The sequence below is a fragment of the Bufo bufo genome, chromosome 5 (assembly GCF_905171765.1).
Source record: "Bufo bufo chromosome 5, aBufBuf1.1, whole genome shotgun sequence".
Classification (NCBI taxonomy): domain Eukaryota; kingdom Metazoa; phylum Chordata; class Amphibia; order Anura; family Bufonidae; genus Bufo; species Bufo bufo.
The window spans coordinates 189,498,396-189,570,484 of NC_053393.1; positions in this window are offsets into that span (position 1 = coordinate 189,498,396).

A 72,089-nucleotide genomic window follows, 5' to 3' on the forward strand; every position below is an offset into this window, starting at 1 on the left:
ATATTGCACAAGCCCGCTTTGTTCATATATATTGCACAAACCCGATATGTCCCATAGATGGTATGGAACACAGAATCCAGATGAAAAACAATAGGTGGATAACAGCGGGTGATCCGTAACAGGATAGTATTAGTCTATTGATGTGGGATCTATTCACCTGTGATTCAGGTACACGGTATCTAATAGACAGTACTATGGTGGTACATTACCGCTCCTGAGTTCTCCGGCTGTAGGTTGTGGATGCTCCTTGATTCGGCTTGCCCAGCGCAGTATTTAGTTCAGCTTACCCAGCGCGGCGTCCCGCGTGTTTTCTGAGTCAGCGTAGAGTCCCACGTGACTCTACAGCCGCTTCCTGGAGTGAGTCTTCAGTCTCCTGGGTCCTACCTTCCCTCCGCTTCCGCTCTCATTAACTTAGAGGCGCAAATGTCTATGGGAATGTAGCAGGAATGTATCATCAGATATCCATAAATAATTTCATAAGCAACAATGTCTAATGTCCAGTATCAGTAACAAACGCGTTTCAGGGTCTGCACCCCTTCCTCATTGGCTATAAGTTCATTTGCAGCCCCTGATAGATAGATAGATAGATAGATAGATAGATAGATAGATAGATAGATAGATAGATAAAAACTCCTTATGCACATGTAATTGCACAAATGATTACATAAATAAATCTCAATTTATTAATTATTAATAAAAATTCATAAAATAAAAATAAAAGTTAATAAGAATTATTAAAAACTTTAAAACCGCATAAAAACCACATATAAGGCCAATGAGTGAATATATCTACATTATTACATATTCTCCATACTTGATTTCATAGTCAAATTCTATTCATATTCAGATGTTATGTAGATTGAGGGGGAGAGTCCTGTAGGGAGGTGTGAGGTCAAAGTGCTGTAAAAACAGCCCGACTTCGACCCCACAACACCGCAGGACACGCCCCCGTATTCATAAAAAGCCAAATAATTCCATTTCGGCATTAAGGCCCTTGGGCAATAATGAATCAAACTCAAAAATTCTCCTTGATTCTAGTCTAGACATATGCCTGATATGATTACCCCCTCTCCATGGGCGTTTAACTTTTTCCAATGCACAAAATCTAAGGAATGATGGATCACAATTGTGGACTCGCTTAAAATGGCTAGAGAGAGAGTGTAGTTCATAACCCTTTTTTATATTCGAGATGTGCTCTGACACTCTTTTCTTCAACATTCTCTTTGTCCTCCCAATACATTGTTTGTTACATGTACACTCAAGAAGGTAAATCACATCTCTAGAGTTACATGTTAAAGCATCCCTAATAGAAAGTTTAAAAGAATTTTGTGTTGAACTAACCTCCATGGTTTTCTTGGGAAAAGAAGTGGTTTTACAATTATTACACTGACCACATCTGAAAAAACCTTTGGTTGTTAACCAATTGGATCCACTTGATGATTTCAGTATCTTTTTTTATCGTGCGGGCTACTGTGGAGGCAACGTTGTTTGCCTTAGTGTATGTAATTTTTGGTTCGGAACTCAGGAGGGGACCTACTATTTTATCTTCCAATAGGATGTGCCAAATTTTTTAAATAATCCTCTCCATTTGATAGTATTGGGAATGGAAAGGTAATATTAATCTAAATGTATCATCCATTTGTGGAGAAGCCTTATCTTCAAAAAATTGTTTTCTATCTATACTCCTCACCTTATCTAGAGCTCTTCCCACTACTTTCATAGGGTATTCTCTGTCTAGAAATTGTTGGCTCAAGATCTTAGCTTCTTCTTCGAAATTTTCATTTTCTGTACAGTTGCGTTTAAGCCGTCTGAACTGGCCTGTTGGTATGTTTATGAGCCATCGTGGAAGATGACAGCTTGTGAAACGTATGTAGCTATTTCTCACCACCGGTTTGAAGTAGGTATTGCAACAGATTTTTGTTCCTTTTTTGACAATATTCAGATCTAAGAATTCCACCTGCTCCTTGCTCGTCTTTGGTGTAAATATCAGACATCTATTGTTTACATTAATTTCTGACAAGAATGTATCTAGAGATTCCTCACTATCCTGCCAAACAAATCATCTATAAACCGTCGCCAGAGCACCAGACTCATCCCCAGTTTGGGTGAAATATGTTCCTCCTCCCAATTGGCCAGAAATAAATTGGCATAACTGGGGGCGAATTTGGTGCCCATAGCGGTACCGGTCAACTGTACATAAAAATCCTCCTCAAAAACAAAATAATTCATGAGAGCGGAGGGAAGGTAGGACCCAGGAGACTGAAGACTCACTCCAGGAAGCGGCTGTAGAGTCACATGGGACGCTACGCTGACTCAGAAACCACGCGGGACGCCGCACTGGGTAAGCTGAACTAAACGCCGCGCTGGACAAACCGAATCAAGGAGCATCCACAACCTACAGCCGGAGAACTCAGGAGCGGTAATGTACCACCATAGTACTGTCTATTAGATACCGTGTACCTGAATCACAGGTGAATAGATCCCACATCAATAGACTAATACTATCCTGTTACGGATCACCCGCTGTTATCCACCTATTGTTTTTCATCTGGATTCTGTCTACCATACCATCTATGGGACATAGCGGGTTTGTGCAATATATATGAACAAAGCGGGCTTGTGCAATATACATCCAATCATCCGGCAATATATATATATAGATTGTGGACTTGTGAAATTAATTGCACTTTTGTCTGGTATTGTCTTTCATCTGGATCCTGTCTCTCATACTACCTACGGGTCATAGCGGGCTTCTGCAATATATATGAATCCAGCGGGTTCGTGCAATATTTATCCCATTATCAGGCAGCATTTTTACATGGAGACTGCGGACTTGTGAAATATTTGCACTTTATGTCTGGTATTTGATATTGCTGTTTTTTGTTATATCTGTCATTTTAGGATTATGTGCTAGTAAATATTATTTTACATTTTAGTATTGTTTTATGCGGATACACTATCTGGAGATTTTATGCAGGTGTTTTATTATTTATTTTCGTCTTATTATCCATTCCCATCTAGCGAGTGCCCCTCCATATTCTAATTTCATGAATACTTAAAATCTGCTGTCAAATTTGTTTTATTGCATAAATAGAATAAACATTAACCAATAAGACAGTTTTAAAAAATATATTTTTACTGAAATTCTAACTACAAAATTCACCATGGAGGAATCTTATCAGTATTAAAAGGTCAATTATAAAGTGGGGAGCATCACAAGCGAGTGTGCTTTCATTTTGATGGGTGGGTTTATATCATCATTATACTGTTATTAATCACTAGCTCCAAAAGTACACAAAAAATGATGTTAAAGAGGCCATTTCTCCACTCCAGACATGCCTGTTTTAATAGCTGCATGCATTACCCATGTAATAACAATTTTGGAACATCTATTCTTATGGCTCTATGTTGCGCAATTCCTTTATTATTTCTACTATAAGTTATGAATGAATTGCTAGAAGTCTGCACAAAGGGTACAGAGGGGTGTTATCCAGTTGGGGGTGGTACCTGCATAGTCTGACAATGGTTAACACTAGTGTTGGGCGAGCATGCTCGGCATGTGTGCTCGATGCTTGAGTCTCTTCCCTGCACGTTTGTTGGAAGGTTTAGATATTTAGAAGCGAAATTTCACATTTATAAGAAAATTTCCAAAATCCACTTTCTTGAGGGCCAATTGAGTTTTGTGTCACTTTGCTTTGATAGTAGAAACCACCTATAAATGAAATTTTTGAAACTACACCCCTTAAGTTATTCAAAACTGATTTTTACAAATGTTGCTAACTAATATTGATCGAGCATGCTCGGCCGAACCCCAGTTCGGCTAGAGCATCACGATGCTCGGCACATAGCGGTGTGTCTTCTGAATACGATGCTCGAGTCTCCTACGCGCACGTTGGTTGGCTGCTACGCAGCCAATAAACATGCAGGTAAGTACTACCATTCACTCATTCACTGTAATGCCGTAGCCATGTTGGCTACTGGCATTACAGTGATTGGCTGGCCGGAAAGCATTATCTGGTGCTATAAAGCACCCGATGACACGTGTTGGGCTCAATCTTAGTCAGGGAGAGCTGTGCTGAAGAAGGAACAGATAGTGTAGGGAGTGAAATACTAATATTTTTATTGAAAAAACTTGTTATCGACCCAAAAGACCCTTTTAAGGACTATTGTTGTATCTGGTAGCAATATAGTTTTTAGAGAAACCTGTGCTACATAGCTTGCAATTGTTTGGCCACTGCACACAGCGACATTTTCTGCGCTACATCTCCTGTCTAACGTGTACGCAGCCTAAAAATATCTGACATCCAGTGTACTTTTTCCATAGATGGTGTCCGCTGCAGAGTTACATTACCTGCGCTACATCTCCTGTATAATGTTGCGTAACCAAAATATCTGTGACATTCAGTGTAATTTTTTTTGCAGCTGGGGACAGCGACATTATCTGCACTACATCTGCTGTGTACTTTTTCAGTAGATGGAGTCCGCTGTGGACAGATACATTATCTGCGCTACATCTCCTGTATAATGTTTGCGTATCCGAAATATCAGTGACATTCAGCCAAATTTTTTTGCTGCTGGTGGCAGCGACATTACCTGCGCTACATATCCACTGTAACGTTAGCGCATCCGAAATATCAGTGACATTCAGTGTAATTTTTTTCACAGCTGGGGACAGCGACATTATCTGTACTACATCTGCTGTGTAACGTGTTTGCAGCCTAAAAATATCTGTGACATCCAGTCTACTTTTTCTGTAGACGGTGTCCGCTGTGGGCAGAAACATTATCTGCGCTACATCTCCTGTATAACGTTTGCGTATCTGACATATCAGTGACATTCAATCAAATTTTTTTGCTGCTGCTGGCAGCAACATTACTTGCACTACATCTCCTCTATAACATTTGCCCATCCTAAATATCAGTGACATTAATTCAGTGTATTTTTTTATTAGCCGCTGGTGACAGCGACATTACTTGCGCTATACCTCCTGTATAACGTTTGCGCATCCTAAATATCAGTGACATTAATTCAGTGTAATTTTTTTATTAGGCGGTGATGACAGCGAAATTACTTGCGCTATACCTCCTGTATAACGGTTGTGCATCCTAAATATCAATGACATTAATTCAGTGTAATTTTTTATTAGGCGGTGGTGACATCGACATTACTTGCGCCATACCTCCTGTATAACATTCGAGCAGTAAGGGACTGGGAAGTGGCCGTGCTGCTGATGCTGATGGTGCACGCAGAGGCCGTGGCCCTGGGCGTGGTGAAACTGTGCCTTCTGCCAGAGCAGAAGAAACACACTCAACCACAATACCTAGCTTCATGTCCCAGTTTGCAGGGCGGCGAAGGACATCACTCTCAAAGTCAGACCAGTGCGACCAGGTGGTCGGATGAATTGCAGCAGATAATGCTTCCAGTCAGTTAAGCACCACCCTGTCTTCCACCAAGTCTAGTCTCAGTAGTCAAGAGTCAATCCTGATACTCCTTCCTCCCACCCTGGAGAGTCTGGGCAAACAAGTGATCCCACACTCGGATATTACGAGGAGCTCTTTTCATCGCCATTCCTTGATTTGGGTCTCTCGACAAGCCCGCTTGAAGAGGGACATGAGGAGATATTATGCCCTGATTCCCAAACTCTTGCGCATCCATAGTCACAAGAAGATGACAGTGGGGAACGGCAATCAGTGTTTCACAAGGTGGATGATGATGATGAGACACAGTTGTCAATAAGTCAGCCACAATTAGTGTCTCAAGAGGTTGATGATGAAGATGAGACACAGTTGTCAATAACTGAGGTTGTTGTTAGGTCAACAAGTCAGGAGGATAATCAGAGTGAGGAAGTGGAAGAGGAGGTGGTGGACGATGAAGTCACTGACCCAACCTGGGAAGGTGGCAAGCCGAGTGAGCACAGCAGTACAGAGGGGGAGGGATCTGCAGCACCGCAACATGCTGGAAGAGGCAGTGGGGTGGCAAAAGGGAGAAGGCGGGGCCACACTTAACAGGCCCGCAACTGTTCCCCGGAGAACCCCCTTGTAGCAATCTTTCTTGCCAAGGGATAAGTGTTCCGCAGTCTGGCGCTTTTTTGAGGAAAGTGCGGACAGAATTGTCATTTGAAACCTGTGCTGTACCAAAATTAACAGGTGCATGAACACTAGCAACCCCACCACCACCAGCATGATTCGCCACATGGCATCAAAACACAATATTAGGTGGGCCTAACACCTGAGTCCACAATCAGTGTCTGCGGGTCACACCACTGTGTTACGTGCTGGCCATTCCCCTGTCCAAGACGCAGGCCCAAATGCCTCTCACCCTGGACCTTCGCAAGCACCATCAGCTAGCACATCTACTTCTGTGTCCCAGCGCAGCGTACAGATGTCTATACCCCAGGCCGTCACAGTGCCGGAGGCTAAATGGCCCCGTGCACACGCCATCAGTGGCACGTGATTCATGTTACGTGAATTCCCAGGCTTTGTGAGCAGCAAAAGGCAGTAGTGGAATACCAGCTGCAACAGGGTCGTCGCCTTTCCAGTCAGCTTCCGCTCTTCACAAGCGACAAGTGGGCATTGATGTCTGACCTCTTTGGGGTTTTACACAACTTTGAGGAATCAACACAGATGATGAGCGGCGATAACGCTATTATCAGCATAACCATCCCACTTCTGTGTCTATTCAAATGCTCGCTGCTCACAATTAAGGCGGACACTTTGCATGTGGAAGAGGTGGAAATGGGGGAAGACAGTACACAGGGTGATAGCCAGACCGCCCTCAGTTCATCTTCTCAGCGCAAATTATATGATGAGGAGGAGCAGGAGACAGTTGCCTCCGCTTCAGAGGGTAGTACCCATGGAAGTTTTATATATATATACACTGCTCAAAAAAATAAAGGGAACACAAAAATAACACATCCTAGATCTGAATTAATTAAATATTCTTCTGAAATACTTTGTTCTTTACATAGTTGAATGTGCTGACAACAAAATCACACAAAAATAAAAAAATGGAAATCAAATTTTTTAACCCATGGAGGTCTGGATTTAGAGTCACACTCAAAATTAAAGTGGAAAACACACTACAGGCTGATCCAACTTTGATGTAATGTCCTTAAAACAAGTCAAAATGAGGCTCAGTAGTGTGTGTGGCCTCCACGTGCCTGTATGACCTCCCTACAATGCCTGTGCATGCTCCTGATGAGGTGGCGGACGGTCTCCTGAGGGATCTCCTCCCAGACCTGGAATAAAGCATCTGCAAACTCCTGGACAGTCTGTGGTGCAACGTGACGTTGGTGGATAGAGCGAGACATGATGTCCCAGATGTGCTCAATTGGATTCAGGTCTGGGGAACGGGCGGGCCAGTCCATAGCATCAATGCCTTCGTCTTGCAGGAACTGCTGACACACTCCAGCCACATGAGGTCTAGCATTGTCTTGCATTAGGAGGAACCCAGGGCCAACTGCACCAGCATATGGTCTCACAAAGGGTCTGAGGATCTCATCTCGGTACCTAATGGCAGTCACGCTACCTCTGGCGAGCACATGGAGGGCTGTGCAGCCCTCCAAAGAAATGCCACCCCACACCATTACTGACCCAATGCCAAACCGGTCATGCTGGAGGATGTTGCAGGCAGCAGAACGTTCTCCACGGCGTCTCCAGACTCTGTCACGTCTGTCACATGTGCTCAGTGTGAACCAGCTTTCATCTGTGAAGAGCACAGGGCGCCAGTGGCTAATTTGCCAATCTTGGTGTTCTCTGGCAAATGCCAAACGTCCTGCACAGTGTTGGGCTGTAAGCACAACCCCCACCTGTGGACGTCGGACCCTCATATCACCCTCATGGAGTCTGTTTCTGACCGTTTGAGCAGACACATGCACATTTGTGGCCTGCTGGAGATCATTTTGCAGGGCTCTGGCAGTGCTCCTCCTGTTCCTCCTTGCACAAAGGCGGAGGTAGCGGTCCTGCTGCTGGGTTGTTGCCCTCCTATGGCCTCCTTCACGTCTCCTGATGTACTGGCCTGTCTCCTGGTAGCGCCTCCATGCTCTGGACACTACGCTGACAGGCACAGCAAACCTTCTTGCCACAGCTCGCATTGATGTGCCATCCTGGATAAGCTGCACTACCTGAGCCACTTGTGTGGGTTGTAGACTCCGTCTCATGCTACCACTAGAGTGAAAGCACCGCCAGCATTCAAAAGTGACTAAAACATCAGCCAGGAAGCATAGGAACTGAGAAGTGGTCTGTGGTCACCACCTGCAGAACCACTCCTTTATTTGGGGTGTCTTGCTAATTGCCTAAAATTTCCACCTGTTGTCTATCCCATTTGCACCACAGCATGTGAAATTGATTCTCACTCAGTGTTGCTTCCTAAGTGGACAGTTTGATTTCACAGAAGTGTGATTGACTTGGAGTTACATTGTGTTGTTTAGGTGTTCCCTTTATTTTTTTGAGCAGTGTATATATATATATATATATATATATATATATATATAAAATAAAGGAAAGACTGCAGCACTTCCAATCGGTGAAAAAAATGTGAGGTCCTTTATTATGGTCAGGTCACTGTATAGGGTAATAGCCCGTGGGGAACATCGACCGCTCATCTAAAAAAACATAATCAGCCGGCATAATTGCATAGCGTCCTGAAAATCCCAGTGTGCATGTCTGCGCGTCATCATCACGTGATACATCACATGATCGGACACTGCATTGTATGACAAGTATGTGGTTCCTCTGCGCATGTTTGCGCGTCACTAACACGTCATGCCTCACGTGACCCCCGCAGGTATAGCAACGTATCGTAGCAACAAGGCAGTGTATAAAATCGCAAGCTGTCACAGGGGGAATGGGTGGTGCTGCAATAAAGCGCACCTAACCCAATCCTGTATCAAGAGACACATATGCTGGATAGCTGGTCACTACCCAACACATACAGGCCTATCGATCCTCCCTGTCTCCCACATACAGTGACCCGTTGCGTAATATAATAAATTAGTCATATATCTTTTGTGTATCCACTGGGATATACTGAGGGCCTCATGTAATAAAATACCACAAGGCAATATCACCCAGGTCACCCAGCGGGAGCATAACGGTTATCAGAATCCATCATACATGTCATACTTAATCATGAGAAACTTGATAAATAAAATAAAGAAATAAAAATACAAGAAAATCGATACGGCCGACTGTGTTTCTTTCTGTTGGGCAAGCCAGTCATATGTTCGCCATCCGGAACAACCCTATAAAATAAATAAGAAAAAATATAATAAATCTAAAAACACCAAATACAGTCGCTGACAGAGACAGAACAGAGACTAAAGATAATAATGTATCTATCAAACAAATAGCCATGGTCTAAAATCAACAGTGAGACCATCTGGTCTTAGTGTATTAAGTTTACATATCCACTCTGCTTTCCGTTTTTTCAGTAATTTGATCCGGTTACCTCTCATTCTTGAAGGGGGGACCTGATCAATTACCATAAATTTAAGATCACCTTCAATATGTTTATCAATGAAATGTTTAGACACTGGTAAGTCTTTAAGTTGCTTTCTAATCTAATAATGATGCTGGTTAAATTGCGTTTTAAAATCACAGGTTGTCTCCCGACATATAACACATTGCACGGGCACCAGAGGACATAAATGACATGAGAAGAATTGCATGTCAAATAATGTCCAATGGCGTATGTCATTAGTGTCTTTGGATGTGTGAATTGCGTACCCTTAACCATGTACTTGCAGTTCACACAATGTAAACACGGATAACACCCTTGTTTCTTTTTTTAAGTCAAAAATGCTTGTTGCGGAATCTTACTTGGTCCTATGTAATTTTTCACTAACCTGTCTTTAAGATTGTGAGACCTCCTATAGGACAATAGAGGTTTAAACTGAAATTCTGTAATATCAGCATGACCACTGGTTAAAATAGACCAGTGTTTGTAAATGATCTTGCTGATATGTGTACGAATACCACTGTAAGTCAATACAAAGGGTATACGCTGTTGTTATGGTCCCCAATAGTATTTTGTAAAGTTTCAGATCTATCCTTCAATTGGAGACATTTACGTTGTTTATTCAATATTCTCTGTAGGTAACCCCTCTCCTCCTTAAATGCGTGCACCATAATATCTAATGTTCTATCTAGTTCACTGTTATCACTAATAATTCTCCTAGCTCTAGTGAATTGGCTAAAAGGTAAGGATTGAATCCTGTTACGAGGATGTGCACTATCATATCTCAAGGCTGTGTTCTTATCAGTCGACTTAACATATAAACTGGCATGCAGAATAGTACCTTGGAGGGATACATCTACATCCAGAAAATGTATTTTTTCAGATGAAAATTCCAACGTGTACTGTATGTCTGGAAATAAACCATTAAGAAAAAAATGGAAAGACTCCAGTTCTGCAGCAGTCCCTGTCCATATAACAAAAACATCGTCTATGTATCGCCACCATCTCAGTACATGACTTAAGTGATGGAACACATAGACGTAACGTTCTTCCACGTGGACGACGACCATGTTGGCGTAAGTAGGCGCCACATACGTCCCCATGGCGGTCCCCCATATATGCATATACAGGGAGTGCAGAATTATTAGGCAAGTTGTATATTTGAGGATTAATTTTATTATTGAACAACAACCATGTTCTCAATGAACCCAAAAAACTCATTAATATCAAAGCTGAATATTTTTGGAAGTAGTTTTTAGTTTGTTTTTAGTTTTAGCTATTTTAGGGGGATATCTGTGTGTGCAGGTGACTATTACTGTGCATAATTATTAGGCAACTTAACAAAAAACAAATATATACCCATTTCAATTATTTATTTTTACCAGTGAAACCAATATAACATCTCAACATTCACAAATATACATTTCTGACATTCAAAAACAAAACAAAAACAAATCAGTGACCAATATAGCCACCTTTCTTTGCAAGGACACTCAAAAGCCTGCCATCCATGGATTCTGTCAGTGTTTTGATCTGTTCACCATCAACATTGCGTGCAGCAGCAACCACAGCCTCCCAGACACTGTTCAGAGAGGTGTACTGTTTTCCCTCCTTGTAAATCTCACATTTGATGATGGACCACAGGTTCTCAATGGGGTTCAGATCAGGTGAACAAGGAGGCCATGTCATTAGATTTTCTTCTTTTATACCCTTTCTTGCCAGCCACGCTGTGGAGTACTTGGACGCGTGTGATGGAGCATTGTCCTGCATGAAAATCATGTTTTTCTTGAAGGATGCAGACTTCTTCCTGTACCACTGCTTGAAGAAGGTGTCTTCCAGAAACTGGCAGTAGGACTGGGAGTTGAGCTTGACTCCATCCTCAACCCGAAAAGGCCCCACAAGCTCATCTTTGATGATACCAGCCCAAACCAGTACTCCACCTCCACCTTGCTGGCGTCTGAGTCGGACTGGAGCTCTCTGCCCTTTACCAATCCAGCCACGGGCCCATCCATCTGGCCCATCAAGACTCACTCTCATTTCATCAGTCCATAAAACCTTAGAAAAATCAGTCTTGAGATATTTCTTGGCCCAGTCTTGACGTTTCAGCTTGTGTGTCTTGTTCAGTGGTGGTCATCTTTCAGCCTTTCTTACCTTGGCCATGTCTCTGAGTATTGCACACCTTGTGCTTTTGGGCACTCCAGTGATGTTGCAGCTCTGAAATATGGCCAAACTGGTGGCAAGTGGCATCATGGCAGCTGCACGCTTGACTTTTCTCAGTTCATGGGCAGTTATTTTGCGCCTTGGTTTTTCCACACGCTTCTTGCGACCCTGTTGACTATTTTGAATGAAACGCTTGATTGTTCGAGGATCACGCTTCAGAAGCTTTGCAATTTTAAGAGTGCTGCATCCCTCTGCAAGATATCTCACTATTTTTGACTTTTCTGAGCCTGTCAAGTCCTTCTTTTGACCCATTTTGCCAAAGGAAAGGAAGTTGCCTAATAATTATGCACACCTAATATAGGGTGTTGATGTCATTAGACCACACCCCTTCTCATTACAGAGATGCACATCACCTAATATGCTTAATTGGTAGTAGGCTTTCGAGCCTATACAGCTTGGAGTAAGACAACATGCATAAAGAGGATGATGTGGTCAAAATACTCATTTGCCTAATAATTCTGCACGCAGTGTAGTAATCATCTCCGAATAAAAAATAATTGTTGTTAAGTATCAGATGCAGTAAAGATAGAATAAAATTGCTACTTCTGAAGTGAAATCGGAGGTATTCAAAGCTTCCCTAACTGCTGTCATATCCAAATAAGGCTGAATAGATGTATACAGGCTCACTATATCGAAGGTTGCCAAAATGGCATCTTCCGATATGTCAACCCTGGCTAGTTTCTTGAGGAAATCCATGGTGTCTTGTATATAAGATTTCGCTTTTATAGCATATTCGCATAATATTTTATCCAGAAAGATCGAAGCATTGTTCAATAAAGACCACCTGCTGGAAACTATGGGCCTGCCCGGTGGGCATTGTACATTTTTATGTATTTTGGGCAATAAATAAAATAATGGAGTAATAGAATGTTGAACTAACAGAAATTTATATAGCTTATCATCAATCAAATCTGATTGGTGATTATGCTCCACTATATCACGTATTTTCCTCAAGATCTCAAACTTGGGATCTCCCTGTAATTTCATATATACATTCTTGTCCGATAGTTGCCTATTAGCCTCCTTCAGATACATAGACGTATCCATGACCACCACCCTTGTCAGCAGGCTTGATGGTGAGGGAGTGGTCATGGATCAATTGGTTTAAAGCCCTCATTTGCTGTGTAGTCATATTTGCATGTGTTAAATGATCATTAACCCTAGTATCTCTCAGACATTGTACGTCTCTCATCACAGCAGTAGAAAATAAATAAAAGGCTTGAATTGATCTGTGGTGCAAAATCACTTCTCAATTGCAAGCCCCAATCCGATAAGCATAATTCATGTTTCCTAGTGGTAGACGCCACATCACATTTGTTATGAAAAAATATTTTCAGTTTTAAAGAGCTAAAGAAATACAAGTCAGATTCTAATTGAAACCAGTCGCTATGGCTGGAAGGACAAAAACTTAATCCTTTTTCCAAAACTTGTATCTGTTTTGGGGTAACGACCTGAGACAAGATATTTACCACAGTTTGTGAGGTTACATCCTGGCTGTTTTCTGAGACTTCTGGCTACTGGTTTTTATGGAATTACTTCCTCTTGCGGCCTTCACGTCTTGTTGCTTTTTTCTGTTGTGTCCTGTAGATTAATAATTCTGATATTCAGTACAGACCAAAAGTTTGGAAACACCTTCTCATTCAAAGAGTTTTCTTTATTTTCATGACTATGAAAATTGTAGATTCACACTGAAGGCATCAAAACTATGAATTAACACATGTGGAATTATATACATAACAAACAAGTGTGAAACAACTGAAAATATGTCATATTCTAGGTTCTCCAAAGTAGCCACCTTTTGCTTTGATTACTGCTTTGCACACTCTTGGCATTCTCTTGATGAGCTTCAAGAGGTAGTCACCTGAAATGGTTTTCACTTCACAGGTGTGCCCTGTCAGGTTTAATAAGTGGGATTTTTTGCCTTATAAATGGGGTTGGGACCATCAGTTGCGTTGAGGAGAAGTCAGGTGGATACACAGCTGATAGTCCTACTGAATAGACTGTTAGAATTTGTATTATGGCAAGAAAAAAGCAGCTAAGTAAAGAAAAACGAGTGGCCATCATTTCTTTAAGAAATGAAGGTTAGTCAGTTAGCCGAAAAATTGGGAAAACTTTGAAAATAAGGGCTATTTGACCATGAAGGAGAGTGATGGGGTGCTGCGCCAGATGACCAATCTTAGAAGATTGTTTATCAATTTACAGGTCTCACATGATAATGCGGGGTCCCGAGCGATTGCTTCCCTCAATAATGAAAAGACATTCGACTCTGTTGAGTGGAATTTTATGTGGGAGATATTGCGCTGTCTAGGCTTCCCCAAGTCCTTCATAAGGTGGGTACAATTACTATACCAGGCCCCTATGGCAAGGGTATCTGTCACGCTCCTTTGGCATTCATAGAGGTACTAGACAGGGGTGTCCCTTATCACCTATGTTATTCGCCCTGGTTATGGAACCACTTACCCAATTAGTTAATGGATCGGGTCTGATTGAGGGATGGTCTATAGCAGGAATACAGGAAAATATCTCGCTTTACGCTGACGACCTGCTGGTATATCTAGCTGATACTGATCCTTCCTTGGAAGCACTATTGGATACCATAGATGGCTTTGGGATATACTCTGGCCTTAGGGTTAACTGGAGTAAATCTAGTCTCTGCTTAATAGACAAAATGGACCCCCAAGATATAACGCCCTTGTCACGTTTGAGAGTAGTTGAATGCTTTGTCTATTTGGGGATCAGGATACACAGAGATCACAGGCAGTTTTATCGGCTTAATATAGTGCCCACCATGGACTATATTACGTGTAAACTGGAAGCTTGGGAAAATCTGCCACTGACATTAATAGATAGAGCAAATATGATAAAAATGGCACTGTTACCGAAACTTCTATATCTTTACAGAGCAGCTCCCACAAATATCCCACATGTCCACTTTGCTTCCCTAGATAAGATTTTTTCCCCATTTCTGTGGAAACACCAGTCCCCTCGCATTGCTAGGAAATCTTTGAAAGCCTTATATAATCAAGGGGGTCTGAGATTACCAGATACAGTATGTACTTGTACTACATTGCTTCCCAATTAGTGTATGAGTCTTGGTGGATTAGGGCGGATGCCAATAATCCTGCAGTGGTATTAGAGGCGGCTCTAGTGGGTTCCTATGAGGCATTGGCCAATCTGGTGTATCGGGAGGGAGTGGCCTCAGCCTTGCACTACACTGAAGGAATGGCTTGGAAGCAGTTTGTGGTGATGCACATTGAGGGTGAGAGGGGTGCTACTTGGTCCCCGTATATACCATTGTGGCGCAACAGGCAGTTACAAGAACTGTTTCACTTATCTGACTATGAATTCTGGCCCTAAAAGGGTGTGAAGTACCTTACTCAATTGTATGTGGATGGGGTCTTCTGTTCATTTGCGAGCCTTTACAGGGAATTAAATCTGCCCCATACATGTTTCTATCGGTACCTCCAGCTAAGGCACGCCTGTGAGGCCCAATTAAAACTTATCCTTGTGTTTGAATTGTGGCCCCATTGAATCTGTGGCTCGGTTGAAACAACATTATAAACCTATCTCATCATTTTATGTTGAAATTATGAAAATGCAAGACTCACAGCTCCGTCGCTCCTTTGAGCGTTGGAAGGTTGATATCCCAGAGCTGGAGGTGTTTCACCTGGAGGAACTGAGCTCTGTCTGGAAGAACACGGTAATAAGTGCTTGTGACCAGCTCATTCAGATGCAGATGTAAAAACTCACTTATGCAGCGAGGGGAACTCATGATAGATTCGATCAGATTTGGGGCTTATGGTTAAGGGCACTATCTGAATTTATGTGCAGGGATCTGGGACTCCAGGATTTATGAATGTGTGGGTGAATGATTGTCTGGTCCGGAACTAGTAAATATGTTACGATGTATCACGGGACTGCCTTCTTGTTTGTAACATATTGCCACTGTGTTATTCTGATGTATTTCCCATACAGGGATCCTTGTATAAGTACTGGAGTACAGACTTTTCGTCCGGTTGTCTTTGTTTTCTGTATCCCTTGGGATTTGGAGAAGTTTGCAATTTAAAATGCTTTCTATAAATAAACACTAATAAAAAAAAAAAAAAGAATTACAGTGTGCGTGTCACCAATATCTTCATTCTTCTCTTCCCAATTCCTAAAACTCAACATGGAGAAAACTGAATTCATTGTCTTTCCCCCATGTTACTCAGCCCCCCCCCTACCTGACCTGTCAATTACAGTTAATAGCACAACACTTTCTCTGGTCTCGCAGGCCCACTGCCTGGGAGTAACATTGGATTCTGCCCTGTTCTTTAAGCCACACATCCAAACCCTCACCTCCACCTGCCATTTCCAAATTAAGAACATATCTAGTATTCACGCCTTTCTCACCCCTGTGTCAACTAAAATACTAGTGCATGCTCTCATCATCTCCCGCCTGGACTACTGCATCATCCTCCTGGGTTGCCTCCCATCAAGCACTCTCAATCCCCTCCAATCTATTCTCAACTTCTCTGCCAATCTCTTCCCTGGCTCCCCATTGCCCAGTGAATTCAGTTTAAAATACTTACAACTACATATAAGGCCATCCACAACCTGTCCCCTCCTTATATCTTTGACCTGCTTTCTTGATACATCCCCACACATAATCTCAGATCCTCACAGGACCTCCTCCTCAGTTCTCCTCTCATCTGTTTCTCACACAATCGCTCACAAGATTTTTCATGTGCCTCTCCCCTACTCTGGAACTCAATACCCGAACATATACGGCTCTCCCCCAATATCCAAATCTTCAAGAGTAACCTGAAAACCTACCTTTTCAGGAAAGACTACCATCTGCAATGAGCATGCTGCCACCAAACAGCCACAAGAGCAACCTATACCCTCACCTACTGTGTTCTTCCCTTCCCTTATAGATTGTAAGCTCTTGCGGGCAGGGTCCTCTACCTCTATGTACCAGTCTGTTAATAGTTTCTTGTTTACTGTGGGGTTTTTTGTTATTTCTGTGTAACCCCAGCTGGATGTACAGTGCCATGGAATTAATGGCACTTTAAAATAAATAATAATAACAAGATGCTATCTAAATGATTACATGTTATTTTCACCTAGAGTGAGTGTTTAAGAAATAAATGAAAAAAAATAAAAAAATAAAAAAATTCAAATCATCCCCCTTTCCCTAGAATAAAAAAAAACAATAAAAAAATAAACATCATGGGCATCACTGCTTCAAAAACGCCCCTGCTATTAAAATATAAAAATATTTATCCCATTCGGCGAATGGTGTAATGAAAAAAAAATCTAAATGGCCGATTTGTAATTTTTTTGTCACTTCACCATCTAAAAAAAATGAAATCAATAAAATCTACGTATTGTTCTGTAAAAAAAAAAGAACTGTAAACATGACTATTAAAAAGTTATGGTGGTCAGAATATGCAGATGAAAAGAATGAATACATTTGTTCCAAAGTTTTAATTTTTTTTCATAACAACTATATAAACGTTTTATCGCCGTTATCATATTGACCTGAAAGATAAAGATAACAGAACATCTTTAGGGAGCTCTGTAAAAACAAAACCCATAAAATTGCGACGGAATTATGTCTTTTTTCAACCTATGTAACTATGTTATGGTTGCTGAAAAATTTATCTGTATTTCACTCTTTCAAGCTACAGAATGTTATATGGGTGGCCCATTCTTGCCGCTGCCCCACTCTCCCAGACGGGCATGGGAACTGCTCTACTCACTCTCCCTCTTCTGCTCCAACAGCCGGCATTGCCTGTAAGTAGTTCCTCTGCAGAGAAGTCCAAATCTCTGCACAGGAGTTAGAGTGGGAAAATTAGTGGACTGCCAAGATAACACCATTAGGAGGACCCCCAAGTCATATCTGCTTAGTTGACAAAATGATTCCACACCCACTGCCTTTACACAGTACATTGGCCATTAAATTCTCTTCTTTTTGAAAAATCACGGAATTAAATTTTAACCTATTCGCTTTTTTTTCTATAAAATGAAATAGTAACATATTATAGAACATGTAGCAAAACATTTAAAGATCCTGTTAGTGATGAAAGTATGTATTTTGCAACAAGGATCCCATATAAAAGTCTACTGTTTAGTGACACTTAAATTAGTATTCACTTAACAGCCATATTTATTTGTATCCTATTTTTGCTGAAGAAAGAAATACTTTGGAAGTTATAGTAGTTCTATACTTGTTTGTAGTTAATGCTCAACATGAAATAAGTAAAGTTTAGTATTCAGCTCTCCGTTTTCCCAAGGCTGTGCCCTGGAAACTTCAAGTAAGCATATCTTAAATTATGAGATTTAAAGGAATATTTACACATATTGTTATTGTAACTATTTGGGAGATTGTGGGTGTTAGAATTAATAAACCCTTGGTATTTTATTTAATAAGATATTTTGTTCTCATTTCAAATTTCTACATAACCATGAAGACAAACAGCAGGAAATGTAAAGCAAAAAGCTTTTCCTGCTCTCTATGAAGTCTTGGTTAGACACTTAAAGATAGTATACCTCCAAGCTGGGAAAGGAAAGAGAAACTAGAGAAAAGCACTTTGCAACCTTTGAAACATAACCAGCAGTTTTAAAAAGTACATCTTTTATCTTTAGACAGTGTGTCTCAAGAGAAATAGACTTTTTTTCACATATAGAGAACTATTTAGGAAATCAGGTATCTACATTCCTTTTTTTTACCTGAGGGGATTTTTTTGTCATGTAGGGTTTAAATTTCCATGAGTTTATTTAAAAGTAAATTTAGTCTGTAAGCACCATATCTATGTATTAGTGAGAAGAATTCTTATATTTAAAAAAAATATTAACCAAGTAAATTGCTCAGCACTTCAAAAATACTGCATTATTTGTACATGCTTTATACAAAGGACAACATTTCATAATTTATTAATTTTATTAAACATTCCATGCCTAAATTAACTAATTTCCATATGCACACTCTGTAACTAATAAATATTTTGATGGTCATCATAGATAATTTTATTGGTAATTATTAAAGGTGTTGTACAGCTTCAGGCTATGCCATCACTAGCTGAACTGTGGGGGTCCAGAAGCCAGCACCCTCACCAATCAGTTGTTCTGTGTATCTCCTTTGCCTTAAGTAGAGTTACACTTATCCGCCAATGTTGTAGTATACAGATCTCATCAAGGCAGTGTTGCTTCCATTGAAGTCTATGGGACTGGCATTGCTGGGGCAAGCACTGTCCACTACAATGTTGGTGGTGCTTTGTAGCTCATGTGCCAACTTCTAACAACAGGCCTGAGGATAGGCCAACGCTTAAAAAAGGCTGGATAACCTTTTTGATACCTGACTTCAGCTTTATGCTTTTTTTTTTATTTCTATTGTTTTACAAAGGCTAATAATAGGGAGCAAACCATGCCTAGTCCCGATAATTGCTCTATATAAACATGTCGCTGATCACTTTGCAAATTAACCACTGCTAGTTTTTCATGTGACTGTAGGTTTTAAGTGGTATTAAACATCATTGGTTGTCAGCAGCACATCATTCTGTCTAAACAGGGATATACTGCCAACAATAATGAGTACCTATGTGCCATTTAATAATTCTGGAAAAAAAACAAGCAAATGATTGCTAAATGGAGCTAAACAAATTCTATATATCAGGGGTGCACACTTTTTCTGGTCTGGGGGCTGCATTGTTGCATTTCTCTAACTTAAGGGGCTACAAAGAATTGTTGACCAGTGCTAATTTTTATCTGCACAGGCCAATGCAAAGTGTAAGGCCCCTTGCAGACGAACATCGCAGATTAGGTCCGGATGCGTTGCGCGTGCGTTCCGGGAAAATCGCGTGATTCTGCAAGCACGTTCAGTGAGTTTTGTCTGAGATTGCGTTCCATTGTTCAGTTTTTTCCACGTGAGTGCAATGCGCTTTAACGCGTTTTGCACACGAGTTATAAAAAATGTAATGTTTACTAACAACATCTCTTAGTAAGCATCCGTGAAAATTTAATCGCATCTGCACATGCTTGTGGATGCAATGCGTTTTTCACGCAGCCCCATTCACTTCTATGGGGCCAGTGTTGCGTGAAAAACTGAATATAGAACTGAATATAGAACATGCAGCGATTTTCACGCAACGCAAAAGTGATGCGTGAAAAACAATGCTCATGTACACAGCCCCATTGAAATGAATTGGTCAAGATTCAGTGCGGGTGATATGCGTTCAAGTCACGCATTGCATCCGTGCGGAAAACTCGCTCGTGTGAAAGGCTCCTAAGGGAGAGGAATGATCACTAGCGCAGTCGTTCCTCCCTCATTCAGTTCTATTGCTTACCGGCAGTGCATTACACAGGAAAATGTGCTGACAATAATCTTATATCTCTAATTATGATGATAGATGCAAATCAGCCGGAAAAAACTACTGATTGCTCATTTATCGGCTGATTATACAGGCCAGCTATCAGGAATTAGCGCTACTATGAACACTTGTTCCCAATAATTAGCCTGAAAATAATACAGTGTAATAGGGGCTTAAGTGGCAACATTTCCTTTCATCCTGCATCCAATCTATATGGCCCCTTCCAGACGAGCATGTGCGGATTAGGTCCGGATGCATCGCGAATGCGTTTAATGAAAAATATGCAATTTCGAAAAGAAAGTCATTCAGTTGTGTCTACGATCATGCGGGTTCAATGTGATTTAATACTTTTTGCATGCCTGTGATAAAAAACTGAAGGTATACAAACAACATCTCTGGGGGTCGTCTACATGCTGGAGTGCCCTTTTGGACTCCAGTATGTGGGACGAACTCTGAGAAAACGAAAAACTCGTATAGAGGAACATATCAGAAATATAAAGAAATGGCTGGAAACACATAGTGTTTTGGCCCACTTTAAAAGAGTACATAATAAAAATCCATCCGGGCTAAAACTTGTTGGAGTTGAACACGTGACCAACAAATGGCGGCAAGCGGATCCAGTGTTTGGCATATTGATTAAAGTCGATGCAAGCTGAAATGGTCTAAGTGGATTCTCTGGTAAGCAGCGCAGTTTTAAAATTATGAAGTTAGGAATTTGTTGTAAATAGAACTACGCCTGAAACCTGCAGCGCTCAAAGTAGGATTGACTATTCGCAACTGACTGCCTTATTTAACATCTTTTAGAAACCATCTGTGAAAAACGCATCGCATCCGCACTTGCTTGCAGGTGCGATGCAATTTTCGCGCAGCTCCATTTAATTCTATGGGGCCAGCGTTGCTTGAAAATAGCAAAATATAGAACATGCTGCGATTTTCACGCAACGCTCAAGTGATACGTTAAAACCAACGCATATGTTCACAGCCCCATTGAAATGAATGGGTCTGGATTCCGTGCAGGTGTAATGCGTTCACATCATGCATTGCACCCGCACGGAATACTCGCTCGTGTGAAAGGGGCCTAAATGAGCACTTTCCTTCTCTACAAAGGTGGGCACTCATTGGTTCTTACCGCCTCCTGTCCCCTAGTTTTAGTTCATATCTGTGTGACCGACACCATGAAATAACCAATAAGCAATTTCCCTTACTAGCATGAAAAGGGCTTATTAGTTAACCCTTTATGGACCAGGTCGGAAAAGGATTTAATGACCAGACATTTTTCCATGATCTAGCACACGTGCTGCTTTAGCAATTGTAACTGTTTATTTGTAAGACTACCAAGATAGTTTGTATTTGGGGAAAACTGCAAAACATTTTCTAAACATATTTTTTTAGCTCCTTATTCTTTAAATATGCAAATACCAACATTAATTATTAAAATGAGTTTCCCTTTTTGCGTCTGTCGATATATATATAATGTGTATAGCTTCATACGAATGGGATAATAATGGCAATGGTTTTTGTTGGCATAGGCATTTTTATTTTTATTTTTTTGTATTTTATTTTAAATTTTATATGTTTTTACTTAATTTTAATATATTTTCCAACATACAGTATATCCCCAAATAGATTTTATTTTTTGAATTTTTAAAATTTTTTAAATATATTTTTTTCACATAATATATTCTCTACTGTACTGTTTTCTTTAAATTTATTTCTTTTTTTAGTATTTTATCATATATTTAATTTTTTTATTTTTATAATTTTGACTTATTTTTGCCATATACAGTACAGACCAAAAGTTTGGACACACCATCTCATTCAAAGAGTTTTCTTTATTTTCATGACTATGAAAATTGTAGATTCACACTGAAGGCATCAAAACTATGAATTAACACATGTGGAATTATATACATAACAAACAAGTGTGAAACAACTGAAAATATGTCATATTCTAGGTTCTTCAAAGTAGCCACCTTTTGCTTTGATTACTGCTTTGCACACTCTTGGCATTCTCTTGATGAGCTTCAAGAGGTAGTCCCCTGAAATGTTTTTCACTTCACAGGTGTGCCCTGTCAGGTTTAATAAGTGGGATTTCTTGCCTTATAAATGGGGTTGGGACCATCAGTTGCGTTGAGAAGAAGTCAGGTGGATACACAGCTGATAGTCCTACTGAATACACTGTTAGAATTTGTATTAAGGCAAGAAAAAAGCAGCTAAGTAAAGAAAAACGAGTGGCCATCATTACTTTAGAAATTAAGGTCAGTCAGTCAGCCGAAAAATTGGGAAAACTTTGAAAATAAGGGCTATTTGACCATGAAGGAGAGTGATGGGGTGCTGCGCCAGATGACCTGGCCTCCACAGTCACCGGACCTGAACCCAATCGAGATGGTTTGGGGTGAGCTGGACCGCAGAGTGAAGGCAAAAGGGCCAACAAGTGCTAAGCATCTCTGGGAACTCCTTCAAGACTGTTGGAAGACCATTTCAGGGGACTACCTCTTGAAGCTCATCAAGAGAATGCCAAGAGTGTGCAAAGCAGTAATCAAAGCAAAAGGTGGCTACTTTGAAGAACCTAGAATATGACATATTTTCAGTTGTTTCACACTTGTTTGTTATGTATATAATTCCACATGTGTTAATTCATAGTTTTGATGCCTTCATAGTCATGAAAATAAACAAAACTCTTTGAATGAGAAGGTGTGTCCAAACTTTTGGTCTGTACTAGGGTTGTCCCGATACCGATACTAGTATCGGTATCGGGACCGATTCCGAGTTTTCTCGGCGGTACTCAGCCGCCGATACCCCGCCCCGATACATAAATAGAATACTATGGGCGTAACTATGGGCGGGGCCCCGCCGCTCACCGAAGTATTTATAAACGTGAATCCTTATCCTGTTGTTAAGTTGAACTAACGCTGCCCTCTCCCATGTTCCCATGTCCCCCCTGTATCCCCAAAGCACTTACTTAAGCTTCCATAGCAGGCAGAGCAGACGGCAGCAGTAACGTCACTCACTGACGTAGAGCGCCTGCTCCGCCCCCTTTATGAGTGAAGCAGGCGGAGCAGGCGCGCGACGTCAGTGAGTGACGTTACTGGTGCCGTCCGCTCTGCCTGCTATGGAAGCTTAAGTAAGTGCTGTGGAGATACAGGGGGATACAGGGGAACATGAGAGAGGGCAGCGTTAGTTCAACTTAACAACAGGATAAGGATTCACGTTTATAAATACTTCGGTGAGCGGCGGGGCCCGGTGTATTGGGGGACACTGTTATGAGGGGGATCTGTGGATGACATATAGCAGTGTCAGCCACAGATCCTCCCCATAACAGTTCCATCCACAGATCCCCTATAACAGCACCATCCACAGATCCCCCACCAAATAACAATGCCATCCTCAGATCCCCCCACCCCATAACAATGCCATCCACAGATATCCCACCCCATAGCAGTACCATCCACAGATCCCCCATAACAGTGCCATCCACAGATCCCCCATAACAGTGCCATCCACAGATCCCCCATAACAGTGCCATCCACAGATCCCCCATAACAGTGCCATCCACAGATCCCCCATAACAGTGCCATCCACAGATCCCCCATAACAGTGCCATCCACAGATCCCCCATAACAGTGCCATCCACAGATCCCCCATAACAGTGCCATCCACAGATCCCCCATAACAGTGCCATCCACAGATCCCCCATAACAGTGCCATCCACAGATCCCCCATAACAGTGCCATCCACAGATCCCCCATAACAGTGCCATCCACAGATCCCCCATAACAGTGCCATCCACAGATCCCCCATAACAGTGCCATCCACAGATCCCCATAACAGTGCCATCCACAGATCCCCCATAACAGCACCATCCACAGATCCCCATAACAGCGCCATCCACAGATCCCCCATAACAGTGCCATCCACAGATCCCCCATAACAGTGCCATCCACAGATCCCCCATAACAGTGCCATCCACAGATCCCCCATAACAGTGCCATCCACAGATCCCCCATAACAGTGCCATCCACAGATCCCCCATAACAGTGCCATCCACAGATCCCCCATAACAGTGCCATCCACAGATCCCCATAACAGTGCCATCCACAGATCCCCCACATGACAGTGCGTCATCCACAGATCCACAGATCCCCCAAAACGGTCACATGACATTTAAAAAAAGTATCGGTATTCGGTATCGGTGACTACTTGAAAAAAAGTATCGGTACTTGTACTCGGTCCTAAAAAAGTGGTATCGGGACAACCCTAGTCTGTACTGTATGTCCCTCAAGAGGTCATTAATTTTTTTTGTACTTTTTTGTTTTTATTTTTTTATTTGCAATTTGTATTTTTTTTATTTTATTAGTTTTGTTTTCTTATTTTTTTACATACATATTTATGCCTCAAAATCTGTCACCCAAGAGGTCATTAAAAAACTTCTAGCTGCAGCTGTCAATGGCATCTGTGGGGATAGACAGAAAGAGGGGACTCTCTTTTTCATCCAAATGAGGCCCCCGCAAATAAATGTAAGGCTGTGATATTTTGACATGACAGCTCTGGGTCTTGTGAAGGTTCCCAAGCCTATAGTGGCTAACTGCTTGAAAAGCCTGAGGCACAGCTTCTCAGGCAGACTGCTATAGGGTACTATTGTCATCTATGAGACAAGCAAACAGAGGATAGCATATTCAAAACCCCTAAGGGACTTCACAATTTCACATATAAAAATAAATAACCAACAAAGAATAAGCATAACAGGCATGACCACATCCTAAAATGTCCAAATATTTTTGCTGCACAGTGAACGGCATAATGGAAAATAAATAAAAGTCTATAATTCACAATTTTTTTATTGCCTCCAAGAAATATAATAAAAAAGGATCAAAAAGTTGTACATACTGTATCCCAAAATGGAACCAATTAAAACTATAATTCGCCCCCAAAAAAACAGACCTTCATACAGCTCTGTTAATGAAAAAAATGAAAAAAAATTACAGGTGTCAGAATATGTTGATTATTCTTGAGCGAATCGAGCTTCGAATCATCGATTCAAAGTCGATTCCTTCAAAAAAATTTTTTATTAAAATTAAAATGTATTTTAATCCTGTCTCTGTACAGCATTAAAATGTATTGGCTCTGTGGAGTCAAACTTCGTTTCACCCAAAGTCGCAGAAAGCTTCAGTGAATTAATTCATTTCTGCATCCTTAAAAATATTTAAAATTAGGAATCCGAATCGGATTGCTACCGTATTTTGAAATGTTTTTAAAGATGCCGAAGTGATTGCGAAATTCATTCACTGAAGTCTCATGAAACTTTGGCTGAAGCGAATTTTGCCTACACAGAGGCTATACATTTTAATGCTGTATGGAGAAATCATTAAAAACAAAATGTTTGAATGAATCGACGAGATGCAAAGAAAACTTTTATTTTTTCAAAGCCTTTTATTTATTTTTTTAAGTAAAACATAATACAACTATACAAATTTGATGTCACTGTAATCATTGTAGGGATTAGCTCTTATCTGTGAGTCATTCACACAATGATCTTCATCCATCGCAGGATTAGGGGCCAAACATTGCATTTATTTTGAATTCTTCACATACAGGACAGCCCAGTTACACACCACCACTGGGTAGGGTGAGGTTCCAACGTACACCAAAACAAAAATAATTACCTGCCCGGCTCGGCCCTGACTAGAGACAGAGGTATTCCCTGATTCACCTCTAAGCCCCGTTCACACAGGTGAAGTACACCTTTCCCACCTTGTAGTCCTCCAGCCCCTAGGCTGTACAAATAAAAAGTCCCTTGGGGAAACTGGGCTCTCTAGTTCACCCGACTAGGACCCGGCGACCCATTCCCAGGCGCCGTTCTGTGCTCCCCAAGTCCTCCAGCCCCCAGGCTGTGCAACATCACCTTTCCAGGATCTCACTCTTTTTCTGACTGACAGTCTGGGGCTGTGTTGTTATCCCCAGACTGATTATACACCTGGTGGAATAGGCACACAGTGAATGATGTTATATCAAAACTCAAAAAATCTTGACAGAATTATAATTTGTTTCAATATCACCCCACAAAGAATTTTTTACAATTTTCTATTACAAGATATTGTAAATTAAATAGTACCATCACGAAAAATAAACCCCCCATATGCAGTTTTTCGAAGGTAGAAAGGAAAAAAATAAAATAAAATTACCTGGTCTTTAGGGGTTAAACAAGGATTCTATTTATTTATAAAAGCATTTGAGATTTCTGAAAGCCATTAACTGTTTCTTTTGTGACCCTTTCCTGAAGTGACTATACTACACTGCTCAAAAAAATAAAGGGAACACTTAAACAACACAATGTAACTCCAAGTCAATCACACTTCTGTGAAATCAAACTGTCCACTTAGGAAGCAACACTAAGTGACAATCAATTTCACATACTGTTGTGCAAATGGGATAGACAACAGGTGGAAATTATAGGCAATTAGCAAGACACCCCCCAATAAACGAGTGGTTCTGGAGTAGTAACCACAGACCACTTCTCAGTTCCTAGGCTTCCTGGCTGATGTTTTGGTCACTTTTGAATGCTGGCGGTGCTTTCACTCTAGTGGTAGCATGAGACGGAGTCTACAACCCACACAAGTGGCTCAGGTAATGCAGCTTATCCAGGATGGCACATCAATGCGAACTGTGGCAAGAAGGTTTGCTGTGTCTGTCAGCGTAGTGTCCAGAGCATGGAGACGCTACCAGGAGACAGGCCAGTACATCAGGAGACGTGGAGGAGGCCGTAGGAGGGCAACAACCCAGCAGCAGGACCGCTACCTCCGCCTTTGTGCAAGGAGGAACAGGAGGAGCACTGCCAGAGCCCTGCAAAATGACCTCCAGCAGGCCACAAATGTGCATGTGTCTGCTCAAACGGTCAGAAACAGACTCCATGAGGGTGATATGAGGGCCCGACGTCCACAGGTGGGGGTTGTTCTTACAGCCCAACACCGTGCAGGACGTTTGGCATTTGCCAGAGAACACCAAGATTGGCAAATTCGCCACTGGCGCCCTGTGCTCTTCACAGATGAAAGCAGGTTCACACTGAGCACATGTGACAAATGTGACAGAGTCTGGAGACGCCGTGGAGAACGTTCTGCTGCCTGCAACATCCTCCAGCATGACCGGTTTGGCATTGGGTCAGTAATGGTGTGGGGTGGCATTTCTTTGGAGGGACGCACAGCCCTCCATGTGCTCGCCAGAGGTAGCCTGACTGCCATTAGGTACCGAGATGAGATCCTCAGACCCCTTGTGAGACCATATGCTGGTGCAGTTGGCCCTGGGTTCCTCCTAATGCAAGACAATGCTAGACCTCATGTGGCTGGAGTGTGTCAGCAGTTCCTGCAAGACGAAGGCATTGATGCTATGGACTGGCCCGCCGTTCCCCAGACCTGAATCCAATTGAGCACATCTGGGACATCATGTCTTGCTCTATCCACCAACGTCACGTTGCACCACAGACTGTCCAGGAGTTGGCAGATGCTTTAGTCCAGGTCTGGGAGGAGATCCCTCAGGAGACCGTCCGCCACCTCATCAGGAGCATGCACAGGCGTTGTATGGAGGTCATACAGGCACGTGGAGGCCACACACACTGCTGAGCCTCATTTTGACTTGTTTTAAGGACATTACATCAAAGTTGGATCAGCCTGTAGTGTGTTTTTTCACTTTAATTTTGAGTGTGGCTCCAAATCCAGACCTCCATGGGTTAAAAATTTGATTTCCATTTTTTTATTTTTGTGTGATTTTGTTGTCAGCACATTCAACTATGTAAAGAACAAAGTATTTCAGAAGAATTTTTAATTAATTCAGATCTAGGATGTGTTATTTTTGTGTTCCCTTTATTTTTTTGAGCAGTGTACTTCACGGGTTCAGAGCTCTTATGTCAGCACAGTAGGCAGGGAAGCACATATGCACAGTGCAATCCCTAAGCGGTAAGTCTGCAACTACTCCACGTTCCCTGTATTGCTTAAGCGTAAGACAGACAGACATGGAATGCAACACTACAGAGCAGGGACAATACAGTACAAAATCGGAGTATAGTCAAAATAGCCAAGCCAAAGTCAGATGTGTATCACTGTACAGAATCAAAAGACAGAGGGAGGTCAAACGGCAAGTCAAGCTCAATATTAGTGTTGAGCGCAAATATTCTTATTGCAAATTTGTATCGCGAATATCGGCACTTCGAGAATTCGCGAAGATCTAGAATATATTGCTATATCTTCGTAATGGTGAATATTCTACTGTAGATTACTAGATAAACCTATAATCTTTTCTCACTTATTTTATATAGCTACTCTTAAGGGTACTTTCACACTTGCGTTAAACTTTTCTGGTATTGAGTTCCGTCCTAGGGGCTCAATACTGATAAAAAACTGATCAGTTTTATCCTAATGCATTCTGAATGGAAAGCAATCCATTCAGTATGCATCCGAATGTCTGCAGTTCAGTCACTGTACGGTTTTTGGATGGGGAAAATACTGCATGCTGCGGTATTTTCAGAGTCCACAATTCCGGAACACTTGACGGCTTTGTTTTCCATTAAAAAAGGAACCGGTTTTGCAGAGACCTCCAAAAATGCAAAAAGGTTAAATACCGGATCTATTTTTCCAGATGACAACCGGAGAAACGGATCCGGTATTGCAATGCATTTGTGAGACAGATCCGCATCCAACAATGCAAGTGTGAAAGTACCGTAATCTTTACTATGCTATCTATCATCCATAGCTATTGTTTTTTTTATAGTTATTATTTTACCTATCATTAATTAACTTATTGTAAGTAATTTCCTACCTTTTTTTAATAATTTCTTTTTATAGATGCTATATTATTTTATTTTTAAAATAAATTATTACCTTTAACAAAACAACATATAGCAAACAATCATACAAAGGCTGTATCCGAAAAGCCGGGTATGTGCAAGCCTACAACCTATCTATGAAACAGGTACAGTCAGCATACGTTACAATGGCAGCATTGTGTACAATGAGACATTCAAGACCAGCTCTCATCTGACTGAGAGACAGTAAGCCTCAAAGTTGCTTGATTTTTGTTGGATGGCATGGGGACCTGCACACCTAGATCATTATCATTAGTGACAAAAATTGCTATTTTTTTTGGATGCCAGCTAAGTCTTCTCTCACTGCTTAGGAGGGCTGCATAACATTTTTCAGTTGTCTAATTGTCCTAACATTTATATTCAATAAGCTTTCTATACTGTTTTGTCATGTAAACTCATTTGCATAAACATGCGCATATCGGAAAGACAAGCAAATAGTGTTTCAGCTGAAATACAAACAAGGCACATTCTGCTAATTTGCATGTCTTTCCCATATGCTTATGTTTATGTAAATGAGTATACATGACAAAACAGTATAGAAAGGTTATTGAATCTAAATGTTAGGATAATTAGAAAACTTAAAATTTGTTTTAAGGCAGTCTGAACAGTCAGTCTGACTAATCACACAAACCACCTAACACTAATATTCCCAAATTATCCCCTGGCGTGTATGTGCTGCGAGTAGGAACACAGCGAGCACTCTGTTACTAAGGACTAAAGACCAGTGGGCATGGCCTAAAGAATGCCTCACAGGGGTGCAGCCCAGCAGCACATCTACCATGGCGTTGCTGTGTCAGAGCCTTGTTTTTTTTAGACATATTACATAAATTAACTTTTACCTTTATTTATTTATTTATTTATTTTGGTAGAAGCATTTCTTAAGATTCAAGTTAACTATGTCCACCCCACTTTGGATGGCTCCTCTCAAGACTAAAATGGATTTTCTAAACATTAGAATTGTGTATTCCTCATTAGCATGACTGAAGTATGATTGAACATTTCTGAAGACATCTCTTTTTCTCTTCAATTGTCAAAGCTTGTTTCAGAGCAGGTGCCGTATCCCTTTGTAAAAACAACTTTCTTTTTATTATGTTTTTTCTCCAGCTGTGGCCGCATGCACACAATTCCCAAGATTATATTGACATGGAGCTGTTCCTATCTTGTGAATCAGTTATCAGAGCTTGCCAAAGCAATGGCTTTGTTGGTGCTTCCTGTGAACATATCACCTATATAACAAACAATAAACCCCCATATGCTCGTGGCTTGTGGGGACACAACATCTGCTCTTGCATTTGTTCTGGCAGAAGGCTAAAGTTATTACTTTTTATACACAGTCATTAAGAATAAACACATTTAAAATTAATTAATTTGTGAAGAAAGCAGAGACAATAGAACAATCTTTGTTCCAGAGCAGCTACATTTTACTGAGGTTCATTTTGTAGTCATTAAATGAAAAACATGGTGAGACAATTCAGCTTCAGAAGTAATTCGTCCACTTAATTGACAGTTGCAATAGCACTTTGATTTAAAAAGATACATAATATACAATGGGTGAAATTTAAAAAGAACAATACATTGGCATAGACATTTGAATGAATTAAACTCATTGTGTAGACAATTTCATAATGTCACACTATTGTCTACTGTTTTATAGAGTTATATTAATGAAAACTGGATACAGCAACTTGCTCGTGAAAAAGAAAAACATTTTGTGCATAAATATTAAGTTTAAAAGGCAAGCATGTCAAGATTTGTGAATAAATATTGTTTATAATGCAAACATGTCAACATTTGAAGGCTAATAAAAGCAGACTACATGAAAGAGCCTTATGCAGATGTGGTCTATGCATGGCCTAAAAGTTAAATCAAGGAAACAAAAACATACAGTACATGAACAGATATTGACAATGATCCATTTTTTTTTTTTACAATTAACTCACATATTGTATAAGGTAGCACAACATATTGATCATTTGTATCACATTTGAATATTTAATAAAAATTGCAGAACATTTTATTATAAACATTTTCATTTATAAATATAAAAAAAATTGACTCATGCTCCTGCTGGATTTCAAGCTTACAGCCAACACATGCTCTATTTATAAATATTCTTGGATTAAGTAATTCATTAAACTTAAACTTCAGATAAAATCATATAAAGCACTAGTTGGATTTCAACTTTTTCATAAAATAGCCTATGTTCGCCAGCTATTCTATTCAGTATCCAAATTAATGTTTATTTTTCTCTTATACTAAGATATGCCAACCTAGAGTTGGACAGAATGAGAAGTCCAGAGGATTAACTGAGCACCCATCCCATAACAAAGAGAGTAAAACATGATATAAATCATTTGATGAAGACCCGATTATGGTCTTTTAAACTGTAAATAAGACATTTGTTAAGCAAAATTGACCTCTCCATCACCATCAGGTACTGCTGGGCCTCCTGCTCCCTCACCTGTGTATGGGGAACTGCAGCAGACAGATCTGAAGTCATCTCAATCCCCATTGACTACTCAGTCCCTGATTTTCCAGAGAGCCTATAAAACCTCAGCATTGCTTATATTGCTAGTTGCTTTTCTGGAGGTATCTAGCCTGGGCCAAAAAAGTGAGATTGCTGGGGAATAAAGAAAGGATGTTCCTCAGCTATTTATGTTATTCTGCTCTTGACTTCCTAACTACAGTACAGTTCTTTGCCCATTTCTTAACCTGACCTCTTCAACTATTGTGTATAATACTGTAAATCCAACAACTGTTTCTGAAGGCAAACTTATCTTATTAAACATCCACCTTACTTCATTCGTGAGCTGAAAGTTTGTTTTCTTTTTTTATTGCTTTGTTTCTCAGTTTTGTTAGTGTTGGTCTATGTTTTTGTGTCACCGATTTTTATATATTTTTTATCTTATAAAATGAGAATCTTTCACATGTGCTGTGAATATCGAGCCTCACAAACTGATTCAACCATCGCTAAAGATGTGTGAATGAAAATGTAAAAAAAATCTAGTTATTTCTTTATATAGGCTTGCTTCTAAATATTCATCTTACAACCAAACCAAATGGATTGAATATTTCATATACATACCTTAGATACAGTAGATTTCTGTTTGGCTCATCAAGTGGCCCCAAAAGGAAAGGGTTTTCCATGGGATTGCTCCCTGACGAATATGAATAAAAAGATCTTATCTTGCAACTGACAACACTGGCTAATCCCTCTAGCTGATGTTTAGAATTGAGACTTTAGCCAACATCAGCTTGAGGGATTAGCCAGTGTTGTTAGTTGCATATCATTGTGGTGCACCTTTCGCAGTAATTTATGTATTTTTATATTTGCACCCACACATTATGCCATCTTGTGTAGGATGCCATTGTGGTGCATGTGGTCCGCTGCCGACATCCCCCATTGTATGTATTTTTGCTGGGGATTGCCGTTAGCAACGGATCACATGTGGAGGAATTGCTCCTCCGGTTATAAACACGCCACAGTGTTTGGGGTTTTTGAGCATTTCTTCCCATTTAGGCCACTTTATTTCAGTTATTTTTCTTGATATGTTTCTAATGTGCCATTGCGTACTGCTGGTAGCATTCTGTTGCACCTGGTAGCCTGTGTCACATAACCTGTTATAGGTGGGGCTTACAGCCTTATCATCTCTCCCACTTCATGAGTGATTTCACTATGGAGGTATGTGGGAGCTTGGCTGTAAATTGTATCATAGCACCTTTCAGACCGTGTTCACACACCGTAGGCAGTCTAGTGGTAAGAATCCATGCCACACGGTGGTTTAAAAGGGCTCCGATGTGTTCCTGACAGAAATACATTGGCTAAAGTCTAAGTTCTTAACATGAGCTGTAGGGATTAGCCAGAGTTGTCAGTTGCATATCATTGTGGTGCACCTTTTGCAGTGATTATGTATTTTTATATTTGCATCCACACATTATCCCATCTTGTGTAGGATGTTTTTGTTGTGCATGTGGTCCGCTGCTGACATCCTCCATTGTATGCATTTTTGCTGGGGATTGCCGTTAGCAATGGATCAAATGCGGAGGAGTTGCTCCCCCGGTTATAAACATGCCACAGTATTTGGGGTTTTTGAGCAGTTCCTCCTATTTAGGACACTTTATTTCAGTTATTTTACACTAGAATTGCAAAGAATTCCCAGCATTATTTAAGGCAAGACTTTTATTTTCAGTGTAACACCTAGAATAACCTTCTACTGTTATAAGGAGGTGGAAATTTAGAGGAGTAGGCTGAAGACAAATACAGTACAATTCTAAATTAGATGAAAAAATGTTTGCTATGCTACATGTAGGCAGTAAATGAATACAAAAAGAAGTACTAATCATTATTTCTGGAAACCACAGAAAGAGATTTTTTATTGAAATGTAAATTGTAGCCTGATTAGCTTGTTTTAGCAGTTACTTTGTTGATAAATTGATTTGGATTTTGTATCACATACGTTTGGAAGATATTTCAGAGACTACTTTAACTTCCTTAGCTTCTCTTCATTCAATAGCCTAATGTTAAAAATATACTAAGAGACAGGAAAAAATTTGAGATACAATTTTATACTTAAAGAGAACTGTGAACAAGATTGACCCCATTCCCATTAAACCAGATACACTACCTAGTGGGGTTCATCCTACTGAGCAAAATTATACCTTGATAGTAGTGATGATCAAAGTGCTCTGGTGCTCTGGCTCTCTGGCTGAACACATCTGGATGCTCGGGTGCTCTACCAAGCACCGGAGTATAATGGAAGTCAATGGGAGAACCTGAGCATTAAACCAGGCACCCCCTGCTCTGAAGAGGGGAGGGTGTCTGGTTCATAGAAAAAGGTCAGAAATTGATGGAAACACCACCAAAATGGTTCGGGAACAGCATGGGGAGGATGTCTGGATGCATCTTGGACTCCCAGGTCGCTGCTGGGAACCATGTTGTCCGAGTAGTACGCCACTTTTACAGACTGACAATAGTACACACAAAAAGGAAAAATTGTTAAGAAACATTCTTTCCTGTATATTTAATTGTATATAAAGTGCAAGTGCTGCCAAAAATTACAAGGAAGAGGTACTCTAATACAACCTGTATATCACATAATGGAGGGTCGTATTCACATTGTGGTACAATAGTTCAAGTAGTGGGACTCCTACACTCATAAAGCCAATGCACTAAGTGAAAGGGCTGCCAAAAATTACAAGGAACCGGCACTCCAAAACACCCTTTGTTACACATAAAGGAGGGTATCATATACACCCATGAAAAATTATGATTTATGGCCTGCTGGTGACCCTCAAAAACATTTGGGGCAAGGGCCTGCTGATCTGACCATCTAAAACATTAGGGGCGAGGGCCTGCTGCTGCATTGGTGACTCTAGATAACCTCTGGTAGATTGCACGCCCCCGTGATGGCGATGATCTATTCTGATGTCTCCCCTATCAACTTTCAATGTTCTTTTCTGCTCCTACTATGGTGATCATGGTTCAATGTTGGAGAGGAAGCCTGAGAAAGGGCTACCACATCCAAGGGAAGTCAATGGCTGAAATCTGATTGGATGTTGTTGCCTTGCCCCTTTTTTTTCCAAATTGTGAACCACTCAGAGAGGGTGGGTCAAGTTATTAAAGCACAAGCATACAAGAAAGGCAGCAGGCACACAGGAATCACCCACTCCTGAATCGGGGAGGTAGTGACGATAAATAACAATACAGCACTCCTAAGCAGCCCTGTTATTGGAATGAGTACACTTTCCACTAACAAGGATCTATTGGAGGGCAAGTCTGGTGCCAGCAGCCAACTTGCTCCCGGCCTCCATAACACTCACCCAGTGTGCCATCATGGTGAGGATTGTGTTGACCAGACTCTTTGCTACTGAGAATAGACTGAGGGCCTGCTGATGCTTTGTTGACTTTAGATAACTTCTACGCGATTGCATGTCCCCGTGATGATCCATTCGGATGTCTGCCCTATCAACTTTGGAGCAATTTTTCAACAAGGACCTTCTGGTATAGCACCGTTTTGCTTGTCCTCTCCAACAGAGGAATGAAAGATGAGAAGTTCTCTATGTAGCGGGGGTCGAGAAGGGTGAACAACCAGTAATCCTTGTTGTCTAAGATGCGTATAACGTGCTGGTCGTGGGAAAGGCAGTCAGTCATGTGTGCCAGGGTACCAACAGGCAAGACTTTGCTGTCGTCATCAGAAGGTGAGCTTACCCTGTAAAAGATTGTAGGTGAAGGCCTGCAGGTGACCTGACCATGTAAAACATTATATGCGAGGGCCTTCAGTTGAGCTGACCCTGTAAAACATTATATGTGAGGGCCTGCAGGTGAGCTGAACCTGTAAAACATATGCGAGGGCCTGCAGGTGAGCTGACCCTGTAAAACATTATATGTGAGAGCCTGCAGTTGAGCTGACCCTGTAAAACATTATATGCGAGGGCCTGCAGTTGAGCTGACCCTGTAAAACATTATATGTGTGGGCCTGCAGTTAAGCTGACCCTGTAAAAAATTATATGTGACGAATAAGCATATTGATATGATGGAAGAGGAGGAGGAGGATGAGAAAAGGAAGATTTAACCATATACCCTTTTTTGTGGTGGAAGGGGTGCATGGGAATACATTGTATTCAGTACATTAAACAAGACATTTAAAGTGCCTTTATTTATCCGCTTTCCTCTGGTGGAGTCGAAGTCTGGGGTAATCCAGGCCTTGTTCATTTTTATAAGAGTCAACCTGTCAGCATATTCAGTTGACAGGCGGATATGCTTATCTGTTATAATGCCACCAGCAGCACTAAATACCCGCTCAGACAAACGCTGAGGGCAGGGCAGGCCAGCACCTCCAATGTGTAGAGTGCCAGTACGTGCCACGTGTCCAACTTGGACACCCAGTTGCTGTAAGGCACTGAGGACGCTGACACGGTCTGCTACGTGTTCCTTCACGATCTTCTAAAACTTTTCCCTCCTTGTGACACTAGGCGCTCATCAGGGTGAGGCTGCTGGCGGGGTGTTATGAAACTGACCCAGGCCTTGGAGAGTGTTGCCCTGCCTCTGTTCGAACTGCTGTGGGTTTCCCTTGTCCACCTTCCTCGGTTGGCAAAGGAACTACGGACTCTGCCGCCAGCATTGTCAGATGGAAATTTTCAACAAGGACCTTCTGGTATTGCGCCGTTTTGCTCATCCTCTCCACTTGAGGAATGAGAGATGAGAAGTTCTCTTTTGTAGCTGGAGTCGAAATGGGTGAACACCCAGTAATCTGTGTTGTCTAAAATGCGTATAACGCGAGGGTCGCTTACAAGGCAGCCTACCATGAAGTCAGCCATGTGTACCAGAGTATCAACAGGCAAGACTTCGCTGTCATCATCAGGAGGATCACTCTCAATCTCCTCATCCTCTACCTCCTCTTCTGCCCACCCACGCTGAACAGATGGAATTAAACTTCCATGAGGAATACCCTCCTTAATTGTGAAGTGGGATGGTGATGCTGATAATAGAGTTATCGCCGCTCACCATCTGTGTTGATTCCTCAAAGTTTTTTAAAACCTCACATAGGTCAGAAATGCATGCCCACTCCTCGCTTCTGATTAGCGGAAGCTGAGTGGAATGGCGATGACCATGTTGCAGTTGGTATTTCACTACTGCCCTCTGCTGATCACAAATTCTGGCCAACATGTGGAATGTGGAGTACCAATGCGTGCTCACGTCACACAACAGCCTGTGAGCTGGCAATTTCAAGGGCTGCTGCAGCGTTGACAGACCGGCTGAAGCTGTCGATGACTTGCGGAAATGTGCACACATGCAGCGCACCTTCACTAGTAGTTTAGGCAAATTGGGGTAGGTTTTGATAAACTGCTGAACCACTAAGTTTAAGAGGTGGGCTAGGCATAGTATATGAGTGAGCTTGCCGAACTCCAAAGCCGCCACCAAGTTACGGCCATTATCACACACAACCATGCCTGGTTGTAGGTTGAGTGGTGAGAGCCACAGCTCAGCCTGGTCGCTTATCCCCTGCAACAGCTCTGCGGCGGTGTGCTGTTTGTCCCCTAAGCATATCAGGTTCAGCTCGACCTGTTGACGCTTCCCCACTGCAGTGCTACACTGCTTCCAGCTACCAGCTAATGGCTAACTAGTGCTGCACGCTGATAATTCGGAGGTGGAAGTGGAGGAGGAGAAGTGGGGGTTGGAGCCACTAATGTAGGTGCTGGTGGAAAACCTGATGGAATTAGGGCCCGCAATCCTTGGTGTCGGTAGCACCTGTGCCATCCCAGGGTACGACTTGCTCCTGACCTCCACAATGTTCACCCAGTGTGCCGTCAGGGAAATATAGCGTCCCTGGCCAAATGCACTTGTCCATGTGTCTGTGGTGAAGTGGACCTTGCCAGTAACTGCGTTGGTCAGGGCGCGTGTGACATTTCGGGACACATGTTGGTGTAAGGCGGGCACGGCACAACTCAAAGAATAGTGGCGGCTGGGGACAAAGTACCGTGGGACGGCCGCTGACATCAGGCTGCGGAAGGCCTCACTGTCCACAAGCCTAAATGGCAATATTTCCAGGGCCAGTAATTTTGAAAGGTGTGCATTTAGTTCTATGGCCTGTGGGTGGGTGGCTGGGTATTTGCACTTGTGTTCAAATGCCTGGGGTAATGACATTTGGATGCTGCTCTGGGACAGGGAAGTGGATGTGGTTGCTGATGGTGCTTGCGAAGGTCCAGGTGCAGGGCGGGAGGCATCCTCACCTGCCCCTTCGACAGGCGATTGGCCAGCACGTAACATAGGGGAAAAGTATGTAGTGGTGTGACTCGCAGACACAGATTGTGGAACCAGGGGTTCATCCCACTTATTAAGGTGCTTGGGTGCCATGCGGCAGATCATGCTGCTGGTGGTGAGGTTGCTAGTGTTCACGCCCATTTTGGTGTGACACAGGTTGCAAAATGTTTCCTCAAAAAAGCGCCATACTGTGGAACACCTACCCCTTGGCAAGGGAGATTTACTGTTTTTAGTGTGGCCCACCTTCTCCCTTTTGCCACCCCAATGCCTCTTCCAGCCTGTTGTGGTGCTGCAGATCCTTCCTCCTCTCTACTGCTCTCCTCGCTCATCTTTTCACCTTCCCAGGTTGGGTCAGTGATCTCATCGTCCACCACCTCCTCTTCCACTTCCTCACTCTGATCATCCTCGTGATTTGTTGACCTAACCACAACCTCAGTGATTGACAACTGTGTCTTATCCTCTTCATCAACCTCTTGAGACAGTAATTGCGGTTGACTCATTGGCAACTGTGTCTCATCATAATCCACCTCATTAAACACTAATTGCCGTTCCCCACCATCATGTTCTTGTGAATGTGGATGCTCAAGAGGTTGGGAATCAGGGCACAAGATCTCATGTCCCTATTTAAGTGTGCTTGGCGAGAGGGCCAAATCAAGTAATGGCGATGAAAAGAACTCCTCGGAATTTCCGAGTGTGGGATCTCTTGTTTGGCCAGACTCTCCATGGTCGAAGGAAGGAGGATCAGAGAGAGGATTCTGTTGACCAGACTCTTGGCTACTGAGACTGGAGTTGGTGGAAGACAGAGTGGTGCTAAACCGACTGGAAGCATTATCTGCTACAATCCAACCGACCACCTGGTCGCACTGTTCTGACTTCAAGAGTTTAGTCCTGCGACACCCTGCAAACTGGGATATGAAGCTAGGTATTGTAGATGATTATTTTTCTTGTGCACTGGCAGCAGGCACAGTTTCAACGTGCCCAGGGCAACAGCCTCGGGGTGAATTATCAGCATCACAGCCACTTCCCCGACCCTTACTACTCTCCTTGATAAGCGCAGTGACAGCACCAAAGGTCCTTTTCCTCCCAGGTCATCAAAGAAGAAGACAGAAGAGAAGCCGCGTTGTGCAAATAAGTGGATGAGGGGCGTTTAATTATTATAATTTTTTTTTTAACCCCTCCATCCCTATTTTACTAAGCATTCTGTATTAAGAATGCTATTATTTTCCCTTATAACCATGTTATAAGGGAAAATAATAATGATCGGGTCCCCATCCCGATCATTTCCTAGCAACCATGCGTGAAAATTGCACTGCATCTGCACTTGCTAGCGGATGCTTGCGATTTTCACGCAGCCCCATTCACTTCTATGGGGCCTGCGTTGCGTGAAAAACGCACAATATAGAGCATGCTGTGATTTTCATGCAACGCACAAGTGATGCGTGAAAATCACAGCTCATGTGCACAGCCCCATAGAAATAAATGGGTCCGGATTCAGTGCGGGTGCAATGAGTTCACCTCACACATTGCACCCGCATGGAAAAGTCGCCCGTGTGAAAGAGGCCTTAGTGTCATTTAATCCCAATAAGCTATCATGGCCATGTAGTGTCAAGGGGGCATGGTTCTCAACATGGAGTTGTCACGGCAAGTGGGGATAAGAGGAACACCAAATAAACACACAGCAACAGGTAAACAGACTAGGCCCCAAAGCTAGGGAGAAGGGAATGGTAACCTCCTAACTATCCCTAAGCTTCTCCCTGACTGCTGACAGTAGGAGCAAGTCCTGATGGTGAACAAACTCATACACTGGAACCTAAGCCCTGCTGACACCTAAGCCCTAGTGACAGTGAAGCAAACCCTAACTTAGGAAGCGGTGAATGAGACAGCCAGCACCTTCCTCCATGAAGGGACAAGCGTCTCCCTGAGACCTAGAATCTACACACACACAAAGGGGAGAACAGGAGGACTTAGCTTGAGATGAGCGGGAAGTAGAGGATCCAAACACAACCTGTATAGAACTCCAGAAGTAAAATATCAACCGCAAAGTCAGCAGTAAGAGGCAGACTTAAATAGAGCCTCTTAAACAGCTAACGAGCACGACCTGTGGAGAAGTGGGATCCTGCCCACAACAACAAACAGAAGGGAAACACAGCAAGACCTGTAAGATAGACTCACGTGCTGCAAGTCTATCCGATCTCAGATTTCTCACAGGGCAGGTAGTGACAGGAGTATTATAGAGCTCTAATACTGTCCAATCAGCATGGAGAGCCTTAGCTCACTGGTTCACTCACCATTCCTCTTTGGCAGTTCAGGGCAGAACCTAATAGTACCCATTGCTAGGGGAGCCAAGGAGAAAAATACTGTATCAGAATCTGCAGATCAGCAGCTACAAATAAGTAATGGTGGCTGCCTTTATTAGAGAAAAATTTAAATACAATGAAAAACTTGAAATCACACAATTTGGTGTTCAGATACATGTACAAATACATGTACATTCAACATAATGTGAACTATATTATTATAATATAGACATTTAGTGCACAATATGTTTAATATATTTTTGATATTTAAAACTGCACATTATGGAATAAAATATTGACATGATATTAATGTCTAATCAGTAAGGGCAGCATCTCATGCATTCTATTCTTGTATATTTGCTTCAAATTACTGAGTCCAAGTGTTCATGTCTCTTCTGTATTATCCTTAATTAGCACTTTATTGGCTTGGCTTCTGAGATGTAGTTACTGAGAAAACTTTCTGAAGCTGCCAAATGGTCACAAGTAGGAGGCTATTAAATATAGTCTCATGAAGTAGTTATCTCAGTTCATCATTTGTATTGCTTTGTGAGTTTAAGAAACTGTTCCCAATCATACAAGACTTAAGGGAGACAGGGCTGAAAAATGATGTATGTGAAATGTTTCCTCACATCATTAACTACAGAACATAAAGTACTTAGTTATATTTTCATAATTGGATCCTTGACCCTTTTAATCAGCTATAAGTTGTTATGTTTTGCATAGTAAAGAGGTTGCCTATTGAACAGTCAATTGAGTTTTCACAATCCTTTCTGTCAAAAAAAAAAAAAGCAAAAAAAAAAACCTTGACCAGTTGGTTATTTCTTATAGGATTATGTGATTTATTTATTTTTCAACAGGAAACCAGACATCTCAGGGAGTTGACCTATAATAAAGAATGGATGATTATTTGACAAATCCCAAATTGCCACACCAAGACTCCCCCCCAGGATTCTGTTTTCCCTGTTGCAGAGGTGATGCCAAGTGAATAGGTGACCGCTTTAGCCATTCACTTGCCTTTTTTAGTGGACCGTTGAGGTCAGTGATAGACTGCAGAGGTCATATGTTGTTGAAGTGATGTCACTGCTTGAGCTGGGAAAACAGAGCCCTGGCAGGAGAGGTATAGCAGTGGTGTAGAAACTTTCAGGCAAGAAGTCATCTATTCTTTATTTCAGGTTGATCCACTGAGTTGTCTAGTTTCCTCTCAAAATTAGACAGCCCCTTTTAGCAGATCATTTCATAAGAAGAATATCAGGAAATAAATCAATAATAACTAGAAAAAATAAAAGAATTAATTCCCATTGGGATACTGCACAAAGGGGTGCAGTAAAGACTCATATGATATTTCGCGATTATTCGCTAGAATATTTGTTTCATATTCGCGAATATTCGTATTAGAGATTATTTTAGAGATTGCGATTAATCTAAAATGTAAAAAAATCACGTAATGCAAAAATTTGATTAAAAAAGAATATATAGCAGTAAATATAGTGCTATATATTCATTTTAAGAATATTCGTCATAGTCTAAAACAAGAATATATAGCAATATAGCGAATATTCGAGAAAATACAAACAGAGCAATTTAGCTAAGCTAATATAGTGCTATAATATTTTTTTTAAAGTGTAAATTTTTTCTCAATATCTAAAGTTCAGAAGAGAAAAATAAATTAGACTATTAAAAAAAGGTTATAGCATTGTATTAGCTAAATTGCTCTATATTTGTATTTAGCAAATATTCGCTAAATTGCTATAAATTCTTGTTTTAGAATATGACGAATATTCTAAAAAACGAATATATAGCAATATAGCGAATATTTTTAAAATACACATATAGACTGCAATTTAGCTAATATAATGATATAACCTTTTTTTTTCAAGTTTAAATTTTTCTTCAAATCTGAAGTTCATAAGAGAAAATATCTACGACTATAAAAAAAGGTTTATAGCACTATATTAGCTAAATTGCAGTCTATATGTGTATTTTACAAATATTCGCTCTATAGCTAAATATTCTTGTTTTAGAATATGACAAATATTCTAAAAAACGAATATATAGCAATATAGCGAATATATTCATTATTTAGAATATTCACCTTTTTTTTTTTACCTGTACAGTTGTTTGGCATACTCTTCCCTGACAAGCGTCCACGTCACCATGGGAACGCTTGTGGGTTAGAATATACCATCGGATCTGAGTTTTCACGATCTCAGGGAAAACTGAGATCCGATAGTATATTCTAACCCACAGGCGTTCCCATGGTGACAGGGACGCTTATCGAGGAGGAGGATGCGAACAACTGTACAGATTGGGAAAAAAACAACGAAATAACGAATATATTCGCTATATTGCTATATATTAGTTTTTTAGAATATTCGTCAATTTTTTTTCCATATGAAAACATCATTCTCTCCTGCTTAAGTTGCTTGTGGGCCATGACTTATTGGCCCACAATCAAGAAGCAGTGAGGAATCATGTTTTCAGATGTTAAAAAATTATGAATATTCGATATAGCAAATATATAGCACTATATTCGAAATATTCGCGAATTCTTGAAATTGCGATATTAGCTAAAAAAAATAGTTATTCAAATATTCGCGCTCAACGCTAGTCATGTTATGGATATATAACACAGATCTGTAGCTACGTCCATAAGACCAAAGTGGCTTTTTTATACAGCTTACTAAGCTATATGTAGGCAAAACTGAACCAGTGCTTTCCTATTGTCCAAGGAGTTCCTATTGTCTAAGACAAAGTGATGTAGTAAAAACAATAGGAGGCACTTGACCCAATAAAGAGGCAATATAAGGAGAGACATGCTTAAATTACTCACAGTACTTCAGGAGAGGGGACAGAAGAAATTTTAAATACTTGTTCGCCTTTCTCCTAAAGCTCAAAAAGCCTGAAAAGATGGAAATTACCTTGCTATTTCATAGATGGATAATCCAAACTTCATAACAGTAGGCAAACCTTTATTTTCTAAATGCATTTTGGGGACATGCAGGAGTTTGCTTCATCAGGAGTATTAAAATAGCTAAATATAAACCATAGCTTACTTTGATAGATAAAGTTATCGCCTGAAGCTACCAAACAAGAAGGGATGCCAATGTTTTTGTGGTCGGAAGTAAAGGAGGAAGGAAGTGACAGGACTTCCGAATACACTGGATATGAAGATAAAATATAAAAAAGTGCTGTGGGGCTTGCCCAAGGATAGTGGGCAGTGGAACAGGGGCGCCAAGGTGAAGAAAAATCAGATGAGGGCGGTGTAGTAAGTCTATGGAGGGTTACTACTTTGCTATTTGGATTTGTGCTTCTGCTTCACAGTATCGATATATTGCAAAGGCATATATATCACTGTGTCTATTTAGTTAGCGGTTCTATTTCGCAGTCTCATTAAATGGTAAGCCTATATATCACTATGTCTCTTTATATTTTGTTATATTGGTTCTATTTCACAGTATCGATATATGGCGACACATGTATCACTGTACGGGTATTTAAAAGATAATAAATAATATAGATAGTAATAAATAATGTTAAAAGAATTATATGAGAAAGAAACGGAAGGCGACTTACTTCACCAGGGAGGGAGATATAGGATAAGCAAAATACACCTATACCTGCTCCTCCCCCGCCGAGATCGCTTGTCAGGTAGTATAAACTTTCCTCCACGTCCCAAATGATGGTAGTCAGGGTTCCAAATGGAGAATTTTTTATTGCATAAAAGGATAGAAGCTCAACGCGTTTCGGGGTATCTTTCCCTTTCTCAAGAGCAGTGTTGGTTAGAAACACATAACATAAAGTGCATGTATAAGCAAAACTTCGTGGCACTCTGCCGTCTGTTTGCCGCTGGAAGTCGGGTTCCCACCCCGTTTCACCCTGAGACAAACATTCATGCAAAAACAAAAGACAGGAACCTTCCCCTGCATACATTGCACCCAGTGCTCGAATGTACTAAAAGGACCCCAATTTCATCACCCACAGTCAGGCAAAAGCTTCCCGATTTGCGGTTTCTTTACATGTGAAACTAATTTTGTCGTATACCTATTAAAATGTCCCTGTGGGAAGATATACGTAGGGGAAACTACCCAGAAAATACGTGATCGTGTTTGCCAGCACAAATCCAACATTAGACGCAAAAATTTACTACTCCCGGTACCAGCACATTTTGAATCAGCAGGCCACAATCTCTCGCAACTTAAATATCAAGTATATGAACAGTGACACCTAGTAGGAGGGGAGGTGACAGAATTAAACTGTTAAAAAACAGGGAAGCATACTGGATTCACACACTTGACAGCCTGGAACCCAAGGGGTTAAATAGGGACTATGAAATTCACAGCCTTATCTGAATTACCTATTATTATGCATTACTTGATATCACATCATGATACCTAACGGCCAGCATCCAATACACCCTCCCCTCACCCAACACATTTTACTCCGTTTCTTACTATACCCATAGACCCTCCCACGATTAGTCCACCGAGGTCATATATTTCTAGATTTTATATATATATATATATATATATATATATAATATATCTATCCTATATTCTATATATCATATATTCTATATTTGTGTATCTGTGTATCTATATATGTGGTAGTATGTGGAAATACTTTTTCCACCACAATCTCATGTTCTCTGTTGTTCCTCTTTAGATGCATTAGTCACACCACCCTTCACAATATTGGGTCATCCTTAGTATCCTTTTCACGTTATGGTATAGTATCCTTTTTCATGTTTTGGTATGTTACCTATATATGGTTTATGTCTGTATGTCCGTATTTCACATAGCATTATCATCTATCTATACTGATGTTCCTATATCCTTTTATTTTATTTTCCCACTTTACCCTTCCCCTATGTAAGCATGTCGTCTTTCCATTATATCCTCCTATTTTGTACTTTCCTCTGTACCAGCTATTAAGATTCCGCACGTTCCAACTATCCCTTATATTCCTGCTGGGGTTCAGAGCGAGGCTTGGTACGCATTAACATCGTCTGCGCATGCGCAAACACAAACATCTCAAGCGAGGCTTGAGGTGCATCGGCACGCATACACCGGATTTCATCCAGAAACAGGAGCGAGGCGCGACACGCACTGGAATTGAGTGCGCATGCGCCATGTCCTTTACCACCGGACCTGCTCTCTTAAATAAGGGCGCGCGTCCTATAACACCAGAGGCGCATCCCAGACAGTGCGATTGCACATCCACACAGACGCCTGTATCCTGGATATCTACCCCAAAGCGGCAGAAGGTAGGACATTATCCAATTGCATAATGCTAACTGTGTATATCAATGTAGCATCAAATGACAATGTAATCCTTCCTGGATACTTAGCCACATATCCATGCATTTTCATTACCCCTTTTCCTGCCCTGCACGCTCTCTCTCCCTTCTCCCCCCCCCCCCCCCCTCCCAAATCCCCCTTATCTATCCATGGATCTGCTGCCAACTGGTCTCACCCCCAGTAGTTTTATACACCAGTGTTCTATCTTCAATATAGGGACACTTTACTTTGATTTAAGCTCCACCTAAACCACTTTACTTTCCACTCCTGTTACGTTGCTGATGCCCATGGACTCTTCAGTACACTATGGACTTCTGTTTAGTTGAACATTATATGCCTTAACATGCTCCCAATGGTGATGGATCCGAATTACAATACCTGCACCAAGGATATGTCCGACCACGGACTGACAGGAGGACATGATTACAGAACCCTCTGGACCTTGATTATTGCTTTATACCTGTGTGTCCTATTCCATTTCACTTGCCTTGGTACACTTTATAAATATGTATATACAAGATGTGATCACATTATTTATTTTATTTTTCTTTCTTTCCCTTTTTTGCTGTAGTCTGATGAAGGCCAATATAGGGCCGAAACTTCATGAATTGTAAACAGCCGCACATGTCTATTAAAAGATTCCTATTTTGCAACGCTATTGCTGGAGTTTTTATAAAGTGCATGTAGCCAGGAATATATATAGGTATCTTAATTAAACAATCAAAAAACTATTTACCAAGAATTTTGGCGGGGACCAGAAGTGGGCGGACCGTCACCTCCGGTCCTCTCATCCCCCCAGTCATCCAAAATACATGGTCCGATTATGTATAGTGCTTTAATGCATTTCAGTGCTTTAATGCTTTAATGCATTTAATGCTTTAATGCATTAAGAAGGGAATTATAAAGTGCCTAACAGGGTTCTTGTAGCCTGAGAACTTCTATCAGGCTTAGATCGCTCCTGGTGCGTTCCACTGTGGAACGCAAGCACCCTGGTGAGGAGGCGGGGTCTCGGGCGGATGTGCGCCATGCGTTCCACCAGTGGAACGCATGAGCAGGAGGAGTCAAAGGAAAGGTGCCGGGCGGAGGTGGGGGCCGTTTAGAGATACTGTATGGAGCGCACAAAGGGGCGAAGCGCTCGGCAGGGCAGGGAGGAGCAGACGTCTGTGCGTTCCAGGCTGGAACTCAGAGGCATCAGTTAAAGTCAGGATGGCAAACCCGAACGTGAATGAAGAATGGGGAGTCCATAGGGACTATAGGTATTTAGGGATGGGCTCACATGGAGTCCTTATATTAAATAGAAAGCCAAATATGTGTAAATAAAAGTCTGGATATGTATAAAAGGACAAATGACATGGGTGTTATACCAAAGAATATTATAAAGTATTATAATGGAAAGGGTGTAATAAGTAGTCTGAAGTATTCACATATGGAATGTTCCTGGGAAATTACATTGTGGATGGTGGTTGTATGAGTATAGTTACAATATAATAAATAATAATTATTAAGGAAAATTAAAGAATAAAAGAATAAATATATAAATATATAAAAAAAAAAAATATATATATATATATATATATAGAAATATATTAAAAATATATAAAAAAAATATATATATGTATAAATATATAAAAAAATATAAAAAAATATATAAAATAAAATAAAATTTGACGTATATATATATATGGATGAAAATACACATTATAGGCACAGTGGCGCTGGTTAAAAAGGGATAAAAACCAATCAAATTTAACAGGTGTCACTGAGCACAGTATCATGGAAGCTAAAATAAATAAATAAAAAAAATTAAAAAATATATATATAATATATATATATATATATAAATAAATAAAAATTCCCAATGTTAACTAATAATTATTATGTTCTAGACATTCGTTAATGCCGAGGGGGGTAAGAGAATTAAAACGGAAAATCCAATACATTTCTTTGCGGCACAGTAGTGAAAGGAGTTGGGGACCCATTCGATAGGGTTCAATTTCAGAAGGGATGCATCGCCGGAGTGGATTTCTGCAAAGTGTCTAGATACACTATGTTTTGTATATTTTTTGGTGATGTTGGAGCGGTGGGAATTTATCCGGTCCCTCAAGTTCTGGGTTGTCCGGCCCCACATATTGAAGTCCGCAAGGGCACTCAAGCATATATACTACATTAGATGTGCCGCAATCCATGTAGCTCCGAAGTGTTATTTTTTTCTTTTCGGCAGTGATTTCAACTTCCTGCAGCCCGTCACTAATTATTAAACAGCATTTGCACCTTTTGTGCCCGCATTTAAAGAAACCCTGCTCTTGGCCCTTATGGTGGTGATAGTATCGGTGGATACATTAAGTTTGGGACATGATGGGGCCACCATCTCTTTTAATGACTTTGCTCTACGAAAAGTTAAGTTTGGTTGGCTGGCCACTGCTCTGCCCAAGATGGGGTCCTTCTGTAGGATGGACCAGTGACGGTTTAATATTTCCCTGATTTTGTGGTGTGCTGAGTTGTAGCGAGTTATGAAGTTATATTTATATTTATTCTCATCCTCTGTTTGTGGCGTTGTAGACAAGTTATTACTTTTGGATTGTTTATTCGTAGGTATCAGACAGTCGGCTTGATTTTTGGATAGCCCTTTTCAAAAAATCTGGTCTTGAGGGTTTCCAGCTGTTTCTGCATCACCTGGTTGTTAGAGCGTACGGGATGTTTCGTTTCCATTGTGATATGGCAACTTTATAATCGAGTTAGCTATTAGCATCAACTGTTTTAAAATGTGTACGTGTTTCGATTTGGTTGTCCTGTATCATTAGCTCCAGATCTAAGAATGTGGCATGATTAGCGTCTACATGGGCAGTAAAGGCCATTGGATGGCAGGCTGTAGCAGGTGTTCTGCTATGGTTTTATGAAAGAGACTTCTTTGTGACCCCGAAACTCATTGAGTAAATAAAGGTTTACCTATGGTTATGACTAGAGATGAGCGAATTTTTCAAAAATTCAATTCGACGGTTCTTTAAAAAATTTGATTAGAATCCGAATATATTTGTGGCGAATTGCATTAAAAAACGTCTATTTTCTGGCTGCTGTGAGCCTTTATAGTGGTGTAGAACACTGTGCCTTGCAGTAACATGCATAGTGAGTCTGCTTTGGTAGTGAAACAATACTGTGAGTCCGTATGACATGCAGATGACAGATGTCGCTCTTAGAATCACTGCACACTTCACTTATTTGGGCAGTCACGAGGCCAAAACTGACCAAATAACTCAAGTATGAACTCAGCCTTACAGGTCGATGTTAGCACCAAGAAGAAGCACACTCCTTTTACACCGTCGCCAGCTGATTCCACATCGATGTCAACAGAACCTGTTCTATTCAACACGTATACAATGTAGAGCCCCTCTGACAGAGTGGAGACCGTTTCAGTAGTAATTTTTTTTTACGTCACTGATTATTTAGCCCTTCCTCTGATCTGTCAGACCAATAACCCACAAAAAATGGATCCTGTCTGTAGAGCATACGCCTTCATTCGGTCAGCATTTGCTCAATAATCCATCAGTATTGATAATGCAAAAAAAAAAAAACAGGAGAGGATGTAAAACAAGAGATGACACATGAATGAAATATTTACATGTCTTCTGTGTTTTATACCCACTCCTGCTTTTGGCTACCAATCATAAGCCAATTCTGATGGGACCCTACAGGCCTTACAGTTGCTACACAGACAGGATCCGTTGTGTGTCTCATTTTTCCTTCCTTCTGAAAGATCAGAAGAAAGGTCAAATAAATGCTGATGTCAGTCAGGCCGAAAGCCAAAATAGTGAACCAGTCATGAAGTGGGGAGGGTGGAAACAGCATGAGAAGTCCACAGAGTTGACCTATGACATAGTGGGGAGGTGGAAGCAGCATGAGGAGACCAGAGAGTGGCCCAATGACAGGGTCTGAAGTTGGCAGCAGTATGAGGAGGCCACCAAGAGGCACAATGACAGAGTGGGGAGTTGGCAGCAGTATGAGGAGGCCAATGAGTGGCTCAATGACAGAGTCTAGAGGTGGCGGAAGTATGAGGAGGCCACTGAGTGGCACAATGACAGAGTCTAGAGGTGGCGGAAGTATGAGGAGGCCACTGAGTGGCACAATGACAGAGTCTGGAGGTAGAGGCAGTATGAGGAGGCCACCGAGTGGCACAATGACCGAGTCTGGAGGTGGCCGCAGCATCAGGAGGTTGTCATTGTTTTCATGTACTTTTTGTATATTTGTTGTTTCATAATATATATTTTCCTCACACTTTCAGACGTCACACGACCTCACACAACGTAATTCGGTCCATACAGCAAAATGAGTTTTTCAGTCACACATCAATATTATCGAAAAAAAAAAATACTTTGAAAGAGTGGCACAATGACAGAGTCTGGAAGTGGCAGATGCAGCAGCAGCATCATGAGAAGGCCACCGAGTGGTAGCAATGACAGAGTCTGTAGATCGCAGCAGTATGATGAGGCCACTGAGTGGCAAGGTGACATAGTTGGAGGTGGCGGCAGCATCCGGAGACCACCGAGTGGCAAGGTGGACATAGTGTTGAGATGGCAGCAGCATGAAGAGACCACAGAGTGGCAAGGTGTCATAGTTTGGAGGTGGCGGCAGCATCAGAGGCCGCAGAGTGGCAAGGTGACATTGTGTGTATATGGCAGCAGCAGGAGACCACAGAGTGGCAAGGTGACATAGTTTGGATGTGGTGGCAGCATCCGGAGACCACAGAGTGGCAAGGAGACATAGCATGGAGATGGCAGCAGCATGAGGAGACCACAGAGTGGTAAGGTGACATTGTTTGGATGTGGTAGCAGCATCAGGAAGCCACAGAGTGGCAAGGTGACATAGTGCGGATATGCAGCAGCAGCAGGAGACCGCAGAGTGGCAAGGTGACATAGTGTGGAGATGGCAGCAGCATGAGGAGACACAGAGTGGAAAGGTGACATAGTGTGGAGATGGCAGCAGCATGAGGAGACCACAGAGCGGCACAATGACAGAGTCTGGAGGTGGTGGCAGCATCAGGAGGCCACAGAGTGACATACTGTGGAGTTAGGTGGCAAAACCAGTACCCACTGAAGATGGTGGGTGAAAGAAGGAGCACTTGGCATCAGATGTATGGCATCAGGCGGGTAACAGCATCAGAATAGTAGCTGAGGCAGGTAGCCAGAAGAAACCGGTCTCTTTTGGCAAAGTGTTGGTGTGGCACCATGGATGATCTAGTCTGATGCATCAGGTCTGATTGATCTTGATGCAGTGTCCCACTATGTGTTATGTGTGCACACTTTAAACTGTTGCTAAATGTAATTTCAAATGTATTGTGGTATTATGCTGTAATTCCCTTTAACAGTCTGGCAGTGTCATTTACCTTTATTTTCCCCCTAGTTGGTACTGACTTGGGGTGGGTGTCAAGTCGGTTGTGTGTTGAGGATGAGAATGAAGAGAGGAGGAAGTTAATGGAGGAGGTGGAAATTTGTTTTTCAACCAAAATAAGTCACAAAAGATTTTACCACATATAACTACAGCGCTGAACGCTGAATGAAATTTGTTTTTCAACCGAAATAATTCACTAAAGATTTTACTGCATAAGTGCAGTGCTTACGCTGAATACAATTTTTTACCACCAAAATAAGTCACAAAAGATTTTATCGCATATAACTGCAGCGCTTAACACTGAATACAATTTATTTTCCCACCGAAATACTTCAATAAAAATTTTACCACATATAACGGAGCACGAAGATGGAAAGAGTCTTCGGATTCCCCCGCCCTCTACGGACGTCTCATAAATGATCCGCTGCTCCCGACAGCAGCTCCTGGGAAGGTCATGGAGCGTCCTGGTCATCCGGCATTTATTCGCTTCGCTGAAGGATTATTTTGAAAGTGTGTAGAAGGCCACACGGGAACCCACGCTGCAGATTTATCATGGAGATTTAACCACATATAACCGCAGAACTGACCGCTGAATAAATTTCGTTTTTCAATAAAGATTTTACCATATATAACCACCACACGACTGACTGCTACCACCGCTACTTCCGCAAACCCCTGAACAACTACTTCCCGGGTAGGTAGGCTGCTGAGAAGCAGGTGCTCTACCGCGGGCACGTTTGGCTCCTGACCTCCCACTGCTGCCACCCTGCTGAATCCCAGCCGTGCTTTCAACACATATAATCACCAATGTGAACTGAGAATGTATTTTTCTGTTTGTACTAAAATAGGCCACTAAACTCTTTCAACACATATAACCGTCGCGGAAGTGAACTGAGAATGTACTTTTCTGTTTGTACTGAAATAGGCCACTAAACGCTTTCACACATATAACCGCCGCCAACATGAACTGAGAATGTATTTTTCTTTTTGTACTGAAATAGGCCACTAAACGCTTTCATCACATATAACCGCCACCAATGTGAACTAAGAATGCATTTTTATGTTTGTAATGAAATAGGCAACTAAACAGTTTCAACACATATAACCGCCGCAGACGTGAACTGATAATGTATTTTTCTGTTTGTACTGAAATAGGCCAACTAAATGCTTTCAACCATATAACCACCACCGACGTGAACAGAGAATGTATTTTTCTGTTTGTGCTGAAATAGGCCACAAACGCTTTCAACACATGTAACCGCCGCCGAAGTGAACTGAGAATGTATTTTTTTGTTTGTACGGAATAGGCAACTAAACGCTTTCAAACACATATAACCGCCGCCGCCATGAACTGAGAATGTAGTCTTCTGTTTGTAATGCAATAGGCTACTAAACGCTTTCAACACATATAACTGCCGCAGACGTGAACTGAGAATGCATTTTTATGCTTGTACTGAAATAGGCCACTAAATGCTTTCTACACATATAATCGCCGCCGACATGAACTGAGAATATATTTTTCTGTTTGTATTGAAATACAAAATAACACTTATAACCGCCGCACTAGACTGACTGCTACCGCCGCTATTTCTACGATCCCCTGCACCACTACTTACCGGGTAGGTAGGCTGCTGCGAAGTAGGTTCTCTACCCCGGGCACGTTTGGCTCCCGTTCTCCCACTGCTGCCACCCTACTGACTCCCAGCCATGCTTTCAACACATATAACCGACAACGTGAATTGAGAATACATTTTTATTTTTGTACTGAAATAGGCAAATAAATGCTTTCAGCAGAAATAAATGCACCATTGAAAATGCATATATATTTTTCTTTCTGTACTGAAATAGGCCACTGAATGCTTTTGCCACAAATAAGTGCACCAGTTTAATGCGTATATATATATATATATAAAATATATATATATATATATAAAAAAAAAAAAAAAAGAAACACAGCAGCACAAGACCAAGGATGGCGGGTGCAGGTCCTCTCAGCCGCAGGCTTAGACGGCTATAGACACGTATAGTTTCCAAAGATGAGGCAGCACTCCAATGGATATAAAAGTGGATTCTTTATTCCCCTCTGTGCAACGTTTCAACCGTCTCAATGCGGTCTTTCTCAAGCATATCAAAATGGTGTCATACAAGGGTATATATGACCCATAATACATTGCAAACAATAAAAGTGACAATTATTCAATATTAGATAAAATAACATAAAGTACATTTGTATAGTGCATAATAACACCCATCTTTTGTATAGCCAAGTGATCTACATAGGCATAATATTCATCATGCTTCAATATAGTGTATCACAACATTTAATCATTGTGAAAACATAAGAGTCAGTTAATTGATCAATATCGCATTCATCATTAGAGTGTCATATCACCTGTGTACATTAAACTTAAAAACAAACTCACACCGGGATGTATGGATCAGCGCGCCAGAAATCCGCGTCCACAACCGCCAGACTGCGCATGCCCAGGGAGCCCACCACGTCACCGGAAGGACGGCCACCAACCGAGGAGCCAAGCGTCATCCCCATGGAGACGTGCAAGCACATGACCAGAGCGATGAACCGTGCTCATCAGGAGGACGCGCCGGGTAGAACCACGCCCACAAGGCCGGACATGCGTCGCCAGGCAACAATGAAAACATCGCCTAACCCGGCAACAAACAGTCCCCACAATGTGCGCCGAGGTCAGCCCCAAATCACATGACAAGAATGGGCACCGGGCACAGAAATCGGCAGGGAAAGGGGAAATTTACAGACGAGGGGAGAGAAACATAAATGGCACAGCACCATGGGAATATGTGGGTAGAGGGACCATTAAAAGGTCTCCATAAGGTCACTATATGTATAAACAGAACAGGGAGTGAACGTGGCTTAATTAGTGTATATCGGCACTGGAAAAGATAACCTGTGCCATACTTATATATTGGGACAACAGGAACGGGGGCCGAGGTTCCAGCCGTTTTCACGGCAGAGACCCCGGTCCATTGAGGGCATAGGACCAGAGACACGTCCATGCCATACGTCCAAGCCCAACCACCGACCCTTCAGTCCATAGATAAATAAAAGAGAACGAAACACACCACTCCAGATAAACAATATAATATATGATAAACCCACACATCAGCATAGTATAACCAATATAGATGCGTCCAAGGATCTCTCCCATCATCATAATCCCAACATAAAGAATGCAGAAGAAGGGCGCAAACCGTCCACAAAAACCAGCGGAGCACCAATAGTCGGGAGAAAGAAAAAGAAATAGTAAATAAGCAATAAGACAGAAAACAATGCATCTGTATGTAACAAATTGGTTATATGATAATAAATGACACCAATAAGAATTCACATACACCAGGGCATAACGTACGGAGGGACAAAGGGAATAGCAAATCAGCCCCATCCTATACCACACACCACTTAAAATCAACATTGAGACCATGAGGTCTCAGTGTGTTGAGGACTATGGATCCATCTCAGCTCACGTTGTTTGAGAGCCAATGTTCCTGTCTCCTCCCCTTCTAGACAGAGTAATGTGGTCACCAACATAAATTTTAAATCCTTCTCTTATGGTTGGCCTCAACAAAATGTTTAGGCACGGGCAAATCTTTTCTTTTCTGTCTGATGGAAAACCGATGATTATTCAGACGTGCCTTCATGTCCACAAGTGGTCTCCCCAACATAGAGGAGACCACAAGGACGGAAAGCACGTAGATCACATAAGAACTATTACATGTCAAGAAATGGCCAATCCATACTGGGATCCCCGTGATAGGATGGGTAACTTCTCCCCCCTGGTCATGTAAGCGCAATTAACGCAACCAAGGCAGGGATAGGAACCCACCCTACGAGAGCCAATATGAGACTGTACTAAAGTCTTGACTGGAATGTCCGCTCGGACTAACTTGTCTCGAAAAATTAGCAGAACGCCTATAAGAAAGTAAAGGTGGCACTGTCAAACGCCATGACATTAGAAAAATTGCTCTTAAGTATTGCCCAATGCTTACGACAATCTGGGCAATCTGGACACTTTGTTCCGAATATGTTGATATGAAGGGTATCCTATCAACTTTGTTATGTGTAGTGTCTAGGGATCTCTGTTGTGGATCTTTCACTTTATTAAGGTGTTTATTGATCACCCGGGCAGGGTAACCACGTTCCCTAAATTTGTGCATCATCTGAGAGAAACGTGTCGGGAGTAGAATCTGGATCCTGCACCACCCTCTTGACCCTAAGTAATTGACTGTAAGGCACAGAATTGATGATAGACCTAGGATGACAGCTGCCATAATGCAGCAATGTATTACAGTCAGTGGGCTTAGTGAAGATGTCAGTCGTTAGATGATCGCCCACAATGGTAACAGTCATGTCAAGAAATTGACATGTGAACTCGAGTGTACAAGGGTAAAACTGATATCTGGGTCCATATGGTTCAAAAAATCATGGAAGTTCTCAAGAGAAAGAGAGTCACATACCAGATGAGGAAGACGTCATCTATGTATCGCCACCACCCCCAGCACATGGCTGAAGTGGTGGGACACATAGACAAGGTCCTCCTCGAGGGCCGCCATGAAGACATTGGCATAGGTGGGTGCCACATTCGAACCCCATGGCGGTCCCTCGTAGCTGGAGATAGAAACAATCCATGATAAAAAATAATTGTTCCTCAAAACCAAATCCAGAAGCTGGATAATGAAATCCTGACAAGATGGCGGAATAAACGGCTGCCAGAAAGCTGCCTCCGGACCGCACTCACCCCCCTGTCATGGTCAATGGAGGTGTAAAGCTAGTGACATCGAAGGATGCCAAGAGGCAACCATCTGCAGCACAATGCTAGAGATTCTTATCCAAAAAGTCGCCAGTGTCCCCTGATGTAGGACCTGGCGCTTATGGCATAGTGTCGGAGTACACGATCTAAGAATATAGAGATGTTAGAAAAGAAGGATCCGGTGCCCGCAAACAATGGGGCGACCTGGCGGTCCATCAAGAATTTATGGATTTTGGGAAGAACATATTAACTGGTGTGCGTGGCTGTGGTATAGTTAAAAAGAACTGAGCTCCCCATCAATGATGTCCTGACACAATGCCGTGTCAAGGACAGTCTTGATGCGTCTAACTATATCAAACCTCGGATCCCCAGTTAGTACCCTATATACACTCGAATGACCCAACTGTCTCCTAATCTCCTGAATGTATTTAGGGGTGTCCATGACAACAACCGCACCACCCTTATCAGCTGGTTTGATGGTGAGGGCTGCCGTCATGGCTCAAACCCTCCAACGGGACCATATCAGCAGTAGTCATGTTGGATGTCTGAGGGGCGTATTGGTGACTTTATCACGTAGGGAGGCTATATCAATCGAAACAGCCTTCCTAAATGTATCCACGCAGACGAATTGTTATGAGGTGCTTGCATGGAGGGAGATCTGGGATTGGTGTTCACTGATGAACAGTGGTCGGCAGCCTTCTCCTTGCATAAAAAGAAAACATTAGATGTGCTTTGCACTATGAGTCCTTTGATGAAGACCACAACTAAGGTGGGTACTATACACCAGATCGCCTGAGTCCCATATCTCCGGATCTCTCATGCTTATGCTGGCGGAGATGTGGAGATAGGGGTACACTGTATCACATCCTATGGTCCTGTCCAAAGCTGCAAGATATTGGAGGGCCACATTCTCTCTCGCCTCGGATCTGCTGGGATACCAGCTCCCGCCATCCCCCTCACTAGCTCTCTTATGGATTGATCTGGTTGAGATACCATGTGAGGGGAGGGTGGTTATGGACACCTTTTCCTCTCAACCAAACTGGCCATAGTTCAAAATTGGAAATCACGGTATGCTCCTTCTTTAATGAGGTCATCAGAAGGTTAAACTCTACCTATATATAATGAACGTGTGCTGGCGGGAACTGAGGAAGCTGCTGCGAGGTTTGAGAGGAATGGGGTTATGGAGAGCTTCTCCACTCGCAGCACCCAAACCTTGTTTGACATATTTAAGTATATTATATTGGTGTAGTCGAGCCCCTATATATGGCCGTATATCTGATAAAAAATAACCCTGCGCAAATGTACCCAACAACCGCACTGCATGTTTAGTCCTATGTTAGTATGTTTTTATGTCCTTTTTATGATGTATTGTTAGTCATTTCTGTTTGTTTTGTACTTCATTGTGGCATGTATATGAGCTACTAGTGTCGGCAACATGATTGTATATGGTATTAACTAGGTAGCCACTGGCGGCACTTTAACGATAACAATGTATGTCTTTTCTAAAACTAATAAAAAGGATAAATACGCAAAAAAGCCCAAAGGATTAAGTCTCAATTCGGTACCAACAGATCCTACAGTCGACTGTTCCATTGGAGGGCGACCTGCAAACCATAACCTTTAATTCGATGTTCCTGTATAGACGCTGCAGGTCGACCTCCAAGTGGAACCAGTCAACCTTGGTAGAGGGACAAAACGAAAGGCCCTTGGACAGTACATTAATTTGCACATCAGATAAAGGTAGAGAAGAAATATTTACCACAGAGGAAACATTGCAATTCATCATAGGGCCTGATTCCCCTTTCTGCGCAATGCCATAGGTTTGGTTACTTTTGGAGATTTGGGATTTCCGCCATCTGTGGTGTCTTCTGCCACCCCGCCTGGTTCTCTGACTATCCCGGGGCCTATCTCTAAAAAAGAAGGTTTAGTAGATACAGAGTTGTTGGTGGCCACAGGCCCAGACTGTCCCGACTGAGGGTATTTCTTATGAATCGGACGATGTGGAGGGAACTGTCTCTGAGATGTGTCATTTTGCCATGTATAAATTTTGCCTTTAGCATAGTCGTCGGCGTCCCGCTGCCATTTCTTCCTTTTAGTTGACTCCTGATCCTTGATGAATTTGGACAAATGTTCCATACAGTTATCATAATATTTTTAAAATTCATCCGGTCCTAACATTATTTCCAAAGCAGACTTGGTCTGATTTTGCCGTGTTCTGCTATCAGCCAATTCCTGTTGTAAATACTCCAGATTCAAAAGGATAATATCATATGCATATTTATTTGATATTTGGGTGAATTTCTGTGCATAAGTGGAGTCAGCAGGAAAAAGATTCGGTTTAAGCTGTGAACGAATCCCCCTGGGAATTCTGTGCTCCTTGAAATATTGACCAAGGGTCATCATATGTAGGTCAGTGGACACTATCTTTTTCGCATCTGCCTCGAAGTTTCTTTTCAAGTCAATCAAAGTGGGTGTAGACAAAAATGCAGGCTCACTCACCAAACCCTGTAAAATCCTCTCCTCGTCAGCCCTGGTGTATGTGAAGACGTCGGGGTTATCCATAGCGTAGAAATTAATGAACAAATGATTCACGGTGCACGCTGAATAAGTCCAATGTAGACAAAAACCAAAAAAGAAACACAGCAGCACAAGACCAAGGATGGCGGGTGATATGCTTGAGAAAGACCGCATTGAGACGGTTGAAACGTTGCACAGAGGGGAATAAAGAATCCACTTTTATATCCATTGGAGTGCTGCCTCATCTTTGGAAACTATATATATATATATATATATATATATATATATATATATATATATATATTATTTTTTACTGTAATACTCCCCTATACACTTTCAACAGAAATTACTGCAGAAGTGAACTGAGCATATATTTTTCTTGTTGGGCTAAAATAGATCACTATACGCTTTCAACAGAATTAACTGCAGAAATGCACTGAGAATATATTTTTCTTTTTTTACTTTAATACGCCCCTATAAGCTTTCACCAGAAATAACTGCAACAGTGCAATGCGTATATATTTGTCTTTTTTTTACTAAAAATACGCCCCTATACGCTTTTAATAGAAATAACTGCAACAGTGCAGTGCGTATATAATTTTATTTTTTAATGAAATACGCCCCTATACGCTTTCACCAGAAATAACTGCAGAAGTGACCTGAGAATATATATTTCTTGTTGGAATGAAATAAGCCACTATACGCTTTGACCAGAAAACAATTAAATAGTGAAGTGCGTATATATATTTTTGGTAGTACAGAAATAACTGCAACAGTGGAGTGCGTATTGTGGCAATGTGAACAGGGATGTCTACGGTGAAGCCCTGGAAGGAGTGTATATATCATCTAGGTGAGATAAGTAAAGTCCAGGAAGATGGCGCTGGCTTCAGCAAACCTAGTTGCTGAAGATACAGTTGCAAGAAAAAGTATGCAAACCCTTTGGAATGATATGGATTTCTGCACTAATTGGTCATACAATGTGATCTGATCTTCATCAAAGACACAACAATAGACAATCACAGTCTGCTTAAACTAATAACACACAAAGAATTAAATGTTACCATGTTTTTATTGAACACACCATGTAAACATTCACAGTGCAGATCGAATAAGTATGTGAACCCTTGGATTTAATAACTGGTTGAACCTCCTTTGGCAGCAATAACTTCAACCAAACGTTTCCTGTAGTTGCAGATCAGACGCGCACAACGGTCAGGAGTAATTCTTGACCATTCCTCTTTACAGAACTGTTTCAGTTCAACAATATTCTTGGGATGTCTGGTGTGAATCACTTTCTTGAGGTCATGCTACAGCATCTCAATCGGGTTGAGGTCAGGACTCTGACTGGGCCACTCCAGAATGCAAATTTTCTTCTGTTTAAGCCATTCTGTTGTTGATTTACTTCTATTATTTAGGTCATTGTCCCATCTTCTGTTGAGCTTCAGCTGGTGGACAGATGGCCTTAAGTTCTTCTGCAAAATGTCTTAATAAACTTGGGAATTAATTTTTCATTTGATGATAGCAATCCGTACAGGCCCTGAAGCAGCAAAGCAGCCCCAAACCATGATGCCCCCCCCACCATACTTCACAGTTAGGATGAGGTTTTGATGTTGGTGTGCTGTGCCTCTTTTTCTCCACACATAGTGTTGTGTGTGTTTCTTTCAAACAACTCAACTTTGGTTTCATCTGTCCACAGAATATTTTGCCAGTACTGCTGTGGAACATCCAGGTGCTCTTGTGCAAACTGTAAACGTGCAGCAATGTTTTTTTTGGACAGCAGTGGCTTCCTCTGTGGTATCCTCCCATCAAATCCATTCTTGTTTAGTGTTTCACGTATCGTAGATTCGCTAACAGGGATGTTAGCATATGCCAGAGACTTTTGTAAGTCAACAATTCTTAATCAAAGGTCTTCTGAGAGCTCTTTTGTGCGAGCCATCATTCACATCAGGCAATGCTTCTTGTGAAAAGCAAACCCAGAAATGGTGTGTGTTTTTTATACTGTAGAGCAGGGCAGCTGTAACCAACACCTCTAATCTCATCTCATTTATTGGACTCCAGTTGACTGACACCTCACTCCAATTAGCTCTTGGATATGTCATTAGTCTAGGGGTTCACATACTTTTTCCACCTGCACTGTGAATGTTTACATGGTGTGTTCAATAAAAACATGGTAACATTTGATTATTTGTGTGTTATTAGTTTAAGCAGACTATGATTGTCTATTGTTGTGATTTAGATGAAGATCAGATCACATTTTATGACCAATTTATGCAGAAATCCATATCATTCCAAAGGGTTCACATACTTTTTCTTGCAACTGTATTTTGTTTATTTATTCAGGGCAGGATTTTATTGGATTGGGATGGTAGGTTTGGCAGTGGGACCTTCCAATCCACCCCCCCTTATTTCAGGGCATGTTTTCCTTTCACTTGAGGTGATCGCAGGTGAGGCCTGCTGCAATCAGGCAAACATAAAGCACCTCCCAGAGGGAGAGAAAGAGTGTTTGTGAAGCAGAGTCCTTCTGAGGTTCCGGGCGTGTGGTCTCCCCATGCGATTTTGCAAGTTTTCTCACTTAGAAATCATGGAGGGGTCTGAAATTCACATTGTAGGAGAGACAGAATAAAAATAAAATAAGCCTCTTCCATTTTAAAACAATTGCTCCAACAGTTGATCTATTTTCACCAAGCTGCTTGGCAATTGCCCCGTAGCCCTTTACAGCCTTGTGGAGGTCCACAATTTTGTCTCTGGTGTCTTTTGACAGCTCTTTAGTCTTGCCCATGGTAGTAGTTGGCATCTTAGTGACTGTGGGGTGGACAGGTGTATTTAAAGAGCTAAGACAGGTGCTACTAAGTTAGATTAATGAGTGGAGTAGAGGTGGACTTTTTAAATGCACAGTAAAAGGTCTTTGAGAGCCAGAATTCTTGCTGTTTCTCAGGTGTTCAAATATTTATGTTCAGCAGTACAAGACAAATAAATTCTTAAAAAATCATACAATGTGATTTCTTGAATTTTTATTTATTTATTCTGTCTCTCAGAGTGGGAATGCATCTACAATGTGAATTTCAGACCCCTCCATGATTTCTAAGTGGGAGAACTTGCAAAATCGCAGGGTGTTCAAATACTTCTGTTCCTCACTGTAGTTAATTAGCTCATATATATAATACAGATAGTTAGTGGGAGATAGCCAGAGTAGGTTAGATAGTGATATGGTGTAGCTGATGGTTCTAGTGCAGGGTGTTAGGCAGTATGATAGATATTACTGTTTCTCTGCTGTCCATACATATATGCTACAGACGTAGTGCTTTGATGTCAAAACAATACTTAATGCAACAATCAGTAATATCTACTCAGACCTGATAAAATGTGAATTTGCATGTATTGCGCAAAAAATATGTGCATCATTAGTGCCGATTTAAGAAATCATGAAAATAATTGAAAATTCATTGCGAATATTATTTGAAAAAGTTGCAAAATATCGCGAAAACGAATATTGCATATGCCGCTCATAACTAACCATAAGTGTAGGTAGGGATACAAATATATTATAATATTCTGAACTCTTACAATTAAATATTATCAATTAGTTTACAATATTTATATATTATATTAGCCAACATTTTCCAAACAAAAGCTTTCTTTATGATATTTTAAGCACTTTTACTTTTTCTTTTTCCCCATTTTTGCTAATTGCTGCCACTTCTTGTTTAGGTATGGCTTGTTGCACTTTTGACAATTATACTGAAATAGACTGTTGTTGGCGGAACTTTACAAAAACCTCACCAGATGTCATCATTAATATGGAAGGTTTTCTGTTGACTTGCTAAAGATGTTTTCAAAACAATTTATGCAGGTTTTTATTATGTCCCTGTTGTAATACAATAAATCTGTAGCATTCTTTGTCTTTTACACTTATAGAATTGTTCTAACTTTTAATAACATTTCATCTTTCATACTGTACATTTTACAAATTATCATAACAACAAAAATAATTTAAAATTTTTTCAAAAAAAGTATGGGGAACATTATTAACTTATATACACCACAATAGTAGTATATTAAAGTAGCAGATTTTGTAGCGTGCTATTTTTATGGCAAAATTTGCAACTTTTCCCCACTTATGACACTTTTCCGAAGTGGCAAGAAAAGGAGGTGTGTGTGTGGAAATGGGTCATTTATCATTTTCCACCCTGGTTTTTGGCATGGAAAATGGCTTAAATCTATGCTGACAAGGGGCCTGGCATAAAGTTAACTCTGACACACAACCCACTGGAGGAAGCGCCAAACTTATGTAGAGGCACAGGCCTCTACATAAGTTTGGCGCTTCCTCCAGTGGGTTGTGTGTCAGAGTTAACTTTATGCCAGGCCCCTTGTCAGCATAGATTTAAGCCATTTTCCATGCCAAAAACCAGGGTGGAAAATGATAAATGACCCATTTCCACACACACACCTCCTTTTCTTGCCACTTCGGAAAAGTGTCATAAGTGGGGAAAAGTTGCAAATTTTGCCATAAAAATAGCACGCTACAAAATCTGCTACTTTAATATACTACTATTGTGGTGTATATAAGTTAATAAATGTTCCCCATACTTTTTTTTGAAAAAATTTTAAATTATTTTTGTTGTTATGATAATTTGTAAAATGTACAGTATGAAAGATGAAATGTTATTAAAAGTTAGAACAATTCTATAAGTGTAAAAGACAAAGAATGCTACAGATTTATTGTATTACAACAGGGACATAATAAAAACCTGCATAAATTGTTTTGAAAACATCTTTAGCAAGTCAACAGAAAACCTTCCATATTAATGATGACATCTGGTGAGGTTTTTGTAAAGTTCCGCCAACAACAGTCTATTTCAGTATAATTGTCAAAAGTGCAACAAGCCATACCTAAACAAGAAGTGGCAGCAATTAGCAAAAATGGGGAAAAAGAAAAAGTAAAAGTGCTTAAAATATCATAAAGAAAGCTTTTGTTTGGAAAATGTTGGCTAATATAATATATAAATATTGTAAACTAATTGATAATATTTAATTGTAAGAGTTCAGAATATTATAATATATTTGTATCCCTACCTACACTTATGGTTAGTTATGAGCGGCATATGCAATATTCGTTTTCGCGATATTTTGCAACTTTTTCAAATAATATTCGCAATGAATTTTCAATTATTTTCATGATTTCTTAAATCGGCACTAATGATGCACATATTTTTTGCGCAATACATGCAAATTCACATTTTATCAGGTCTGAGTAGATATTACTGATTGTTGCATTAAGTATTGTTTTGACATCAAAGCACTACGTCTGTAGCATATATGTATGGACAGCAGAGAAACAGTAATATCTATCATACTGCCTAACACCCTGCACTAGAACCATCAGCTACACCATATCACTATCTAACCTACTCTGGCTATCTCCCACTAACTATCTGTATTATATATATGAGCTAATTAACTACAGTGAGGAACAGAAGTATTTGAACACCCTGCGATTTTGCAAGTTCTCCCACTTAGAAATCATGGAGGGGTCTGAAATTCACATTGTAGATGCATTCCCACTCTGAGAGACAGAATAAATAAATAAAAATTCAAGAAATCACATTGTATGATTTTTTAAGAATTTATTTGTCTTGTACTGCTGAACATAAATATTTGAACACCTGAGAAACAGCAAGAATTCTGGCTCTCAAAGACCTTTTACTGTGCATTTAAAAAGTCCACCTCTACTCCACTCATTAATCTAACTTAGTAGCACCTGTCTTAGCTCTTTAAATACACCTGTCCACCCCACAGTCACTAAGATGCCAACTACTACCATGGGCAAGACTAAAGAGCTGTCAAAAGACACCAGAGACAAAATTGTGGACCTCCACAAGGCTGTAAAGGGCTACGGGGCAATTGCCAAGCAGCTTGGTGAAAATAGATCAACTGTTGGAGCAATTGTTTTAAAATGGAAGAGGCTTATTTTATTTTTATTCTGTCTCTCCTACAATGTGAATTTCAGACCCCTCCATGATTTCTAAGTGAGAAAACTTGCAAAATCGCATGGGGAGACCACACGCCCGGAACCTCAGAAGGACTCTGCTTCACAAACACTCTTTCTCTCCCTCTGGGAGGTGCTTTATGTTTGCCTGATTGCAGCAGGCCTCACCTGCGATCACCTCAAGTGAAAGGAAAACATGCCCTGAAATAAGGGGGGGTGGATTGGAAGGTCCCACTGCCAAACCTACCATCCCAATCCAATAAAATCCTGCCCTGAATAAATAAACAAAATACAGTTGCAAGAAAAAGTATGTGAACCCTTTGGAATGATATGGATTTCTGCATAAATTGGTCATAAAATGTGATCTGATCTTCATCTAAATCACAACAATAGACAATCATAGTCTGCTTAAAACTAATAACACACAAATAATCAAATGTTACCATGTTTTTTTTGAACACACCATGTAAACATTCACAGTGCAGGTGGAAAAAGTATGTGAACCCCTAGACTAATGACATATCCAAGAGCTAATTGGAGTGAGGTGTCAGTCAACTGGAGTCCAATAAATGAGATGAGATTAGAGGTGTTGGTTACAGCTGCCCTGCTCTACAGTATAAAAAACACACACCATTTCTGGGTTTGCTTTTCACAAGAAGCATTGCCTGATGTGAATGATGGCTCGCACAAAAGAGCTCTCAGAAGACCTTTGATTAAGAATTGTTGACTTACAAAAGTCTCTGGCATATGCTAACATCCCTGTTAGCGAATCTACGATACGTGAAACACTAAACAAGAATGGATTTGATGGGAGGATACCACAGAGGAAGCCACTGCTGTCCAAAAAAAACATTGCTGCACGTTTACAGTTTGCACAAGAGCACCTGGATGTTCCACAGCAGTACTGGCAAAATATTCTGTGGACAGATGAAACCAAAGTTGAGTTGTTTGAAAGAAACACACAACACTATGTGTGGAGAAAAAGAGGCACAGCACACCAACATCAAAACCTCATCCTAACTGTGAAGTATGGTGGGGGGGGGCATCATGGTTTGGGGCTGCTTTGCTGCTTCAGGCCTGTACGGATTGCTATCATCAAATGAAAAATTAATTCCCAAGTTTATTAAGACATTTTGCAGAAGAACTTAAGGCCATCTGTCCACCAGCTGAAGCTCAACAGAAGATGGGACAATGACCTAAATAATAGAAGTAAATCAACAACAGAATGGCTTAAACAGAAGAAAATTTGCATTCTGGAGTGGCCCAGTCAGAGTCCTGACCTCAACCCGATTGAGATGCTGTAGCATGACCTCAAGAAAGTGATTCACACCAGACATCCCAAGAATATTGTTGAACTGAAACAGTTCTGTAAAGAGGAATGGTCAAGAATTACTCCTGACCGTTGTGCGCGTCTGATCTGCAACTACAGGAAACGTTTGTTGAAGTTATTGCTGCCAAAGGAGGTTCAACCAGTTATTAAATCCAAGGGTTCACATACTTATTCGATCTGCACTGTGAATGTTTACATGGTGTGTTCAATAAAAACATGGTAACATTTAATTCTTTGTGTGTTATTAGTTTAAGCAGACTGTGATTGTCTATTGTTGTGTCTTTGATGAAGATCAGATCACATTGTATGACCAATTAGTGCAGAAATCCATATCATTCCAAAGGTTTGCATACTTTTTCTTGCAACTGTATCTTCAGCAACTAGGTTTGCTGAAGCCAGCGCCATCTTCCTGGACTTTACTTATCTCACCTAGATGATATATACACTCCTTCCAGGGCTTCACCGTAGACATCCCTGTTCACATTGCCACAATACGCACTCCACTGTTGCAGTTATTTCTGTACTACCAAAAATATAATACGCACTTCACTATTTAATTGTTTTCTGGTTAAAGCGTATAGTGGCTTATTTCATTCCAACAAGAAATATATATTCTCAGGTCACTTCTGCAGTTATTTCTGGTGAAAGCGTATAGGGGCGTATTTCATTAAAAAAATAAAATTATATACGCACTGCACTGTTGCAGTTATTTCTATTAAAAGCGTATAGGGGCGTATTTTTAGTAAAAAAAAGACAAATATATACGCATTGCACTGTTGCAGTTATTTCTGGTGAAAGCTTATAGGGGCGTATTAAAGTAAAAAAAGAAAAATATATTCTCAGTGCATTTCTGCAGTTAATTCTGTTGAAAGCGTATAGTGATCTATTTTAGCCCAACAAGAAAAATATATGCTCAGTTCACTTCTGCAGTAATTTCTGTTGAAAGTGTATAGGGGAGTATTACAGTAAAAAATAAATATATATATATATATATAAATTATATATAAATATATATATATAGTTTCCAAAGATGAGGCAGCACTCCAATGGATATAAAAGTGGATTCTTTATTCCCCTCTGTGCAACGTTTCAACCGTCTCAATGCGGTCTTTCTCAAGCATATCACCCGCCATCCTTGGTCTTGTGCTGCTGTGTTTCTTTTTTGGTTTTTGTCTACATTGGACTTATTCAGCGTGCACCGTGAATCATTTGTTCATTAATTTCTACGCTATGGATAACCCCGACGTCTTCACATACACCAGGGCTGACGAGGAGAGGATTTTACAGGGTTTGGTGAGTGAGCCTGCATTTTTGTCTACACCCACTTTGATTGACTTGAAAAGAAACTTCGAGGCAGATGCGAAAAAGATAAGTGTCCACTGACCTACATATGATGACCCTTGGTCAATATTTCAAGGAGCACAGAATTCCCAGGGGATTCGTTCACAGCTTAAACCGAATCTTTTTCCTGCTGACTCCACTTATGCACAGAAATTCACCCAAATATCAAATAAATATGCATATGATATTATCCTTTTGAATCTGGAGTATTTACAACAGGAATTGGCTGATAGCAGAACACGGCAAAATCAGACCAAGTCTGCTTTGGAAATAATGTTAGGACCGGATGAATTTTAAAAATATTATGATAACTGTATGGAACATTTGTCCAAATCATCAAGGATCAGGAGTCAACTAAAAGGAAGAAATGGCAGCGGGACGCCGACGACTATGCTAAAGGCAAAATTTATACATGGCAAAATGACACATCTCAGAGACAGTTCCCTCCACATCGTCCGATTCATAAGAAATACCCTCAGTCGGGACAGTCTGGCCTGTGGCCACCAACAACTCTGTATCTACTAAACCTTCTTTTTTAGAGATAGGCCCCGGATAGTCAGAGAACCAGGCGGGTGGCAGAAGACACCACAGATGGCGGAAATCCCAAATCTCCAAAAGTAACCAAACCTATGGCATTGCGCAGAAAGGGGAATCAGGCCCTATGATGAATTGCAATGTTTCCTCTGTGGTAAATATTTCTTCTCTACCTTTATCTGATGTGCAAATTAATGTACTGTCCAAGGGCCTTTCGTTTTGTCCCTCTACCAAGGTTGACTGGTTCCACTTGGAGGTCGACCTGCAGCGTCTATACAGGAACATCGAATTAAAGGTATGGTTTGCAGGTCGCCCTCCAATGGAACAGTCGACTGTAGGATCTGTTGGTACCGAATTGAGACTTAAATCCTTTGGGCTTTTTGCGTATTTATACTTTTTATATTAGTTTTAGAAAAGACATACATTGTTATCGTTAAAGAGCCGCCAGTGGCTACCTAGTTAATACCATATACAATCATGTTAGCGACACTAGTAGCTCATATACATGCCACAATGAAGTACAAAACAAACAGAAATGACTAACAATACATCATAAAAAACATAAAAACATACTAACATAGGACAAAACATGCAGTGCGGTTGTTGGGTACATTTGCGCAGGCGTATTTTTATCAGATATACGGCCATATATAGGGGCTCGACTACACCAATATAATATACTTAAATATGTCAAACAAGGTTTGGTGCTGCGAGTGGAGAAGCTCTCCATATACCCCATTCCCTCTCAAACCTCGCAGCAGCTTCCTCAGTTCCCGCCAGCACACGTTCATATATATAGGTAGAGTTTAACCTTCTGATGACCTCCATTAAAGAAGGAGCATACCGTGATTTCCAATTTTAACTATGGCCAGTTTGGTTGAGAGGAAAAGGTGTCCCAAAACCACCCTCCCCTCACATGGTATCTCAACCAGATCAATCCATAAGAGAGCTAGTGAGGGGGATGGCGGGAGCTGGTATCCCAGCAGATCCGAGGCGAGAGAGAATGTGGCCCTCCAAATATCTTGCAGCTTTGGACAGGACCATAGGATGTGATACAGTGTACCCCTATCTCCACATCTCCGCCAGCATAAGCATGAGAGATCCGGAGATATGGGACTCAGGCGATCTGGTGTATAGTACCACCTTAGTGTGGTCTTCATCAAAGACTCATAGTGCAAAGCACATCTAATGTTTCTTTTTATGCAAGAGAAGGCTGCCGACCACTGTTCATCAGTGAACACCAATCCCAGATCTCCCTCCCATGCAAGCACCTCATAACAATTCGTCTGCGTTGGATACATTTAGGAAGGCTGTTTCGATTGATATAGCCTCCCTACGTGATAAAGTCACCAATACGCCCCTCAGACATCCCAACATGACTACTGCTGATATGGTCACGTTGGAGGGTTTGAGCCATGACGGCAGCCTCACCATCAACCAGCTGATAAGGGTGGTGCGGTTGTTGTCATGGACACCCCTAAATACATTCAGGAGATTAGGAGACAGTTGGGTCATTCGAGTGTATATAGGGTACTAACTGGGGATCCGAGGTTTGATATAGTAGACGCATCAAGACTGTCCTTGACACGGCATTGTGTCAGGACATCATTGATGGGGAGCTCAGTTCTTTTTTAACTATACCACAGCCACGCACACCAGTTATATATTTTCTTCCCAAAATCCATAAATTCTTGATGGACCCGCCAGGTCGCCCCATTGTTGCGGGCACCGGATCCATCTTTTCTAACATCTCTATTTTCTTAGATCGTGTACTCCGACACTATGCCATAAGCGCCAGGTCCTACATCAGGGACACTGGCGACTTTTTGGATAAGATCTCTAGCATTGTGCTGCCAGATGGTTGCCTCTTGGCATCCTTCGATGTCACTAGCTTGTACACCTCCATTGACCATGACAGGGGGTGAGTGCGGTCCGGAGGCAGCTTTCTGGCAGCCGTTATTCGCCATCTTGTCAGGATTTCATTATCCAGCTTCTGATTTGGTTTTGAGGAACAATTATTTTTTATTCATGGATTGTTTCTATCTCCAGCTACGAGGGACCGCCATGGGGTCGAATGTGGCACCCACCTATGCCAATGTCTTCATGGCGGCCCTCGAGGAGGACCTTGTCTATGTGTCCCACCACTTCAGCCATGTGCTGGGGTGGTGGCGATACATAGATGACGTCTTCCTCATCTGGTATGGTGACTCTCTTTCTCTTGAGAACTTCCATGATTTTTTGAACCATATGGACCCAGATATCAGTTTTACCCTTGTACACTCGAGTTCACATGTCCAATTTCTTGACATGACTGTTACCATTGTGGGCGATCATCTAACGACTGACATCTTCACTAAGCCCACTGACTGTAATACATTGCTGCATTATGGCAGCTGTCATCCTAGGTCTATCATCAATTCTGTGCCTTACAGTCAATTACTTAGGGTCAAGAGGGTGGTGCAGGATCCAGATTTACTCCCGACACGTTTCTCTCAGATGATGCACAAATTAGGAACGTGGTTACCCTGCCCGGGTGATCAATAAACACCTTAATAAAGTGAAAGATCCACAACAGAGATCCCTAGACACTACACATAACAAAGTTGATAGGATACCCTTCATATCAACATATTCGGAACAAAGTGTCCAGATTGCCCAGATTGTCCGTAAGCATTGGGCAATACTTAAGAGCAATTTTTCTAATGTCATGGCGTTGACAGTGCCACCTTTACTTTCTTATAGGCGTTCTGCTAATTTTCGAGACAAGTTAGTCCGAGCGGACATTCCAGTCAAGACTTTAGTACAGTCTCATATTGGCTCTCGTAGGGTGGGTTCCTATCCCTGCCTTGGTTGCGTTAATTGCGCTTACATGACCAGGGGGGAGAAGTTTACCCATCCTATCACGGGGATCCAGTATGGGATTGGCCATTTCTTGACATGTAATAGTTCTTATGTGATCTACGTGCTTTCCTGTCCTTGTGGTCTCCTCTATTTGGGGAGACCACTTGTGACATGAAGGCACGTCTGAATAATCATCGGTTTTCCATCAGACAGAAAAGAAAAGATTTGCCCGTGCCTAAACATTTTGTTGAGGCCAACCATAAAGAGAAGGATTTAAAATTTATGTTGGTGGACCACATTACTCTGTCTAGAAGGGGAGGAGACAGGACATTGGCTCTCAAACAACGTGAGCTGAGATGGATCCATCGTCTCAACACACTGAGACCTCATGGTCTCAATGTTGATTTTAAGTGGAGTGTGGTATAGGATGGGGCTGATTTGCTATTCCCTTTGTCCCTCCGTACGTTATGCCCTGGTGTATGTGAATTCTATATTGGTGTCATTTATTATCATATAACCAATTTGTTACATACAGATGCATTGTTTTCTGTCTTATTGCTTATTTACTATTTCTTTTTCTTTCTCCGACTATTGGTGCTCCGCTGGTTTTTGTGGACGGTTTGCGCCTTCTTCTGCATCTTTATGTTGGGATTATGATGATGGGAGAGATCCTTGGACGCATCTATATTGGTTATACTATGCGATGTGTGGGTTTATCATAATTATATTGTTTTATCTGGAGTGGTGGTTTCGTTCTCTTTTATTTATCTCTGGACTGAAGGGTCGGTGGTTGGGCTTGGGACGTATGGCATGGACGTGTCTCTGGTCCTATGCCCTCAATGGACCGGGGTCTCTGCCGTGAAAACGGCTGGAACCTCGGCCCCCGTCCTGTTGTCCCAATATATAAGTATGGCACAGGTTATCTTTTCCAGTGCCGATATACACTAATTAAGCCACGTTCACTCCCTGTTCTGTTTATACATATAGTGACCTTATGGAGACCTTTTAATGGTCCCTCTACCACATATTCCCATGGTGCTGTGCCATTTATGTTTCTCTCCCCTCGTCTGTAAATTTCCCCTTTCCCCTGCCGATTTCTGTGCCCCGGTGCCCATTCTTGTCATGTGATTTGGGGCTGACCTCGGCGCACATTGTGGGACTGTTGGCCGGGTTAGCGATGTTTTCATTGTTGCCTGGCGACGCATGTCCGGCCTTGTGGGCGTGGTTCTACCCGGCGCGTCCTCCTGATGAGCCACGGGTTCATCGCTCTGGTCATGTGCTTGCACGTCTCCATGGTGATGACGCTGGCTCCTCGGTTGGTGGCGTCCTTCCGGTGACGTGGTGGGCTCCCTGGGCATGCGCAGTCTGGCGGTGTGGACGCGGATTTCTGGCGCGCTGATCCATACATCCCGGTGTGAGTTTGTTTTTAAGTTAATGTACACAGGTGATATGACACTCTAATGATGAATGCGATATTGATCAATTAACTGACTCTTATGTTTTCACAATGATTAAATGTGTGTATACACTATATTGAAGCATGATGAATATTATGCTATGTAGATCACTTGGCTATACAAAAGATGGTGTTATATGCACTATACAAATGTACTTTATGTTATTTTATCTAATATTGAATAATTGTCACTTTTATTGTTTGCAATGTATTATGGGTATATATACCCTTGTATGACACCATTTTGATATGCTTGAGAAAGACCGCATTGAGACGGTTGAAACGTTGCACAGAGGGGAATAAAGAATCCACTTTTATATCCATTGGAGTGCTGCCTCATCTTTGGAAACTATACGTGTCTATAGCCGTCTAAGCCTGCGGCTGAGAGGACCTGCACCCGCCATCCTTGGTCTTGTGCTGCTGTGTTTCTTTTTTGTTTTTTTATATATATATATATATATAAATATATATATATATACGCATTAAACTGGTGCACTTATTTGTGGCAAAAGCATTCAGTGGCCTATTTCAGTACAGAAAGAAAAATATATATGCATTTCACTGGTGCATTTATTTCTGCTGAAAGCATTTATTTGCCTATTTCAGTACAAAAATAAAAATGTATTCTCAATTCACGTTGGCGGTTATATGTGTTGAAAGCATGGCTGGGAGTCAGTAGGGTGGC